The sequence below is a fragment of the Nannobrachium achirus genome (assembly GCF_963921795.1).
Source record: "Nannobrachium achirus genome assembly, chromosome: 11".
In the NCBI taxonomy this organism is placed as follows: Eukaryota; Metazoa; Chordata; class Actinopteri; order Myctophiformes; family Myctophidae; genus Nannobrachium; species Nannobrachium achirus.
This window is the reverse complement of record NC_137820.1, coordinates 54354741-54426829: the sequence shown is the minus strand read 5'-3', so window position 1 is coordinate 54426829 and position 72089 is coordinate 54354741. Positions and strand designations below refer to the sequence as shown.

General features: G+C 42.1%; 3 protein-coding genes across 3 annotated transcripts in view; all 3 read right to left on the bottom strand.

The window, feature by feature from the left end:
• Window positions 1-27372, bottom strand: part of ambra1b (autophagy/beclin-1 regulator 1b) — a 29500-nt gene extending 2128 nt beyond the window's left edge. The window contains exons 1-17 of the mRNA XM_080737517.1: window positions 27120-27372; window positions 20524-20720; window positions 16894-16952; window positions 15611-15794; window positions 14503-14675; window positions 14011-14077; window positions 12125-13797; window positions 11734-11820; window positions 9224-9409; window positions 6770-6844; window positions 6496-6596; window positions 5671-5781; window positions 4565-4753; window positions 2948-3102; window positions 2551-2690; window positions 541-645; window positions 259-431 (exon numbers count right to left, since the gene is read on the bottom strand). Coding sequence (XP_080593643.1) covers window positions 259-431; window positions 541-645; window positions 2551-2690; window positions 2948-3102; window positions 4565-4753; window positions 5671-5781; window positions 6496-6596; window positions 6770-6844; window positions 9224-9409; window positions 11734-11820; window positions 12125-13797; window positions 14011-14077; window positions 14503-14675; window positions 15611-15794; window positions 16894-16952; window positions 20524-20655 — 3610 coding nt within the window. The 5' untranslated portion in view covers window positions 20656-20720; window positions 27120-27372. The remainder of the gene's footprint in view (window positions 1-258; window positions 432-540; window positions 646-2550; window positions 2691-2947; window positions 3103-4564; window positions 4754-5670; window positions 5782-6495; window positions 6597-6769; window positions 6845-9223; window positions 9410-11733; window positions 11821-12124; window positions 13798-14010; window positions 14078-14502; window positions 14676-15610; window positions 15795-16893; window positions 16953-20523; window positions 20721-27119) is intronic.
• Window positions 27373-32387: 5015 nt separating this feature from the next.
• On the bottom strand, window positions 32388-47644 carry LOC308294718 (NADPH oxidase 5-like; the record flags this gene model as incomplete). The annotated part of the gene is made up of 16 exons (XM_080737515.1): window positions 32388-32519; window positions 33145-33311; window positions 33850-33949; window positions 34118-34202; window positions 34880-35004; window positions 35781-35825; window positions 36014-36208; window positions 36510-36649; window positions 38506-38638; window positions 42795-42977; window positions 44643-44815; window positions 45250-45403; window positions 45798-46035; window positions 46766-46976; window positions 47219-47369; window positions 47525-47644. 16 exons carry the CDS (start codon window positions 47642-47644, stop codon window positions 32388-32390), a joined length of 2352 nt encoding a protein of 783 aa, XP_080593641.1.
• A 6568-nt stretch (window positions 47645-54212) lies between these two features.
• Window positions 54213-69101, bottom strand: LOC308294458 (NADPH oxidase 5-like; the record flags this gene model as incomplete). The annotated part of the gene is made up of 15 exons (XM_080737191.1): window positions 54213-54344; window positions 54681-54847; window positions 55556-55655; window positions 55881-55959; window positions 56660-56784; window positions 58941-58985; window positions 60193-60332; window positions 60585-60717; window positions 61860-62042; window positions 62902-63074; window positions 64400-64553; window positions 66281-66518; window positions 67374-67584; window positions 68634-68784; window positions 68982-69101. The coding sequence occupies 15 exons, from the start codon at window positions 69099-69101 to the stop codon at window positions 54213-54215; spliced, it is 2151 nt and encodes a 716-aa protein (XP_080593317.1).
• Window positions 69102-72089: the final 2988 nt, after the last annotated feature.

Below are 72089 nucleotides of genomic sequence, written 5' to 3'. Positions count from 1 at the left end.
TATAAAAAAATAGCAGATATACAAGCTCACAGCTGCGAGCTTGTAGATCTGCTATTTTTGAAAAACAAAATAGCAGATCTACAAGCTCGCAAAGCGGCACTCGGTGCCGCGCTGTGAGCTTGTATATCTGCTATTTTTCACTGGTTAAAACATTCAACAATTCTAGGCCTAAATGGGTTAAGTATTGCTGAGTTGTTGCTCTGATTGTGTTTGAGGTTAAACACTAAGGGTCAGTCAGAGGTCAGAGTCTCGGGGTACCTGTAACATGCTGGGAGCTGCTGCTCTCCGTTTGTGTCTCTGCATTGTGCAGCTGGACGATTGGCGTCTGAGTTCCTTGCGATGTCACAGAAGGGGCAGGGTGTCGGGGCTGAAGACCAATGGCATTCATCAAACCCATATCTCTGTCCAACCTCCAGCCAGAGCGGCTCGGCCTGAGAAACAGCAGGGCATCAGTCAATTGAGTCCATCTCAATGTTTTTTCAACAGACAACAGTTTTAAGTTTTACGAGACAGCAAAGACAAGATGACCATAGCTCTCACCCGGGTCTTTCAGAGCCACGGGTCCGGTTAGTTCCGCTGTTGTTGACAGAGAACAGAGGCTCGCTGCTGGGTTCTGCTGGGCTCTCTCCGTCGCTACGATAGAACCTGGACAGAACATTCTTCATTAACTCACTTCACTACAGGAAGTCTTAATTATCATGACCTCCTCGTTATCCAACACTAATTGACCTGTTTCTAATTGGCTGTCTTCCTGATCGCAGTGACCATTAAAGATAATCACATCAGCACCTCCTAATTCTCGAGGAACACGCCCCTCCTGCTATAGGCAACAGACAGGCCTTGATAGAATCCATTCATCTCTATAGAGACAGTCTAGTCCATTATAAACCCTCACTGATTAACTCATTAAGAGCCCCTGAAATTAACGGATTAAAATGTCCACGATGCCTCCCTCAGGCTGCATTCACTCCCGTTGTCTTATTTTGAAGGCCAGAAGTCCACAGCGTAAACACTTCCGGTCTGACGTCATCGCGTCCTTCACCGGAATCGATCATTGTTTACGTGGTGTCATGGCGGATCGGATCGATGCTTTTCAACATGTGTTTTATAAGCGAGCATCTATTGCCATCTTCGCTTCTAAAGTGTTGTTTTGAAATAATGGACATTAAAGATGAGATCCCCCGTCTGCCTCAATGTTATGGGATTACTATTTTGTGCTCGTGGATCCGTGATGATGATAAATCAGCGACGGAGATCGGCTCGGAACCTTCCGCCATTGTACCCGGTAGGATAACCGCCGTTACAGTAATATATTACTTTTCGCGAGATATCTCGGGAATGGCACTCGAGATACTCGAGTACATTTCGCGAGATATCTCGGGAATGGCACTAAATCGGTTAACAAATCGGGTGTTTGGGGTTGGCGGTTAGTGGGAAGGCGTTCATGAATCAGTGTAAAATGGAATGAAAAAATTACAAATTTAACGGGACAAACTAGAGGATATTCATAACCACCATGTTTGATACAATGTAAAAAACTTTCTTCTGATTGCACAGCAGGACAAGCGTGATACACGAGTGACATTTGTATGAAGATGTACTTTCAAACTTTGATTTAAAAGCTCTGTTCGTCAGTTACACCCCATTTACTTTGTTAACTCATCGGATGCCCACGAGGTGTCAACGCGTCAATCTCTTTGATGTCTACGTGTGCTGTGCCCATCGACGCGTTCGGCGCGTCATACAGTAAACTATACTGTACTGTAGCACCTGTACTGTACTACCGCGGTGACGAAACTCCATTTCCCAAAATGCAGCGCGGGATCACGTGACTGGGAAGTGCTGTCTCGCTAATAGACATGCATGCAAAGTTGCTGCACAAACATGCATTTTTCTCCTAATCCAGGTTTTAACCCATTTAGGCCTAACCTATAGAATAGGGCTAAATCAGAAATTAGCCTACAAAACAAATATGTTGCTACATACTGTACATGTACTGTAAGCCCCTCCCAAACAGCAAAATGTGTTCCCGGCCTGAATGGGTTAAATCACTTTCATGTTCAAAACTCGGCCTTTTCTACCGGCCGTCACACAAACGCTGTGGCCCAGGATTTTAAAAACCGGTCTTGACTGAAAGAAAACATTTTCGCGAAATAAACAGGACATGCTTGGATTACATTTACTCTGATTACTTTTTCCGCCAGGACCTCGAAGGTAGGCAAAATGGCGGGTTGCCATGGGCACCAGCAAATTAACCCTTGCATTCATCGTGGGCATCCAATGTGTTAACTTGAGTACCTGAAGGGTCTGTACTTAGCCCACTCCTTTTTTCTCCCATTACACCAAATCTCTTGAAGCACACAACGCATTGCGTTGTGATCTTGTTGATCTCCCATTTCTTGCAGAATATTTGGCATGCCCAGAAAAGGGATGTTACGGTTAATGTGATTAAAGAAATGTTGGGGGACAGCTTGTGCCAATTTAGCCATTACGACGACCACAGTTGTGGGTACCACAGCTGTGGGAATAACATTAGAACTTAAAACTTACACCGGTCGGCAGATGACCAGGTCTCCTTTGTTGGTCCCATAGGCCAGGCCCATCCCAGGGTCAGGAAGCCAACGGGCAGAGTTGATGCTTACGTGACGTCGCTGATCAGGAGCCATTGGGTAGACCACATTAAACACCATCTAGACGATGAAGAAAAACAGACTCAACCTTCACACACCGGAAACACTGATACACGACTAGCCCACTCACTGGAAACACTGAGGTAATTAGAGGTATTCCTGGAAAGCAGGAATCCATTTGCCTTGATAGAGGGGCCATACATTCAGATCTATTCATCATTCTTGATTGGTCGTAGCACCAGTAGCAGTATCTCCACTGATGTCTCTCGATCATGCAGCTGACGTAGTATCAAATATATATATAGCAGTAGAATTACCCTTATAGATGTCTCTCCACCATGTGGCTGCTGCAAACGGAACACTTGCGCCACCATGTGGTCAGTGGAGGGATGCAGGAGGATCCTACGAGAAGCCAGGCCAACCATAACATAGCAACCCATGGGAGAAAGGCTGACCGAGATGGCATTAGGTCCTGTGAAACAGAAGAGATACACTTTATGGCCCTGATAAAACACAGTCTGATAAAGTTTCCAAACCATTCATTCTGTTTCATTAGTCTGTTTCGTGTGTGATTAGTCAAGACCATAGACTGTAGAAAAATATGGACGAAGCGAAGCCATTGGTTTCTATGCAGCGCAAATGGCCCTTTCTACCCCTTGGAATGGGTGTCGCCATCATAGAATTGTAAAAGCATCAGAGATGCTATTGGCTGCCAACAGTCACGTGCAACGCAGGGATACACGGGAGAATGTGGTCGGAGCCTCCCGAAATACAGCACACGAAGAAGAACACAGCCGGCTGATATTAGTTTAGTTGGCCACGCCCCCCCCGCAACTTTATCATTTATTTTAAAATACATTGGACCACATTTCAACAAAACGAATATGATGGTGATTGAAAGGCAATTTTTAACTAGCGATAGGAACCATACAGTATTCATGAAAATGTTAATTAAGGTTAGAAAACGAAAGGGGAAAATGAATGGGATCCAATGGTGGGAAATTCTTTTTGCGATCGTCCGGGGGGGAAAACAGCACAACTAGCGGCCAATCATAGGAAGTTTTAGTTCCGTATTGGAGTCATTTTAAATCGGCAGAACTATGCCCCTGGTCAAGACACACTCATAACTATTTTTTTTAACAATATCTGCAGGCAACCTATTGTAACGGACAGTTTTGAAGAAAGTGTCTCTGAGGAGGGTAGCATTACTGAATCCCTCTCTGAGGGACTACAAACACAACCAGATGGCAATCAATGGAGGGCGATCACACACACACACACACACACACACACACACACACACACACACACACACACACACACACACACACACACACACACACACACACACACACACACACACACACACACACACACACACACACACACACACACACACACACACACACACACACACACACACACACAGTGTCTGTTGCCAGAAATGGCAACAGACACGATGTGGTCAATTCACTGTTCCAACACTGTGTACAGTAGGTGGGGTCTCATTTTCAGAACTCAGAATGGAGCTACAGCCAGCGAGTACACAACAATTTCATCCTCAGAAGAATGTTTTGTTCGTTTAGGCAAGCCAAAAGAAAGTTGGATTTTGATTGAAGTTTGCTACCAGCTTTAGGCAATTAGAAGTATTAATAGTCGCTGAATGAGAGAGAAAACCATGAGCTAAATAATAGATGTTACAGTACTGCCGCACTGCAAACAAACCACTCACACTCACAGTGCATTTATTGACATGCTCTTTAAATCATCTGCTGTGTTGCATCCTTACACTTACGTTTCCTACTTAAACTTGATGAAATTATGAAGTGCTGAGTGCTCCATATTAAACTTCCTCCCAACTTGGATTTGTACATCCAAACTCATACAGTATATTATGCTGACATAAATTAATGAATAAATAAGTATTGTATTACCAAATCGCTTGGTGTACAGCATCTCTCCAAGATTGTGCGGAGCGAGGGAATAAACAGCCAGAATCCCCTCATCAGGAAAGCCTCTCTGACTGCTGGGTATGAACACAGCCAGGAGCTGGCCGTCTGCTGAGATGTCACAACTGGCATCGTTGTAGATCTTACAGTTTGGTACCAGGACGTTGACAGAGGCTGGACACACAGGCACACACCCACAGTCAGACACAAACACACACATCAAAAAAAGATTAACTACATCCCCACAAATTAGAGAAAATGTGTTTGTGTGTGTGTTTATGAGAGGGAGGTACCTAACCCTCACACAGACAATATAAGCATGACAATAAAAAGGACAGTATTGGCCTGCTTGTACTTTTACGGTCTGTGTTAAAGGCTGATTGTGTATAGGTGACAATTCTCCTGAGAATTCAGATTTGAATCAATATCTACTAAAATATTCAATATTAGATCATCACACAAGTGCAGACTTTATGGCATTAGTTGAGGGAACAACAAGGCCATGTTCATTTAATTATACAAGCAAAACAAAAAGTTTATATACTGTTTTGGGGGGGAAAAAGAAGAAAAGTTCTAACACGTAGCCTAGTTAATGCAGTAAATCCCTGTTATAATGAGTTTGGAAAAGAAGATAATTCATACGTTAAAGTGATTAATTAACACGTGTTATCTTTGTTTCTTTCATGATAACAATGTGAGCCGATTTCAACATTTTGATGTAACAGCTGTTGCCTCAAAACATCGAAATCCGTTTGTAAAGGAAAATCTGTCATCCATGCAGTCACATCATCTCTCTTTTCATCATGAAAACAGTCTTCTGAGTTACAATCTCTGGATAATGGTCATAAAACAAGTGCAAAAGGGGAGGGCGCAAACCCAGTAACTTTGTGAGATATTCTCTGAAGGTAGAATAATTCAAATGAACGTAGGCTTCAATTTGTATAATAATAAGCATTGATTGATGACATGGATGATAGTAAGATATTGAAATCGGTCCAAAAGAAATCGTATAGATGCATTCCTAGGTTGTCTGTATTGTTATTACTGATGCTGTGACTTGTGTGTATAATAGTGTTGTTTTATTGTGTTACCGTTGCTGATCTCGGGCAGGTCAAACTTGGTAAAGTCCCACCACTGTAGTCTGTAGGTTGTGTTAGCGATGTTACTGGCTACTGCTGACTGGCCGTCTCCGATGGATGCACCTGAAATTAAAGCAACCACTGTGATTAGTCCAGACTGGAGAGAAACATGCATTGTTAATATGCCCTGTAAAAACTATTCATATTGTGTTTAACCCTTGTTATTTTATGACCTTACGTGGTGTGAAAATGTTTCCCCCTCCATTTAGTAGGGCAGGAGAAGAGGCTCCTCCAGCACCTGAACGAAAATATTTCAAAACCTGTTTTTTTTAGGACACTTATGGTGTCTAGTTATGATTTCTACTCGTTGCCGTGGTCAACTAATGTCCCATGGGGTTAATTTTTAATGATTTCTTGCACCAACCCATTCACTTACTACACAGGAAAAAGTCTTCTTGAAGTAGCATAATGAGGGGTTATTAGTTGACCACGGCAACAAGAAATCGTAACTAGACACCAAAGGGGTCCAAAAAATAAAAACGGGTTTAGAAAAAATGTCGGGTGCTGGTGGAGCCTCTCTCATGCCCTACTACTCCCATCACATTCAAATAAATACAATTGTAGCATCTGGTATGTGAGTGCACGCACACACATATACCAGCTAGCACCCTGTTGAGAGGTATGTGTGTGTATACCAGCTAACAATCTGTTAACAGGTGTGTATGTGTGTGTCTGTGTTTGTGTGCACACGTGCATGTACATTTACCAGCTAACACTCCATTGACAGAGGTGTGTGTGTGTGTGTGTGTGTGTGTGTGTGTGTGCGTGTGCATATACCAGCTAACACTCTGTTGACAGAGGAGTGTGTAGCGAGGCCAGGCTGTCCTCTCTCATGGAAGATTCCAGCATACGGCAGGTACTCGGGCAGCAGGAAACGCCTGGCAGTAATCAACCAACACAATCAAATATTTTAGAAACTTTACTACTTTACCCAATCTGAGCCTGGGTTTTAATTAAATTCCTGATGTAATACTGTAGCTGTAATCCCCTATTATTAGTTGTATAATTACTATTGTTATTATTGAATGGGGTAAGGTAAATGTCAACTGACCGTGGAACAAAGCGCCCCAGTGAAGGGGCAGACATTCTTGCATTTCGTGGCGTCCTGTGTCTCACTCCATTATCACTGAAACACACACACATACATAGGTCAATAAACTATACAAACACAATAGAGCTACAATAAAAACAATATTACTACAATTAAAACTACACACAGTGTATTGGTATTTTCTTTTTGATCTCATTAGTGTCCCCTATTGTTGGTCTTTTGTTGTCTGGTTGTCAGATATTGTTGTCCGTCCGGTGTAGATAAATGTCGATACACAGAGTCACCGAAAGCTTCAAACACGGGCAACGGTGTCTGTTGGAACATGGGCAACTGTCTTTTGCAATACAACAGGTACAGTATATACAACAGGCGGGGCATGTTCCTGAGTAGGTCAGTACCAGCCCAACGGGTACAGGTCTGGTAATAATAATAATAAAATCACACCCGTGTGAACTGAGCGGTGGTCGTGGAGGCTGCGCAACAGCAAAACAAATATATATATATACCTGTGTATGTATATATTATAAAAAATATTAAAACAATATTAAACAAAATATTAATAATAAAATGCATGTCACTCAGGCCGCCACTGGTATCCATCCGTGTGTGTGTGTGTGTGTGTGTGTGTGTGTGTGTGTGTGTGTCTGGTCTGGCCTGAACAACAGCGCCCCTCCCTTAACATGTGTGGTCAAAAAAGGTACTGTAGGCTTACTAGGCTACATACAGACAGACACGGACGGACGGACGGACGGAGACAGACAGACCCACACACACGGCCACGTATAGGAGCGTTGTGACCACCGCTCAATAATACGACAATGTTATGCCCTGTTGTTGAGGTATTCGCTAGGCCTGTGCAAAAAAATCTGTTTACTATATTATCGTGATGTTAATGCCGGCGATTCAATTAACCGATTCTCAAAGTCCAGAATCGATTTTCCCGATTTTATTTATTTATAAAAAAAAAAAAAACCTGAAGGTAAAATAACCACTTTCAGTCAGAGTAAGTACAGGTCCTAAAGGAACAGTTTTAGGTCATGAGGATGTCATAAAGCTAGCACAGTGCTTCAGGCCTGCAGCACAGCGACTTTTTTGAATTTATTTTTATGACTGTTGTGTTCTGTGTTTTCTGGCATCTTGACCAGGAACATGTTGTTGTAATGTTGTACCACTGGCACTTTGGCTGAAATAAATGTCAGAAAGATTGACTGACTTTATTTGGCTGCATTGATTTGAAGTATATGATTCAACTTTTAATGTTTTATATTGTTTAGAATTGTTTTAACTCATTTGTAGCCGATCCCGCGAATACTCGTGAAATATTAAAAAAGGTATCTAGAGTGCCGATCCCGCGATGTCGCGGGCTATTTACTGTATATACAAAGCTGGCAATGGCTACGTACCGTCCGTTGAAAAGTGCTGGCACGGGTGGAATCGCCGATTCATCATCATCGCGCATCCATGTGCACACAATAGTGATCCCATAACATGGAAGCCAACGGTCTTTCTCATCTTTAATGTCCATTTTCTCCAAAAAACACTTTTGATGCCAAGGATGGCATTGGATTCTCGCTAAAATAGCAAAAGTATAAAGGGATCCATCTTCCACCCTGTTTACATTTCGACCACAAGTATTTCCGGGTGAATCCGTCAAGTAGGAATTCGTTTAGTTAGCTCGATCTACTTCCGGCCTTCAAAATAAGAGACTGGCCGCGAACGGAGCAGGCTGCAGGCACGCTGGACATTTAACCCTTTCATGTCTGAGCATTAAATGAGTTTTAAAATGTTTCAATATAAAAAAGCTGTACTTTTTGGGGAAAAATCGCAATAATCGTGATTCGAATCGCAAATCGCAGGAAAACGCAATAATCGTGATATAATCGAATCGTCACCCTATGAATCGAAATAGAATCGAATGGGGAGGTAAGTGAATCGTCACAGGCCTAGTATTCGCCACTGTGCGTTTAAGCGTAAGGTATGTAAAATTATTCTCTGCATTTACCCATCGTAACTATTTGGAGAAGTGGGCGCTATTAATACAGCACCCGGGGAGCAGTTAGGGGTCAAGTGTCTTGCTCAGGGACACATCAACAGACTGGGGGGGGGGGTCAACTGGTAACCTTCCGATTCCCAGGTGGCCTCTACTCACTCAGCCTCTGCCGAGTACACTTCAGAAGAAATACTACGACAGGCCAAACGAGAGACTGCCTATGAGGAAGAAATTTGATCTGTTCCAAGTCAGAGAATACTGTGAAGATGAACAAGCATAAGTGTTGTTTTTTATAAGCACTTCATGGAGAGAAGCTTGAAAAATAGCAGAGCATTACAGTATATTTTATACTACAGTATAAAATATAGTATTTTACAATTACTCTGAATAACCTAAATCAAAGAAACATCAATTGAAGCCATTTCATTTGATTTCATGGAACCAACTGTGATAATGATACTTACTCCAGCTCCTCAAAGTCCATGTCACTGTTGTCCATGGAGCTGGATGGGGTGCTAGCTGGGTTGTCAGATGAGGAAGACAGGGTCCGCAGGCGGTTCTGTTGGTACCGTAGGGAGCGCTGACGAATACTGTCCCGCCTGGACAGGTACTGGATCATCCTCTGGGCATAGTAGGCTGCTGGGGACAGCCTGGACAACAAAAATATAAGTTGTTAGAAGGTTGGGGTTGAGCTGAATATTCGTCTGTGTCATGGCATAATTGTCTTGCAGCCAAACTTTACATGCCACAGAGGCATCTTTGGGTGCAAATATGTACAATCAAAGGGAGCCTCTGCACACCTTTTTTATGTATATAGTAAGCCTTTTTATACACCTTTTTATAGACCTTCTTTAGGTGCAGATATGTAAAAAGATAGGTTGAGTTTAAACTGATGAGGTTTCACAGGCAAAAGAGAAGCAAAGGAGCACTAATATCCATTATCCTACTATACTGTAGAATGACGAAACCTGTCTGTCTGGAACTGTGTTTTCTCCTCAGTGGGATGACCAATCGATCTGAACTTGAACACGGGCATTGACCATTGGCATATGATATGAAGACAGTGAGCACATATTTTCCTTTTCCTTTATTTAAACTGTTTATTCGTGTTTTTGTGAACGTTCCACTTTGACTATGGGATCTGTAGTCATGGTTTCAGTCCAATAGCCTGGATGGACAGTGGGTGGGAATGACTGGGTGGGTATGGACTAGTAGTTATACAATAATTAACTAAATCTCTGTGTTACTCTGTATCAATGTTGACAAGATCAACCTCTTCCTACTACCGCTACTGTGCAACATAACTGTAATCCTCCAATCACTGCCCAGATTTGGGTCATGTGATCTTTTCTGTCCTGAGAATTCTTCTGAAACAATGGAAGCCGTCCCAAGCACACTGGAATGAGAAAGAAGGGGCTTGAACTGATAATTTTTCTCTTTTGCAAGTGAATGTTTGGAGAAAAACTGCTGGATGGAAATGATTGAATATAAACCATTAACACATTTTAGATGTTTATTTGCTGTCAAATGCGTCAGTGAGTAGATATATTATAGATCGCATGAGGTCACGGTCACACTATGCGTTGCTACGGTAATAAACTGGGATACAACTACATAGATGTGCTGAGATTACAAGTTTTACTGTCAAACCACCACTGCACCTGCTGCCATTGTATTTCTGAATGTTTCCTTGCCATGTTATCACAATGATATTGTCATAAACAATGTCAATATTGCTCAGGTCGATTCATACAAATACTTGGGCGTGCATATTGACAGCAAGTTATCATGGGATGTCCATGTTAATCATGTGTGTACTAAGATCCAGCAGCGACTTCACTTTCTCCGTAGGCTCAGGGTGTTTGGTGTCCAGCAGAGAGTGATGTTGCTTTTCTATCATGCTGTGATTGAGAGTATTTTCTGTTATACAATTTGTGTGTGGTTTGGTAATTTGACTGTGAGGTCAAAAGCACAGATTAATAGATTAGCTTGGATTGCACTGAAGGTGATGGGTGTGAGGGAGCACCCCACCCTTCAAGCAATATTTGAGGAAAGTGTAGTTAAGAAAGCTAAGAGAATAATTGCTGACCCCTCTCATGTCCTTCATTCTCTGGTAGAAGTTATAGAGTCCCAGTTAAAAACAAGAAAAGACATCTGAACAGATACAAATACTCATTCATTCCCATATCCGTTAATCTGCTAAACTCAGGCCGTTAGTAGGGTGTGATGACTCTAGTGTAATGTAATGTATGCACTTGACCTGTATTGTCAGCACTGTGTGTTGTGCACTATTCGTTGTAATTTACTTTCTTTCTGTCTGTCTTGTCCTGTTGCATGTTATGTAGCAGCCTGCATGTCCAAGACAAATTTCCCTCGGGACCAAATAAATGAATCTTGAAACAATGGTGTGGAAACCCATTGTCTAGTAGTTAAACTGGTAGACTTGATTAACAAATATATACTGCGCTAATGGCCTAGTGGTTATGGCACATACCCATAGGCACTAATGCCTGACAACCAATTGTGGGTTTGATTCCCAAGCCTGACTGCCTTTTTTGCGTGTTATTCCCTGTCTCTCTCTCCACTATACTATCCAAAATAAAGGAAAACGATTTAACTCCAGCACGGGTGGGCAGGTGTGGTGTGGTGTGTGCACTGTGCATGAGAGGAGCACGGGACCACTGTGTCCGCAAGTTAGTTTCACAGCTCTTTGTGTGGGAGTTCAATAAAGCCTTCTGTGTGAAAAGCTTTACCGTTTGTGTTTACGTTGGTTTCATGTGTACGTTTGCAAGTTAAGTTTCGAAATTTGCACGCGGGCGTAGGAGTCCCCCCCACCCCCCAGCCTCCCCCTAGGCTAAACGTTATCCTGGTTTGGGTTAAGGTAGGTGGGGTTGGGATAAGCACCAGGCAGGGTCGGGTAGATGGGTCAAGTAACATGTGACATGGTCAGGGTAGATGGGGTTGGGGTAAGTACCTGGCTGGGTCAGGGTAGATTGGGTGGTCTCTGGATCCAGCCATATCATATCTGGACAGAGACAACAGAGATGACTCCAACAGTCTCCTATAGGAAACAAAGCACACAAAGCCATGGCTACTAATGCACTGACTCATGCTAATAAAACTATTTAAAACACAAGGCAAAGAACTTCCCTCATAATATGGTGTTGTGGTATAAAAAAAAACGAGAACCCCTGATCTAAAGCAACGTGGCTTCTAATCAATCCATAATCGTGCTCTAACAAACAATTTATACTTTTTCAAAGCTTTTGACTTTGTGTGATTTTCACTATACATTTTAAATTTTCATTGCAGTAGTTTCCATTGAGCAAAATGTTGTTTGACGAGTTCATCTCCTAAGGTCTTACCTCCTAAGTGAGTCTTCATCAGGGGGGTCTACAGGCATCTCTTGGCTTAAGGCCTCTGAAGGCTCCACAGAGCGGCCGGAGGCCTGGCGGTAAACTCTCTCCCACTGAGCGGTCTCCTGGTTGTACATCAAACCCACAGCCTGCTCTGCTGGCTGCCCTGATGAGGGCGGAGCCAGTCCATAGGGCACTCCTCCTCCTCCTCCTCCTCCTCCTCCTCCTCCTCCTCCTCCTCCTCCTCCTGCTCCTCCAGAGGAAGGCGGTGTCAGACTGAAGGGCACTGCTCCTCCTTCTCCTCCTCCAGGGGAAGGTTGCTGCCCGTTGTGATCCCGGAGCTCCCGGAGCGGCCTCCTCTCCTGGGAGGCCTCTGCTGGCCTCCTGCCGCTGTCCACCCTCTCCCACAGATTGGGGGAGGCGGGGGCGGAGGCTCGGAGAGTGGAAGGGTCCACGTTGGAGGTGGACGTGGAGGAGGTTTGGCTGGTCCGTTCCCAGCGCTGGGAGTCATGATTGAAGGTAAGAAGGTTGTGACAGGCCCGACACCGGTTGAGGTGCCCACGGGAGGCTGGGGGTGGAGGTGGTGTGCTGTCCAGTGGGTGAGAGGGAGGAGGGGGAAGGGGTGGTTGGTAGTGAATAATGGTTGGGGAGGAAGAGGAGGAAGAGGAAGGCCCGGGTCTGTCTGGGTCCAAATTATTATTCAGCAGCTCTTGGCTCGGCTCCTGGGCACCCCCAAGCGGTTCCAGGTCCTGCATGCGGTCGAACTCTAGGAAGTAGCGGCTCAGGTTACACTGCAGCACATTGCGAAAGGAAACAGGGTTACCGCGGTTGCCGTCCCAGAAGGGGTGGTGCCCATTGCTCGTGCCAGCCCCTCCGCTCCCCCCTCCTCTGTGGAGCGAAGAGCCAGGATCGGCCCCTTGTGGTGGGAAGCCCCTACCCTCAGAGGCAGAGGTGTAAACGGGGGAGGAGGCATCTTGCTGACGGAGAACCGACAGGAGGCTGACAGAGGAGGAAGAGGATGTCCTTGGAGGCAGCATTCCTCCTCCTATACCTGCTCCTCCTCCACCTCCTACTCCACCTCCTGCCACCCCTCCGTCCCTCACATTGAGCAGGGTGCGTGTCCAGTATTGACCAGGTGCTCTGGGGGCGGTCTGCGAATCTTGGCCAGTTGGTGGTTGGGGGGGCACGTGGCCGACTGGAGGCTGGGGGGGCAGGTGGCTGGCTGGACCAGGGCGATGAAGAGATGAACCAGCGCTGTAGTAGACAGACGTAAAGGCAGAGGGTCGGTCAGAAGGCTGCCTAGGCTCCGTACGGGCAGAGGAGAAGGTGGAAGAGGACGGGGGAGGCTGGGGGGGTTCAGGGGCGGGGACAGCAGAACCCTCAACAGAAGTGACACGATTGGCTGAACAGCGGATACATGGACACGGGTGTCCTAGGTGCTGCGTGCAGCTGGGGTACTGCACCAGAGGCACGCTGGGAGGTTCTCCCCCGCTCCCAGCCTCTGCGATTTGCCGAGCTTGATCACCTCCCCCCTGCCCCCCTGAAGAGCGGGAGGATGACAGAATGTGGAGGAAGTTGTGGAGGATAGGGGTTCGTCGGACCGGCTGCGACGGCAAGAAGGAGCGCTGTCGGAAATGAGGCATTTCTACACTGTCCATGGGAACCTCAGAGTCATCCTCATTCTGAAACAAACAAACAAACAAACAAACAGTCCAACTGTCAAGTCTTTCCACTCTCCAGATGCAATTAAAGGGCCACTTGGACGATGTTTAACATGAATCTCCATAAACAACGTAGGCTGGCAAGAGTTCTTCCAGAGCCTCTGGTGGTTAGATTTTTAACAAAGAGGATCAAGGTTCAGAATAAAAGAAAATCAACAACAGGGCAGTTCTCACCTGCTGATTGGAGGGATTCACTATAGCCGTCAGCAGGTTGTGGCCAAGAGGATCAAACCTCACCAACCTGAGGAATAACAACTGTCAACATTCAGGACATCAAATATATATAAACTCCTTGATTAAAGGGCTTTGCACACAGACGCGTTTTTTTGCACGGAAAAAAACTGACTATTTCATTTTTTTAAAGAAAGCAATGATTCTCTATGACCTCATGCACACCGGCTCCGAATTTGCCATGCGGCAGGTGGCTGCGGCAGTGCTTTTTTCCCCCCGATTGAACCCAGTTCGATTCGTATGTCTTGTCGCATGTGGTAAGAACTCATCACTCCTTTTATGACTCCTTTTTGGATCTGCAGCGCGGATTGCGCACAGCATTGCACACCAAATCCAATGTGTTTTAATCATGCGGCAAACGGAAAAAAGCAATTGTTGAAAATCGCGCCTGTGTGCAAAGCCCGTAAAGCATGTACGTCTATTCATCCATCCTACCGGACTCTCTCAGTATCGCTGCCCGTCTTAACAACCGCAAAGGGCTCTGGGCGACTCCAGTCCCAGAAGTGCAGCTCGTTGTTGGTAGCAATAAGGAGGAGCTGAGCAGTTGGGTGGAAGGCCAACGAGGCGATGGCAACGTTACTCTCTGTGAACCAACTTTCACTGCCTCCCTGGCGACACACAGATAAAAAGCACAAATGTTATTACCAGCCTAACGAGCAATCCAACCCATTTACCCCAAACATATACCAGCTCTCACTCATCGTGAATCTTCTTCAGTGAAGTCAGAGGTAAAGATTGGATTGATGATCAAAAGAGTCCAAAGTCAGAAAACAACCACAATGATATATATTTAAAATAATTCTATACGACAATAATATCATCACTAGTCCATACCCATAACAGTGGTGTAGCCAGGATTTTCATTTTGTGTGGGAAATGTTTGGCTATTGCATAATAATGATGACTAATTCTCAAAGCACAGTAGGTTAGACAGCAGTAGGCAGATAAATGCAAAGTTGCGAACATGACGTCTTGCACAAATTATTGAGACTTTAAAATTGCGATTAGGAAAACAAAGTTAACAACTCAATGTGGCTTGCACTTGAAATGTCTAAAATTTAGTAGTTCAAAAATTAAAGGGATATATTTCACTTTCAAACATGTTTGGGGTCATTTTAACGTCTACTCAGGCTTTTGTGAGTACCCCAGACAGTTTTTTAAGTTGCTTGATAGCCTTGATTCAGTATTTAGATATTTGACATGACGCCTTCCTATACAAACCCATTGTAACTTCAAACTCCCATTTTAACTAATGATGCATTCATTGAAAACAACAGTCCTTGGTTCTGGTGAAGGGCCATGTTTTTTCAATAACTTTTTTTCATTAATTGAATATATTTTTATATTATTTCATGTTCCCCCAAAAGTATAAAAAAAATCTATGAAAAGGGTCATTGAAAGAACACTGCCCTTCACGCATTAGAAGGGACAATATCAGTCACAATGTCTATATATTTCAGAGATTACCTCAGACTAATATTGAGTGTATTTTAACAATGATAGTTTTACTTACAGTAAGTATTATTTTAGTTAAAGTACTTACATGCAGATCCCAGATTCTGACTTCTCCATCAAGGCACCCTGAAGCGACAAGGCCTGGGATGGTGGGGTGAAAGGTCACACACCACGGGGTCCTACGGTGTCCCACTAAGGAATGCAGGCACTTCCCTGTCTTCACCTCCGTTATGTAAATGTTATGATTGACATGTGTGGAAGCCATAAGGGTCCTATTGAGAGAGAAATAGCCTTTTAAGCGCTTTTATGTGCTAGATTTTATCTAGCACATAACCGTAGACATATACTAGACTAGCATTGAGGAATACACATAAAAGTATAGCATCTTGCCTCTGGGACTTGGTCAGACACAAAAGCAAAACAGCTCATCAGGACATCCCTTAAGAAATGTTGAATGTCATCCATACTGACTAAACCTGGGCCCTATTCTTAGATCAATATTATTGGAAATGGTCCCTTCAGTTGCCACATTTCTTGTTTGTACCCCCCCCCCCCCCCCGGAGAGCACTGGAAGCATATAAGCCTGTAATTAGCAAAGCATATAAAAATGTTTTTTAATTGTAATTTGAATAATGGCAACTTGCCCCACGATGCAAACACGAAACAATCCAGAGGTAATTCCAAAAAAATGTACAGAACACCCTCCCTTTGTTTGTGGTCAAACGTATCTGAATATACAGTAAGGCCCAGGTTAAAAAACAACTTCAAACTACTAAACCATGAAACATTTGAATTGAACACCTTACATTTCTGGTGCCCACGAGACTAGGACTTATTGAGCACGTCTTCTATCTTGTGGCCAATACATAACCAAATGGCTTAGCTTGTGGTGGTGCTTGTAATGTCCATTTCAGTGAACTAACGATGTGGTGTCTAGTGTAAAACACTATCGCAGGAGCAATATTATGTCACGTGTAAAGCCCTCCCTCCCGTCCTCTGTATGTGGGGAGAGGACGGGGGGCGTGAACGAAAGCGTGAACGTAATGGGTTTCAGGAAGCGACGATCTTGTTCCTGTTCACGGCAACAAACTAGTTATTTAATCGTTCATGAACGACCCATCACTATTAGCTTGAGAGATCTTGTAGTGACAAGACATAAGATGGGACCCTGACATCCTGATGCCGTGGGCATGGGATATATCTTGTGGCCATGAGACAACTACCTGAACCAGGTCAGGTAGGGTTACGGTAAGAGTTCAGGGTTTAAATTATGTGTAGGAGTTAATTTAAGGTGTTTAGGGTTAAGACAATTATTATAGTTTATGGTTACATTAAAGGGTAAAAGTTAAGAGTTAAGGGTTTATGACTCACCGGTCAGGGCTGAAAGCCAAGAGGAAGGTTGAGCGAGGACTATCTGGCAGCTCCACTTTCTGTTAGGAACACAAACAAACACAAGACCCAGTCAAGCGGATGAAACACAAGTAGCCGCAATCAATGCTCTATTATACAATTGTGGGATTACTAAGTGAACACCATAGCCGAGGCTGTGCAGGCATGGCAGTACAGGAGACAGGAGTGAATATCTGCTGTGCAAACTAAAGTACACAGAGTGTAGTATGAATAGTAATAAATGGCGTGAGGCCGTGAGCGCAGTATAAGCTACTGGAACTAGAGAAAATGAACAACTATTAGCATACAGTGTACATGAGTGACACCAAACACAATTTATATTAACTATTATTTGGCTTTAGAGGCCTTATTTTGACATAAATTGATTTAATACTTAATTGTTTATAGACGCAGTGAAATCAAAAATAGGTTTTTCACAATGATAATATGGCCATACCTAACAGTGGATGAGTGGAAAAAAGTGTAAAATGTTAGTGTTTGTGTATTATAATGAAACAATTAGAGCCCTAAGCCCAGCCCCTAAACAAAAACATAATGCATGATGACGAACATCAAGTCTATTTAATAATTCACGAGGTCAGAATGACTGACAGGTGCCTGTGTCTCCCCCGCCTCCCCGTTCGTCCTCTCCGCACAGCGGAGCCAATATGTTGCGCTGGCTTGCCTCTGGTTCAGCCAATCACAAGTCGCGGCTGACATCTGATGTCCTATGAACACAAATTTGTTTCCGTAGCCGCTGCCTTGTCAATTTATAGTGCGACGCTGTGATACTGAGCGCCGATCGTCAGCCCGCCCGTCTTTACATATCAATGTCTTCAATGCATTATGGCCTGCCTACTTTTTGACTGTCAAATCACATTCCTCCTTTCTGGACTGTTTCACGAGGAACCTTAAGGAAGTGGAGCGAGTGGAAAACTTCCCTTTCAGCTCGACTTTAAGACGTCAGCAGACACACTGTCTCCAGCCGTTCCTGGGCGAACATGTTCCCGTTTTCCTTGGGGGTCCATTTCATTGCTATATGTTTAAGTATCGACGTGGAGAAACATGTTACTCCCACATTGTTCCACGACATAATCTATGAAGATAGAGAATTATAGTGGCACATGAATGGATCCCTGACTAGTTAAGAAGAGGGCTTCATAAATGCCATTATCCCAGACCTGATCGAATGTGCCCTTTATATCTCGTGCAACAATGCACACAACAACTTTGTCAAGGATGTCGTTTCCAGGTCTGGGACAAAAAACTGAGCCGGTTGGCTGTGCTGTGATTTTTCTGGACCCATATTGTTTAGCGCAGAATCAGATAAGGCCATGGAGGAGGAGATAGCCCTGTGATGGTTTGATTACAGTGGATTCCATCACGTTGCTGTTGACAATAAGGGACACAATAAAATAATGAAAACAAACAATAATAGATCACTGGCAAGGTGCTGCTCGCTTCCTCTCAGCCCTGCTGGCTGCATTCCCAGAATGGCCTGCTACCCTGTCCAATGTGTCCAGGGGACCCTGATAGCCTCAGCAAACAGCTGCTAGGCATGATGCCACGGTGCCACGGTGGCTCTCCTCCGTTTGGGGGAAATTGAAATATCGGAATATAGACAGGTTTCTTGTTTACAAACATTGAGACTAAATGCACAGTTGACTGTATCATGTAATCAATTCCTACCAATCCCCAAACCTGTTGTTTTGGGGAGCGCTGGTTTCATTGGCTAATTTTGGTACCGACCCTGCGCACGCATCTAGATCTTATCCGTGTAACGTGGACCAGAAACCCGTCCAATTGAAACCATAATAAACATGTCAAAACAATTTCAAATGTTTAAACCATAGTGTTCAGTATGTCTGCTTCAAATAACTGAATTGACCGTGTCAACTAATTGTCCTCTGACACCTGGGTCAAATGCCTTCAATGGCAAAGTAGGGAGTACCACCTACAGTGGTACATATTTTGCATTAACATACCCTTCGTTCAGATGCAGGTCATTGGACAGTGACAAAAGCCATCATGAACAAAAATGAATTAACAAATATCCCACTCTGCTCTTGCTCAGCAGCATCAGTTTTAGAAAAGTAATTTATGTTAATGAATAGAAAATGTGAATTAATTCACCATTACCTTTTGACATCTTTATTGACAATGCGGTGTAATGTGGTAACAAATATAAGGTACAGTTGCACAGCACACCACTGTCATAGGAATAAAAATGCAACAAAGATGACTGCAGTCTTTTACAGTGAAATGTGTAGGGCTTGCGCTGTTCTGGACGTCTGGTGTAGCTGATACAACTGACATCATTTGGAGCCGTCCGGAACATAGACAGTGGTACATGCACAGTAAATTGCATATAATGGCTCAAAATGATTTGCATTTCATGCACCCTTTGTATTGCACTTTACTGTACAGGCTATTTGTTGAGTTGAATTGTTGAGGAAACATAAAATTAACAACTAAGGACTGGACTCATCCAATTGTCAATTGCCAATATATTCGTCCCATCTGTGACAAAAGCATACAAAAAAGGTTTTAGAGAAGTGGTCATAGATTAGTAGGTTTGGTATTCGTAGTACGGCCCCCATCTAGTTATTACACTGGCCCTGGGCACAGTCCGAAGAAAGAGAAAAGAGACAGCGAAAACATCACAACCAGATCTTATTTTATTGTTGTTTGGGACACGAACAACACAATCCTGAGTTATTTTTTTGTTCAATCTAAGTTTTTAGATATTTTAGTATTTCAGCATGCTACAACTGATCATATGATGCATTTTACATCATATGATGCATTAGATCAGAGGTCTTCAACAGGGGGTCCGGGACCCCTAGGGGGTCATCAGAGTTACTACAGGGGGTCCTCCAAATCTTTGTGTGATAGGAACTTTTTTTTCCTCCTTTTTTATGTTGACTACCTGAACCCTAGCGTCCATATTCTGAGGACTTTAGACAAAAATAGCCGATCTACAAGCTCACAACGCCTCGCAGCAGAGGTTTATTGTGTAGAGGGGAAAAAGAGCAGACTAAGTACAGAGTGAAAGGTCAAGTTTATTATGTATTGATGGTTCAGGTGGTTAAATATCTGAAAACACAAATTGACATGAATCCAAAATACTCTGATGATTGTGCTGTCAAACAATGAAACTATATGGAATCTATGAACAGGTTGTGGGGGTCCCTGCTTAATCTCTCTCTCAACTAAGGGGTCCTTGCCCTGAAAACGTTGAAGACCCCTGCATTAGATGAAGCAATATCATGCTACAAAGCATCATATGACCAGTTGTAGCATGCTGAAATCCTAAAATATTTAAAAACACAGATTGAACACAAAAAATAACTCAGGATTGTGTTGATCGTGTCCCAAACAACAATAAAATAAGATCTGGTTGTCCCAGAGGTGAGGTGGTCCTTTAAGTTCCACAATATAGGGAGGTGCAAGAATATTAAATGTCACTCAACGTTTCACTGGGAGCCAGTGGAGAGAGACTAGGACCGGTGGGACTCACATTTATATGGAATGGTTAGTTACTGTCACAAATATGGAAGTGAAAAATTGCAAATATAACCTTTTGCAATTGAAAACATTTCTTTGGTTTACCTGACTCTGCCATTTCATCCAGCGCACTTTTTCCTCAACTAGTTGTTGCAGGAGTCTCTGGGAGCCGAAAGACTGAGAGCCACGCTCCCGACTGGACAGAATCCGAACGGAGTTCCTCTGACGTGAAGCCATGCTGCCGTCTGTCTGGGAAACACTCACTCCTTCTGCTGCTAAAGTGTCGCCATGCAGAGAGTCACCTAAGAGGGAAACACCAACATCATGTTCTAAGACCAACCCAGTGCTTTCTCAATAATACACCAGCTGCAAATTATGCCAGGCACCGTCAAGTTAGAAAAGATAATTCAAAGAAATCTACAGTGACAAATGTACTATTTTTGAGCGGTGGTCACAACGCTCCTATACGTGGCCGTGTGTGTGGGTCTGTCTGTCTGTCTGTATGTCTCCGTAGCCTGGCCCTGCAGTAACCTTTTCTGACCACACGTTAAGGGAGGGGCGCTGTTGCGCGCACACGCGCGCGCACACACACACACACACACACACACACACACACACACACACACACACACACACACACACACACACACACACACACACACACACACACACACACACACACACACACACACACACACACACACACACACACACACACACACACACACACACACACACGAGTGTGATTTTTTATATTAAGAATGACAATAGGAAACTTGAGTGGGTACAGTTGGGTTGCATTTATCCCTTAGTAGTGTTTAAGATTTTTACTTTATGGTGTGTAATAAGTAATAACAGATTCTATTTTACTTCATTGTGTTTTACAGGGATTGACACTAAGGTCTCAGAGGAACTTGCCTGTCGGGCAAGTAGAGGTCATGTTCTACTTGCCCAATGGTCACGCCCACTTGCCTTAAAAGTAAATCGAATCGTCCATTATAAAATTATACGTTAAATATGAATTATCGTTCAATTTAACACACTTTGTTTTACTTTCTGGGGCTGTGCGATAGAAAATCTCATACATAATACAAGGGGTTGACACTAAGGTCTCAGAGGCACTTGCCCGTCGGGGCAAGTACAGGTCATGTTCTACTTGGCCAAAGGTCACGCCCATCTGCCCGAAAAGTAAATCGTCCAATATAAAATGATAGGTAAGAGTTTAATTATAACTAGAAATACTGTTCCTTCGAAACAGTGTGGGCTCGATTCCAACCCAACAAATAGGATACTTTAAGGTACTGTAAGGTACAGTACCCTACAGTATTGTACTGTACCTTACTATACTGTACTGCACCTTACTGTACTGTACTGTACTGTACTGTACTGTAACTTACTGTACTTTACTGTACTCTACTGTACTTTACCTTACTGTACTTTACTGTACTCTACTGTAACTTACTGTACTTTACTGTACTCTACTGTACCTTACTGTACTGTACTTTACTGTACTCTACTGTACCTTACTGTACTGTACTGTACCTTACTGTACTGTACCTTACTGTACTGTACTTAACTGTACTCTACTGTACCTTACTGTACTATACTGTACTGTACTCTACTATGCCGTACTGTAACTTACTGTACTGTACTCTACTGTACCTTACTATACTGTACTTTACTGTACTCTACTGTACCTTACTGTACTCTACTGTACTTTACTGTACTCTACTGTACCTTACTGTACTGTATTGTACTTTACTGTACTGTACTTTACTGTACACTACTGTATCTTGCTGTACCTTACTGTGCTGTACGTTACTGTACTTTACTGTACTTTACTGTACACTACTGTACCTTACTATACTGTACTTTACTGTACTCTACTGTACCTTACTGTACTCTACTGTACTTTACTGTACTCTACTGTACCTTACTGTACTGTATTGTACTTTACTGTACCTTACTGTACTGTACTCTACTGTACCTTTCTGTACTGTACCTTTCTGTACCTTACTGTACTTTACTGTACTCTACTGAACCTTACTGTACTTTTACTGTACTCTACTGAACCTTACTGTACTGTACATATTCTATGTGTTCTAGATCTACATTTTTGATTCTGTGTTTGGGAACCAGCAACTGTCAAATGGACTCCAACTGTAGTGGAGTATATTGAGTGCATATACATATTGGCTAACAATCCCAGATCACATCTGTCCTCCACTATGTCTATAACCAAGGCGTTCTTCTATGTGGCCACTCCAGACTGAGGAGTGGAGCATGGCTTTTATTGTGTTTGTGGATCTGACTTGGAAATGCATTGGTTTTGATATCTCCCTGACAACCAACAACAACCACTAATATGGCTGACTGTCCCTGCGGGCTCTAGGATATATGGCTATGGGATTTACATCCCATCGCCCGGACTTGATTCTTGATCACAGCTGTGTAATCAGTAGAGTGGAGAGGGACATTTATTTATAGTTTTAACTATAACTATAGTTTTATACATCACACAGCTTAGATATTTGGATCAAATCAGAGAGCAGACCTGTGTGAACGCATTGATATAAATAGCATATCTGAAGTGTGAATATTGCAGCCACAGCGCCTTAATATAAACATGGGTCCCTTTCCTCACTAAACCCATTGGAAATGCATTGGGTGCTTAAAGTTAAACATTTTTATTTTTTTATAATTATACTACAAAACATTTCAAAAAGAAAAATACACGCACACTTGTCCTCAGTAAGCTGAACACATAAAAATTTGAATGGTGTTGAAAGGTGTAAGCGTTTAAGAGATGAAGCGCGCCAAAGTTTTGAGGATACTGACTAGTATAGAAATAAATAATGAAGATAACATACGTGTGCTCGCCTTCCAGGCGAGCCCACAATTAACGCTGAATTTAACCCTTATTTCTTTTCTTTCTTGGGCTGTGTGATTAAAAAAATGTCATACCTCAATACTTCCAAATCGTGACATATCTATGATTGAATATGTTTCACACTTGTTACATTATAGGTAAACAGTGCTCTTATTTTACATTCGACAGATCAGAAGACTCTGGCCACGTTCAGGTGTTTAGACAGATATCTTGCGTTGCGTTTATAGATGGTTGCATCCCCTCTCAAACAAGCACTTGCCCTGAAAGCAAACTCCACCTGCCCGAAAGTTTTATTTACCTGCCGGGGGCAGGTGGGCAAGCCTTAGTGTCAATGCTTGCCTGTAAATTTATATCCAAATTCCCACATAGCTATGATTGAATATGACTGAGTTCACACCTATTTTATATATAGTCCACACCTATTTTATATTCTTTATATATAGTCCACACCTATTTTATATTTTTAAGTGTACCAACAGTGCAAACAGCACGTTAGATAAACAGTGCTCTTATTTCAAATTCCACATTTTTTTACATATACTTTGAGTGAAACCTATGCGCCACATTGCCTGCAGGATACGCTCTAGGCAGGGCAAGTAGACATTTTTTATGCAGCCTGAGAGTAGAATAGAGAGAAAGTACTTGCCTTGCAGGTCAAGTAGGAAAAAAGCTTAATATCGGACCCTGGAGTAGCTGCAGACAGACACAGAGATAAACGCATGATCTCCTGACAGAGATAATAATATAGTAGTCCTAGTGCTAAGAGGAAAACAAATTCCCAGAAAGCTTGCTGGGCCACCGTAGGTCTACACTGTGCGCTTTTTGTTACCTTATAGCCCAAGTCCAGCCTAAATCTCATTTGTGGCCTATAATATTCAGATTGGACAAATCAGATTTTGAATACATTCCATAGCCTTGTTCAGACTGCATAAAAGTAGCCTGGGATCGCTTCCAATTTCAGGCTTTTGATCCGGTCGGGAGCTGATGGCGTCCTATGTAATTTTGTAGCCAAAACGGACTACACTTTGGCCGGAAACACCAACCCGGAATCAGTTTTAACCCGGTTAGCGCATGCGTAGCCTGGTGACGTGAGGTTAGCGCATGCTCAAGTAGTTGTTGTTTTGGGTTAAAACTGTTTCCGGTTTGGTGTTTCCTGCCAAAGTGTAGTCCGTTTTGACTACAAACGACGTAGGATGCCATCTAGTCTAGACCGGATCAAACAACCTGTTTAGTGACGCGAGGTTAGCATAAAAGCAATCAGACTCCAATCTGGATAGGAAATCAGATTTGGGCTGCCGGACTGAATAGGGCCTAAGTGCCAATTATAAAATGATTGCATCATCATTATGAAAAGAATATGGAATTAACGAGGAACGCCAAGCAAAACTGTTGCTGCCCACAAGGAGAAAAAAAAAGAAAAAAGAAAATACAGCAAAGCAAAAATACTGTGAAAATACCAAGCACAGGCAGACTCCACCGATTGCACATAACATGTAATCAACTAACTTGCCAACTTGTTCATCACAGTGTTATTGTTTACTGCTTTTGGGGGTGTCAGTGCCTGGACTGGATGCAACCACTAAAGCCAGGGGGAAATACAATTCTGACAATCTCACTTCTACAAACTATGCTGCCAAATAGGGCAGGCCTATCCTACTTTAACCCATGCGGCCATGCCATCTATGATCAATGCCACATCACAAAATCATATTGTTCCCAAAACATTGTCTACTGTGCTGTTGCTGTGTATATATAGTTATTTGAGGAATAGTTAAAGAATGTGCATCTTTCACATCAATATTCAAATTCATTAAATTGTATAAAACACTGGATGGTAATTCAGTGTTCTGAAAGCACATAAATTAGAACAAGCACATTAAGCTTGCTCTATATGAGAAGTGCCTTTAGATAACTTAGGTTGTGATTTGGTTCTAAAATAAAATGTACTTGACCTTCTGTGTGTCCCTAAAACTGCCCGAGAGGCAATGGTAGGTAACACATTACAGTAGTTCTAGTTTTAGAATATTTATTTCACAAAATGGCAGTCCAGATGTTAGTCGTTGAAAGCAATACATTTGGGTCTATTACTTTATCTAGTGTTATTACATTATCCAGTGTGTCATGGTGTCAGCAGTACTCTTCCTGATTTGAGCTCCACATGTGTTCAGGAGATGCCTTCCATTACTAAAATCTCCTCAGGCCTTTCCCCTCACCACAGTCTCAGCCCAGAGCCACAAATCCAAACCAACAAACCCAACAGCTGCCTGACGGGGTGCATGCAGGGCTCTACCATTCAGTTATATTTAAAGGCTAATTTAGGCCAAATGCTACAGTGAGAAACTGTATGTGAAGCATCGCTTCAACTTCTCATTTTATGTCTAGGCCTAAATCAGGCCTTGGCAACCAAAAGGTAATTTAAATTGTAAACGACCGAGGCTAGATTTTGACAAACAGGCAGGGTTTAGCCTTGAACCAGAATACACACACAACCCTTGGCAGGCTTGGCCGGCCCTGCAAATTATTTTAAACTGTAATTCCAAGAAAGTTAAGAGACATCCACACACAGATCAACATTGTGCTCTGGTAATTAAGATCATCATAGACAAAAAAGAGAGCACCATTTAATTGTCATATCTTACTGCTTGATTTGTTTCTCCATTGGTTTTCTGTTTTTTATCCAAACAAAACAGAAAATAACTTAAACATTGACACAAATAATAATGTCTGAACAAGTTTCTAAAGAAACTAAAAGATTAAGTCTTTCCTGTTGGACTCTTGGCTTGCATTATGAAATTAAAAACTCTCATTTAGCCCAGTCAGAGGTGTCTGTCTAATGGTTCTCTGCGGTCTCAAAATGTCTAAAAAATAGAGCAGTTCTCTCTCTCTCACAGAAGAAAATGGAAGCCTGCCTGTCCATCCAGATGTGCAGCAGAGGCAGAGCAGACCAATCATTATCTCTCTGGAATAACCTACATTCATATAATGGAGTCTCTGGGGAGAGCACAGATTAATTTGATAAAATAATGGTAATTTCTGTTCTGAAAATGAAAGCCTTGATACGTTTCCTTCCTGAATCCATACCACTATTGGTGGTGGTAATATTAGTACACGTACAAGTACAGTACTAGCAGTTGTAGTTTTCAGACAAAACTATTTTGATGATGTATAAGACTTGGATAATGGCACTGTTTAATCTATTTACTTCAAATGTACTTTTTATTTCTTGAGTATTTTAATTTTGTTTCAGCCTGGAATTAAGTCTACCGTTTCCTTTTCATATACAGTATTCAGCAGTTGTCATTGCTGACAACTGGGCCAACATTAGATGTCATAATCTGACATCTACATGGTTGGCATCACCTACAAATACAACCTTAATTCGAAACATACTTACTACCAGGTTTAACACATAATCAAAAATGTACATATTAAGTCAGACACCATCGTTTGTTTGGTGGACACTGGCCAGCAAACAAGCATCCAAATGAAAAATATAAGTACGTTGTTCATGTGTTGACGTCATGTAGCTAATATAACAGATTAGGTTACATTAGTTATAGGTGTTAATTTGGCGTTAATTAAACGGTAGCTAGTGTTATATCCCGCTTTATGCTAGCTGATGAACCAGGGCTACATTTAGAGACAATTCCGGTTATAGCCAACTAGCTAGCAAGCTGGGGAAAAAAACGAAATATCAAACTGGCTTGACACCAAGACCAAGTTCGGTAATACATAATTAAACCCAACAATGTCAACGTTGTGCGAAAGCAAACAGATATGAAATAATAAGCCCCGAAGACACAAGGCCTACCTTCCTTTTTCACCGAGCTGTCTTCAAACTGACCATCGCAGGCGAAGCTAAAGACTAACAGACTAGGCTAGCTAGTTAGCTTGGATAAGAGAGAAAACGTAGCCGTTGTAAACGACAAGCTGTCCGCTGGAACATCGGAAAATGTAACAATAGAGCTGACCGCTAACGTCCACTGGAACCAAAATGGACAACGGTCATATTATCATCTGACAAAGGCAACGTAAAAGTGTTTCCTAAAAGACATTGGGGCTGCCGACCGCCTACTGCGTAACTAGCTAGCCTAGCCTAGCCGAGCTAGCTTCAGGGTAGACAGGGCTGTCAACAGAGCCCAGAGTCCATCGGTCGCAACTAATCGAACGGTTGAGTTGGTTGAGTTACCAGTCAGCAGTAGGCAAATAGCAATAGGCATTATGGAAGTTATATATTTATTTTATTTTATTTTATTTTATTTTATTTTATTTTATTTTATTTATTTATTTATTTATTTATTTATTTATTTATTTATTTATGAAATAGACAATCTACAAGCACAACTTGGCTGGTCAGGAGAATTCCATGTCTTTATGATGACACTGATAAAGATAATCAACACAAAGATAATCATGGCATGACATGACAGTTATGATAATCATGACATGACAGTTATGACATGACATGACACTCATGATAGGGGTGGCAGTGGCTCAAGCCGGCATCATAGTCGCCTGGGCGGTGGAAGGCTTTACACCGCGGTGTAGTCTTTTCGAGTCTTTTTGAGTCATGAAACTACAACGTTACATCATTCCTCGCGGTGGAGAGCTTTCCACCGCAAGTCCCAACACATCTCTCTGTTTTTGGAGCTGTGTGGAACACAAGCTCCCCTATACGTGGCCGTGTGTGTAGGTATGTGGGTATGTGGGTGGGTCTGTGGGTCTGTATGTAGCCTGTATGTAGTAACCCTGGGTGACCAGAGAGGTGCTGTTGAGTCTAGCCTGCCCTGAGCATCAACTGCAATACACACACACACACACACACACACACACACACACACACACACACACACACACAGCTCCACTTCGAACAGAGGTTCGATTTTACTATCAGACAGACAGGCTCTACACCCCGTTCACTGATTGGTCAATCTAGACTAGTCAGTCACGGTGAATAGGTCTCCACCGTGGCGTACTATGATGTCCTGCACTTATTTTCTGACTTGAGGTGGAAAGCTTTCCACCTCAAATTTGCGGTGGATAGCTCTCCACCGTACACTGATACGGGCTTCAGGGGTAGAGCGGCCGCTTGGAAACCATAAGATTCCCGTTTCGATCCTGGGCTCCCCCTAGTCTGGGATCACTTCACTTTTCGGGGTTTGATCCGGTCGGGAGCGGAAATCACTTTATGTAATGTTGTAGTCCTAGACGGACTACACTTTGCCGGAACTATCAAACCGGATTCAGTTTTAACTCCAAATATTCCCCTGCACCAAAGGACATACTTTTAGGGCCTACCCAATAAACTCCTTGATGCGGAGTAGTTTTGCTTTTGAAAAATGTGTTTGGTATAATTATGCATCTTTTAGTCCAACTCGTAGCGACTGGAAAGACTACACTAGGCGGTTACGCCCCGCCACTCCGACATGTCTCCTTTCTGACATGTCTCCATTCTGACACTAACCCTATCTCTAACCCTTACCCTAAACTTAACCTCTATGGAAGTGTCGCCACTCCGACAATAAGAAGTCAATTTCGGAGTGGCGACATGTCGGAATGGAGAGCGACACCCACACTGGGCTACTCGGGCATTTTAATAGGGATTGGGGAAAACGAACGGAGGGAATCAAATCAAAGCGACGCCGCTTCTTCTGGTGGTTTGGTTTCCGCGTTGGGCGGAAACCAAACGGCCTGTTGTGAACGAACACCAGGCTTTCCCCCAGAAAGCCTGGTAGGCGAGGTTAGGCTCCCCCAGAGTGTTGATTCTGTCCAAGTGTCATTGAGCAAAACACTGAACCCCTAATTGCTCCCGATGAACAGGTTGATGCATGGTTTCCTCTGCCATCGGTGTGTGAATGTAATGCACAATCATTGTAAAGCGCCTTGGTTAAAATATATATACCATCATTACCATGCACCATTTACCATAGGCCTATGACATGTATTCGGGGACATGCCATGGCCAAATAATCTTGGAGGTGCAAACAACACAATGCATTACCTGTTGTCAGAATACCATTGTACATTTGTACCCATCTCTGTCTGTGCGATTGATCGATTGAATACTTTATTAGCAGTTTGCCACAAAAAAGAAAGTGCATTTCAATACAGGTCTGCTCTGCATGATTGTGACCTGTCTGTCTGTGTCCATTTTATGCCCATGGCATGTAGTAACAAAAATGAACCAAATCAATGTGAGATGCGCCTTTGTTTTCCAACACACTTGTGATGTGGATTCAACATAATAATAATAATAATAAACAACACAGTACAGTCTTATCTGTTTTAATTGTAGCTGCAAATTATTACAGCATATTGTTTTTATTTCGTGTTTTTTATTTTCGAAGCTTTTACTCCACAGTGAGCCAAGAGTCAACTTTGAAAATATCAAGTAGAAGAAGTATTTTGCAGAACAAACTCTGACTGTAAATTAGACAAGATAAAGTACCATTTAAACATTCTTTTTATTTATTTAATAGATTTTCTACAATGTCAACATGCCACTCATCATGTAGATAGTTTCTTTGTTGCTGATGTACTTTGTTTTCCTAATTCACACTTAAAAAATTTGCTTGGTTGCCCTCAGGGTAACTTTTGGCAACTCCCACAATGGAAGGTTCAAGTGACGTTTATGGCTGTCTGCCATGAAAGGTCAACTTGGGGACAACGCCTCATCAAGTTTTACTGTACCTCTTGTCAACCACTTACGTAACCCTATACTGACCAGATTCCCAAGGGCTCTATGCTAGGCCCCCCCTATTTTCACTCTATAATATCATCCCAGGAAATAGCCCTTCTACAAGCTTGCAACACGTTGTTGGTGCAACTCATGCAGTATTTTGACTGAATGTTCCCAAGCATCAATCAAGAGCTTTTATCACAACTCATTGTGATAACCAGACAACCCCTCCCCAGGCCATGTATACTAGACTAGATCTAGAAAAGCCCTTTCTAGACTCTGTATGTAGATACCCCCTAATGACCCTACTGTATATGGTCATATAATACAGTAGGCCTAGTATATCATATCCTACCAGTAAGACTCCCTAATCGGGAGATAAGCGACCGTCAGGTCGCATGTATACACAAATTGGACTGTAAGTGGCATTGGTTCCTGGGTGTAAGGGGGTGTGTGTGGCATCTGTAGGAGCAGTGTCCATTAATGTTGTCTGCAAAAATCAACCTCATGGTGCCGCTAGAAGAGGGGCATGTGAGAAATCAGGGGCGGAGGTTGTGGTTTGCCAGCCAAGGAGTGTGTGTGCTAAGTTTGGCATGGATAGGGGCAACGGTGCCGGAGATAAGAGTAGGGCCAAAAGTGTGACGTGATGTGACGGACAGACGGAGGGACTGACTGATAGACAGCCGGTGGAGGTTTTCATTGTAACTGCGACCTGACGGTCACAGTTATGTAGTATCACTCTTGTGACATTTACACAGATGGACCTGGAGGTCATACCGGTATTATAAACAATATTTGTTGGTGGCCTGCCCCCTGGCAGGCCACCAATGCCCAACTTCAACTATACCAATACCTAGGCTACAGTATATACTTTCTTGGCTTTAAGTGTTCTTTTATATATGGGGTGTCTGGGTGGCACAGAGGTAAAGAACTTGCCTAAAGCCTATATGGCAGGTGCTCCAGCAAAGACAATTTTGGCAGTGTCTGCAGATGCAAAGCCGTCAGGGGATTCTATCCTTGTAGTTGTACTAGTGGCTGCTACTAGTTGATCTGTGCACCTGTTCAGCAAGCAGGGGAACTGGGGAAGATAATATCAACCTCCACATGCCATGGCTGGCAACTCCATGTGAATCAGAGGATGCACATGGTCGCCTACACACTCCCCAGGCCAACAGTGGAGATTGGCAGCAACAGGGACTGCCGGGCACATGGGTTATTTAGTGGCAAAAACTAAATTGGTTGAAATTGGGGAACACTTCTTTATCTAGTCTTGGGATGTCAGTTTTTAAAAAGTGTTATTCGATAGCAAATATAGAGAAGTATGAAGACAAATGTGTTAATATTATAGGCCTACTGTACACACATATGGTTGACATCTTAAACTAATAGTGTATCAATCGAATATACATTTTAATCCCACTAAACAGCTATAAAATAACTTTGTCTCTGCCAGGCCAAAGGTATGTTTTTGCACCAGTCCGTGTGTGTGTGTGTGTGTGTGTGTGTGTGTGTGTGTGTGTGTGTGTGTGTGTGTGTGTGTGTGTCTATCTAGCTAGCTGTGAACAGCTAATCTCTGCCACTTATGGATTGATCAGTGTGAAACTGTGCAAGCACACTCCCTAGAGGCCAGAGAAGAACCTCTGCCCCAAATGTTTCACATTGGCCTGCTATAGCGCCACCAGGAGGCAGATTCCAATTGGCTAGGAGTACCTTCCAAAGTTTGCAGGCCCTGGGTAGCCAACCTGGCCTTGCAGAGACCTGTGCGCAGAGGAGCACACTTTTCTAATTTTCATACTCAATCTGATCGTCCCCTTTTTCTACAGACTTGACCACTTGACCCTGAGGGTTGAGGCAGCTGTCACTGCTGGAGCGGTAGTGGGAGTGACAGTAAACACCAGTATACATGGTGTAGGGGAGAGGCTTCTCACTGCTAGTTGTATGCCTATTCTTCAGACATTCAGCTGCAGCTGATACCTTTGACATTTGTAGGTTAAGTGCAACTGGACCCTATGACCTCTAGGAACATGAAAAAAGGGGGGAAAAAGAAAAAGAAAACTGAACATAGTATGAGTATACGTTTCAAACCTCACCCTTCAGTGACAACATTATCTGGTGGCATGTTGACAATATCTATTCAGGCACATCGTAAATACTGTACTAGCAACAACACAAAACAGTAATGTCTATATTCCTATCCTCCATAACACTGCAACAAAACAAGAAAGAACACCCATGCCCACACACACACACACGCCCACGCGCACGTGCACGAGCACACGCACAAGCACGCCCGCCCGCCCGCCCGCCCGCCCACACACACACACACACACACACACACACACACACACACACACACACACACACACACACACACACACACAACTGGTATTAGAGCAGTGTTCAGAAGTTCTCCTTGTAGAAGTTGAAACCAAAGTGTTCACACTGGGCTTTGATGACCTTTGCAAGAGCAGGAGCACCACAGTAAAACACATGAACCTTTCCTTTGTTCTCCTCAGAAACTTTCTGGAACACCTGGCAAAACAACAAGACATTACACTCACACAAACTATGACGAAAAATGTTCTTCGACCACCTTTTTTCATTGACGAAAATAAAACTAAACAAAAACTAAGACTAAATATATATAAATATATATAATTTCGTCAACAACTAGTCTAAAATGTTAGAGGGGCTAGTGAGATCCAGTAGAACAAAGACAAGTTATCGTGGCTGCGCGCTGGTATCACAGACCGAAGATAACTGACCTACAAGTGTGAGCTTGTAGATCGGCTATTTTCGGCTTGTAGCTAAGTGAAAATCTGCCATCTGGCATCACGGCCCGCCAAAAATAAATCAACTGTAGATTTATTTGACTAAAACTAGAATAAAAGTAAAACATTTCAGGTGACTAAAATGTGACTAAAACTACACAGAATGTTATTCAAAAGACTATGACTAAAACTAAATCTAAATTTGCTGTCAAAATAAACATTACATTACACATACAGTACAACTGGACACAGGAAATATGGGGAGCCATTTAACCACACACACAATTTAAAATCACCAGGCACTTCAGCAAAGACAAAACTGAAAAATACATTTAGATTCAACTAAATAACGATCCTATCGCCTCCTGTATGTACTGTGGTCTCACCTTGCCCCACTCAGGTCTTCCTGGCTGTGTTCGGGTCCGCAGGCCAGTGATTGAGTCTCTCTTCTCCTTCTTGGCCAGCAGGTCTAGTGCCATCTGTAAGCCAATGGCCTTCATATCGTTCTTACAGAGAGCTGATGTCATGTACATATGCATCTCCAGGAAACGGCCTGAACACAGAGAAGAGTTATTTGTAGTAGCTGTAGCTGTAGGAACCATTTTTGAGCGGTGGTCACAACGCTCCTATACGTGGCCGTGTGTGTGGGTCTGTCTGTCTGTCTGTCTGTCTGTCTGTCTGTCTGTCTGTCTGTATGCGTGTCTGTCTGTATGTAGCCTGTATGTAGTACCTTTTGTGACCACACATGTTAAGGGAGGGGCGCTGTTGTTCAGGCCAGGCCAGACACCCACACACACACACACACACACACACACACACACACACACACAATATATATATATATTTGTTTTGCTGTTGCGCAGCCTCCACGACCACCGCTCAGTTCACACGGGTGTGATTTTTACTTAAATAGCTGTTTTTTTTTTAATATTTGTTTTGGGGCTTTTATGCCTTTATTGATAGGACAGTAGATTGACAGGAAATGGGGAGAGAGATAGGGAGTGATACGCAACAAAGGCCGCCGGGACTCGGACCGGCGACATGCTGTCATGCATCAGAGCCCATGTGGTATTCATGTTTATGTCTCCTACCCTCAGGCTCTTCATCAGCTTGGTCCATCTCCAGTTTAGTCAGCAGACTGACAAACCATTCAAAGGATTTTTGGTCTCTGTTAATCCAGATGAAGTCCACCTGCAAAACACATGCAATAAGATAATGTCACTTACATCAAGGGGAAAATACGCTTTTCACTAAGCCAGCTTGAAAATGAATAATACAATGATTAATAAATAGAAATACTTATATTAGTAATAATAGCTGTCAAACTTGAATGAATGAATTATGTTTGGGTGAACTTACTTTACGAAGTTTCATCTCACTGTTTTTAATATTTTCACACCAGGAGTAGTTACAGCTGGGGCAGTTCTGCTTTCTCTGCCGATATCTCAATAAAACATAACAAACAGAACACATAAAATACACAACAAGCTTTTCAAGATATCAGATACAGTAGTTTTACAGGGATCAATACAAACCTTTGTTTGTTAACTACATTTTGATAGTTTGTCCATGTAGCCTTGCCCTTAAAGTGAATGTGTTTGTTAGATAGCTTGAGAGTGAATGGGAAGATTTTCTGGAAACTTGGGAGGAATGATCAATCAGGTTCCCTGGACAGATGGTTAACGTTTGGGTCAAAACCTTCATAATTCAAGGTTACAACAATCAAGGTCGACGTCTGACTGTTAAAATAAATAAATAGAGAACAGATGGCTGGATTTTCATTAAACAGGAACTGGAAATGATTTGTAGGTTTCCCTGAAGGAATTGATAAAATCATACACCCTATTTTATACTTTTGACCATGTAGATCTGCCATTGTTGCTATTTTTATTTACACATTTCATAGAGTATTTTGAAGCTTTGTTTTGAAAAGTAACTAACTAGTAACTAAAAGCTGTCAAATAATCGCAGTGGAGTAAAAAGTGTGATATTCACCTCTGAGTTGTAGTGGGATAGAAGTATAAAGTATCAAAAATACTCAAGTAAAGAGAAATTATCCCAAAATACACACTTTGTACACACTCTCTCTCTGGTGTGTTTTGATGTGTGTCAGAGTATTACCTGTACATAATACTTTGTAGAATGGAGGCAAACGGAGTGATTCCAATTCCTGCTCCGATCAGAACAGCGTGTTCAGATGCAAAAATTTGCCTGGTGGGAGTCCCGTAAGGACCATCTACATGACACTGACAGACATACACACATGATTATAGTCTTTCCACGCAGTACACAAAGCATTTACATAATACATATTTAGAAGCTGAAATTTGTTTTCTCTGAAATACCTACAGTCATAATTCCAGGAACAACACACAATATTTTCTCCAATCTTCACACACAAATGTTATGAAACTCACAACCAACAGAACAAAATCTAACTCTGGCTCAATAGAGGGTATGCGCATGACATCATCATCATACCCAGAAGTTATGCGGGAACGCCTACTTTCTGGCCTTGACAGCCCATACATCCCAACAAGTGAACTAAGTCCTATCTGATTGCATTAAACAACGTTAAACTCACTTTGCCTCTGACTTTGACACTCAATTGTGGGTCCCTGACTAACAGATACATAACCACAGGCGTCCACCAGAGCGACTTATAAGCAAGGCGATCATATTCATATGCAGAGGATCCCAGGTTAACCAGGAACCAGAACCAATATACTCAAAATAATAACGAGCTTTACATTGAAACTAGGATGCCAGATATCCATCACATCAAAGAGACAATTCTCCATCTAAATCCATTGGTAGCTATTCAGTCACTCATTGTCATAACATGTCCTCACACCAACCACATTATAATGCGGTTGGTAATGTGAGGACATGTTATACTTATATACATATACTTATACATTTTTTATTCTTTTCTCAATCCCTTACACTCTATAGCTGGGTTTGTCTGTTACAGTAGGATAATGCATGTTGAAGAACGTGTGTGAATGTTGTATGAACTGACCTTTATGTTGCAGAACCGAGTGTTCTCACCCAGCTTGACAGAAACCTACAGAGAATCAGCTTGTTACCTTCAACAGGAATCTTGGACCAGTTGATGTTTTTTAAAGATACATGAATAAAAGCGAGTCCTTATAGCCTGCCCTACATGGAGCTGGGAACGTAGCTGTGTGTGAGGTGTTTGTATTTTAACTATTCCCCCTGACCCCAATCCTGCACTCTTAGTCCAGAGCTGACCTCTTTGATTGGGGGTCCCTCTCCTCTCTCTGCCTGGCCCAGGTGTTCTGACTGGGCTCCCTGTGGGCCCTGCTGAGGCGGTGCTGGATCCAGAGGGGTTCTGGAGCCATTCTGCCGGTACATTGTGAGTTCGATAGCCTTGTCCTCATTGTATGCTACAGTCCCACTACCGTTGGTCGACCCGAACAATTCCTCCTGTCAAGAGGCAACCAACAGATATGTCATCAGGATAAATGACTGGAAAAGATGATTATGTTATTGTGGGATGGACATTTGACTACAGGAAAGTATACAGACAGAGTGAGAATTAAGAAGATGAATGTGTGTGTGTGTGTGTGTGTGTGTGTGTGTGTGTGTGTGTGTGTGTGTGTGTGTGTGTGTGTGTGTGTGCGTGTGTGTGTGCGTGCGTGCGTGCGTGCGTGCGTGCGTGCGTGCGTGCGTGCGTGCGTGCGTGCGGGCGTGCGTGCGTGCGTGTGTGAGAGAGAGAGAGAGAGACCTGGGCTTTCAGCTGCCTTCTATTTCTCAGGCTGTTTGCTAGTCTCTTGCTGCTGACTGTCTGACTCTCTGGCTGTCTGAAGAATTCAAACAGACGGTTTGTCCACTGACCCATAGAACGGATGTGAAGCCAAAGAGTCTCTGTAAAGGACACAATAACTACATGTTAACTTAAATGATACATTAATTAGTATATCATAATATAAGCGTACACTATGGTCACCTTTTACACTATGTCAACTGTAAGATGCCCTAAGGGCGAGAAGCGACCTCGCCCGGTTGCGCACATGGGTGCGTGCACATGGGCGCGTGCGGTTTGGAATGTATACCCTAACCCTTCTGTTGAGCTGGTGATGAACAGGTCAGCTATATCCATATATGGAGTCTGTGAGGTCAGATGTAGAGGTATTGACCAGCTTCATATGGAGATCTAGGTGATGATCCAGTCCATGTATGAATATCCAGGGTTTGATGAGGTCAGTGTTGTGATCTTCATATATGGAGATCCAGGTGATGATGGACAGCAGTCTTGATTTGCAAATGAATTCTGTCTTGGCCATATGAAGCATCCATATATGGGCATTGCCAAATATGGGCATTCCCAGATATGCTCTTAATATTGATGACATCGGGACTGGGATCTCCATATATGGGCATGAAAGGGACAAGGACGAAATTAATTTGTAAGTGTGACTCATGTCATGGCAACCACACTTGTTAGATGGCACAATATGTCCATATATGGGCATTCCCAGATATGGGCTTAAAGGAGTCATCCAGACCAAAACACATATAGGGTTAAATCTGTCTTTTATCATACCCCTTTATACCTGCTTTAGTCGATTTTTTTCATAGCTGCCCCTTTTGCTAGATTTCGGCTGCCCCTGTTGCTAGATTTTGCGGGCCCTCTCATAACTAACAGAGTGTATAGCCTTTATACTAGTGCGGTTATTTCTTCAGCTTCAAAGTTAGTATTTTTTTATTGGATTGTGTTTACACAACATCCTGAGACCAACCAAACCGCTGTTTTGACCTCACAGGCACCCTTACTTGTCAAACGGCTTCTGCTCTGCACCAGAGCAGGGAGAGGAGAGGCTAGAAAGGGAGGGGAGGGAGGGGTCGGTTTGACAAGTAAGGGTGCCTGTGAGGTCAAAACAGCGGTTTGGTTGGTCTCAGGACGTTGTGTAAACACAATCCAATAAAAAAATACTAACTTTGAAGCTGAAGAAATAACCGCACTAGTATAAAGGCTATACACTCTGTTAGTTATGAGAGGGCCCACGAAATCTAGCAACAGGGGCAGCCGAAATCTAGCAACAGGGGCAGCTATGAAAAAAATCGACTAAAGCAGGTATGAAGGGGTATGATAAAAGACAGATTTAACCCTATATGTGTTTTGGTCTGGATGACTCCTTTAATATTGATGGACATAAAAGGGATTCTATTGTATGGGCATCCCAGATATGGACTTAATATTGATGGGCATAAAATGGATTCTATTAGTGTGGTTGCCCTAACAGGGCATCACCTGGGAATGTAGAGGTCAGCTCCATATGGAGATCTAGCTGATGATCAAATCGTCTCCATGTATGGATATCCAGGGTTTGATAGTCAGCAGTCTTAATTTGCAATGAATTCTCTCCTGGGCATATGGAGCGTCCATATATGGGCATTGCCAAATATGGGGTTAATATTGATGACATCAACAATCTCCATAAATGATTGCCAGAACAGGCTGTCTTGGTCACTGAGTCAACAATGTGATGTCACAACAGGTCAGCTATAGACATTGAGGCATTACTCATGGACGGACAGGATCTGCCAAGTTTCATAGTAAAACTGTGACCTACGGTCGCAATACAAAATATGGGAGGTCAACTTATCAAGAATAGACAATGACAGATGAGGGACACAAAAAGTAACCTCATACAAAGCCATAAGTTAGCCAAAATACTAAAGTGTGACTTATAATTAACTCTTGCATTACTGTATGTTACCTGACTGTTCTGGGGCACTGCTGATAGTGAATGGATGCCACTCGTACTTGGCAATGTCAGGGATGTTGATGTAGAGATAATCTCCAGGTTTAAAATGGAAGAACTGAGGCCGTTTAATCACCAGGTGAGTTACCTGCAAACATTTAAAGGGCTTAAGAGATTTATATTAGAACAGCATTACATATTTGTGAGATGCGATGAATTACTTCAACTTGAGTTTGAATCATTGCAAACACTATAAACTGTTATAGACCACTCTTTTAAAAGCACTAAAGTGAGCAAATTCATTTCAAACTAGAAGCAGTGCTCTTCCGAGCACAGGTCTCCACCAGGCCGTGCGTCCTGGTGGTGCTACTGTATAATAGGCCAGTGTAAAAAGGGTGGCATATGTTCTTCACCTTAGATCTTTCATGGCAATCGGACGCTGCATGCATGATTTCAAGCATTGTGTTCCAAAAATGTGTTTTGCTAAAGTCTACCTGCTGGTGGCGCTATAACAGGACAATGTTAAAAAGGTAGCATTTGTTCCTTGACCTAGTGGGAATATGTGTGGCAAATGTCACGGTAATCGCAAGCTGCGTTGATGATTTGAGGCATTTTGTTCAAAAACGGAGCAATCCTGCAAACTTTGGAAGCTAATATTAGCCAATCAGGATGGAATATGAAATATCAGACGGATCGGACTTGATCACATGACTATAGAGATACTGTGTACCGATTTGCATGATTTTTGGATAAAATCTCAAGGAGTAATATCCAAAAATGTGTTTTACATAAGTCTGCCCAAAGGTGGCGCTATAAAAGGCTGATGTGAAAAATGCAGGGCAAAGGTTTATCCTTAGCCTCTAGGGAGTGCGCTTACAAAGTTTGAAACTGATCGGTGGAGTTATAGGTAAAACCACAAATCGGGCTGTTATAGCGCCACCATGAGGCTGATAAAAAAAAATTAAGTGGCATTTCTTCCTCGGCCTAGTGGGAACGTGTGTGCGCGATTTCATGATAATTGCACTTTGCGTTTGTGATTTGAGGCATTTTGTTCAAAACGGCTCAATCCCACAAACTTTGGAAGCCAATCTTAGCCAATCAGGATGGAATATGCAAAATCAGACAGATCCGTGTTGATCACATGACTGTCGAGATATTGCCTACCGATTTGTAGGATTTTTGGACAAAATCTGTAAGAGTAGTGCACAGAAATGTCTTTAGCAAACATCGGCCACTAGTTGGCGCTAGAAAAGGCCCATTTGAAAAATTTAGGGCAGAGGTTCTAGATTGGCATCCAGGGAATGTGTGTGCTCACTTTGGCAGCGACCGGGCCAACGGCGACTGAGATTTGGCGCTCACAAACTGCGAGGACGCACGGACGCACGGACGGACGGACGCACGGACGGACGGACGCACGGACGGAGAGGAAAACATACTCTCCCCCATGCCTTCGGCTGGTGGAGACAATTAAGTTAAGCACACTTAGCAGTGCAAACCCTGCCTAAAAACCTGATTACATTTTCCAAGAGGAATCCCATGCAACATATCTTCTCTTTCTACATCTCTCCATTTCTTAGATACTAGCCCTTACCCGTTCAAAGATATGAGCTCCAAAATGATGTGCAGTGTGTGGGTTATGGGATGTGCACTGTGCATACAGTATATGAGGGATGGAAAGTAACTTTAACTGGTGCTTGCATGATAATATGTAGGAGCATCAATGTAAGAAATACCCGTTTCGTTTAATGGCTACCCCCCCCCCCCCCCCCCGCCCGCCCGCCCACCCGCCCACCCGCCTGCGCACACACCCGCCTGCCTGCACACACACACACACACACACACACACACACACACACACACACACACACACACACACACACACACACACACACACACACACACACACAGAGAGAGAGAGCTGGTTAAACATGTTGCCTCATGCTAGATGCAGAATAGATGTGCCTCATGCTAGATGCAGAATAGATAGTAGATACACCATAAAAATGCTAATATACAGTATATGATTTGTGAAAGTGACAAACGGGCTTCACAGTTATGTTAGGTGTGTTCATATGCTAATGGTGATGCGATTTCAGATCAATTGCTCCAGCCACTGAGGAGAAACGCTGTTTCAGACAGACAGACACTCACTCACTCACTCACTCACTCAGACATTCGCAAAATTATAGTATAGATGACCAATGAGGCAGCTTGCATAGCTAGTTCATGCAGACATCTCAGGGCAGAGTGCCACCCTGATCAGCTGATCAGTTACATGCACTCTCCATCTGATTGGGGCAGGCTATTTAAACCTCCCTGTAGTGTGGGGCCTTAAGGGGAGCAAATGCTAATTTCGTGCAAATTTGTCTTAAAGCGCCAAATTTTGCACAGATGTAGCCCAGGGCTTGCTCTAATGATTTAGCTAGGGCGCCCGAGTTTGCGACCTTCGGGGTCGCCACAGCGGTCAAATCAAGTTGGGCTCCCATCGACTTTCTATACAGGAGGGTTTCTGGGTATTTAAGTAGGATGTGAGGAGTCTAACTAGGGGGTTGTCATGATGCTGAATCCATTGCAAGCATTTGTTTTACACAAAAAAACATTCCTTGGGCTACAAATGGCCTCAGAAAACACTGGATTAGTGATGAAAAGTGAAAGTGATGACTCATCACTTTTCATCACTAATCACAGTTTTGTGGGCGTTTTCTGCTGCTGCTCTGCCATCTTGCTGCTCTGCTGCTGCTGCTTTGTACTCTGCGGCTGCGCTAAAGTTATTTGCTCCCACCACCACCCCAGCGTCCACCTGTGGGCTCTGTTTCTATGATTCCCTATGGGGGTCTATTTCATTTAATGTAAAAATATAGTTGATTATAATTCTGCTCACAGGGAATGAATTAAATGGGACAGAGCCGTAACGCCAAACTATGCTTCATATATCTATGCTCAGTTATGCTAAATAAAAATATATTCTAAATTCAATCCAAGAGTTGTCTGACTTGTCTGAATTATGCAATTTTGACCTCATTGATAATGACCTTGAACTTTGACCTTTTCAGTTGATCATACTGTATCTTTGGGACAGCCTACGAATAACTCCAATCACGTACTATAACTTCACAGGCAGATATACAGACAGGAATTAAGTTAAAACACAGAAATCTGAACTAGGATTGCAACAGAGAAGAATGGATTATTGTACAGTACAGTACAGTTTTTTTCTTTTATTTTTTTGGCAGGGTATTGTATGTTATTAAGATGAAATCGTATGTTGTTTGCTTTTTAATTTCAAGGAGGCTACGTTTTTCTTATAGGCCACAGACAGGGTTAATTTGAAATCTAATCCAAGAGTGTACAAATATACACTCCATTTGTACACTCCCTGGGGGAGGAACCCAGACCCACTTTGAGATGCTGTGTTTGATCTACTGTATATGCTATCCAAGTTACTTAGCACTTCATTATTTTCTTGGTACTCCATTTACTTTCACCGCTTACTCAGTTGTTGGTTGATGACTGTCACTTACTCTGATCTTACACTTTGTAAAACATTCCGGATAAATACCTAATTTTGTGTACCGATTTCAAAATATATGTTTTGTATGTATGCGATATAGCATGTCTTTATGTGTGAGAGTGCATGTGTGTGAGTGATGGTAATGATTACCCATCACCTATTTTTATAATATTGTTATGTGAATGGTCCTTCATAGCAGAGTCATTATGTTGCATAAACAGTAGCTACTGATTTTGCCCTTAATCCTTTTTTGTTGTATGGTTTGAGCTATTTGTAAAGCATACTGTCTGTGAAACGTTAATGAAATACAAATCATAAATACGACTTAATGCCAACTGAAATAATCCATGAAGGCAGATTATACAAGATATTTGGCTCTAGAGGAAGTAGACTCAAGTCAACTGGGGACAGCTGTACCTTAGAAGGCAGTAGATTTGGCTCTAGAGGAAGTAGACTCAAGTCAACTGGGGACAGCTGTACCTTAGAAGGCAGTAGATTTGGCTAGAGGAAGTAGACTCAAGTCAACTGGAGACAGCTGTACCTTAGAAGGCAGTAGATTTGGCTAGAGGAAGTAGACTCAAGTCAACTGGGGACAGCTGTACCTTAGAAGGCAGTAGATTTGGCTAGAGGAAGTAGACTCAAGTCAACTGGAGACAGCTGTACCTTAGAAGGCAGTAGATTTGGCTCTAGAGGAAGTAGACTCAAGTCAACTGGGGACAGCTGTACCTTAGAAGGCAGTAGATTTGGCTCTAGAGGAAGTAGACTCAAGTCAACTGGGGACAGCTGTAGATACCTTAGAAGGCAGTAGATTGACCTCCACTATGTAGAGACCTCCCATGTGCGACACAGTGATTCCTACAATCTTCTCCGTCAGGAAGGCCAGGCCTGGAACAACAAACCACTTCCAGAAGTTGGCACAGTGGACCACCAGCAGAGACCAGACCAACACATAGGACAGGTGTGACCAGTAGAATACCTGTGTGGAGACAGCAGTGGTGGAAAAAGTACTAACATGTTTTACTCAAGTAAAAGTATAAATACTGCAGTGTAGAAATACTTTGTTTCAAGTAAAAGTCCAGAATTCAAAATGTACTTGAGTGAAAGTATGAAAGTATTGACATCAAAAGATACTTAAACTTACCAAAAGTAAAAGTACAAAATGTTTGAAAATAGCAGAGCTCACAACGTGTCGACGTGTCGCATCGCAATGCGTTGTGAGCTTGTAGTTCGTCTATTTTCAAATATAAAATAGTGGTTTAAGTGGTTAATGTATGTTTTATAATATTGTAATTTATATTGGCAAAGTAACTAGAAGCTAAAGTTTTCAAATAAATGTAGTGGAGTAAAAGTACAATATTTGGATCAGAGAAGTAGTGGAGTAGAACAGGGGTTCCCAAACCTTTTTGTCTCAGGGCACCCCATGAATATTTTTTTTCAACCGAGGCACCCCTACATTATATCGTCGTTGTCGGGTGGAAACCTTGTATGTCCAAACCCTTCTCTTTTTGTGTTAGTGAAAATAGCCGATCTACAAGCACACAACGCCTCGCATCGCTTGTAGATCTGCTATTTTCACTACTTGCGTGGCACTTTTGTATGATGAAGTAGGGCTTTTATTTTACCAAAAAACATACACATTTGTTTGAGTTGGAAGGTTTTTGCCTGACAGTGACGATATTGATCATTTTCACTTCCAGGCCAGCACCTTATATTTATGGCATATTTTAGTGATTATGTTGAGAGGAAAACGTTGAGATAACAGCCATTTTGGTTGGAACTCACTGAAAATAACTTTGTACTTCAAGTTTAAAATGATACTAAAAAAAAATGTAAGTGTCCGAATAAATTACAAATATTATCAAATTATCTCGCGGCACCCCTGGACTGCCGTCACGGCACCCCAGGGTGCCCCGTCACCCACTTTGAATACCACTGGAGTAGAGGTAAAAGTGTTGGAAATTGGAAATACTCAAGTAAAGTACAAATGCCTCCAAATTGTACTTAAGTACAGTACTTAAGTAAATGCACAGTCCCCTCAGTTACTTTCCACCACTGAGAGACAGTAGGCTGTTGCAGTAAATAGGCCAACATTGGTAATAAAGTTTGCTTCCTCTATTCATAGTATTGTCAGAGAGATGTAAGATTTTGGATAACCACGCCCCCGGAGAGCTGCTGTAATGCAAACAATAAATCTTGTCTCCTGTTGCTGTCAAACACAGCTAGTGTGTTACCGGTATGTAGGCTACGTATGTTATACTTGCTGGCTATAATACTTGACTTTATCGAAAGAGTTTATGAATACTTGGAGACGGCCTGGGCCGACAGTCTTGCGCATCTGTTGGTCAAAATGAAAATACACTTGTCGGCAGACTGACTTCTATTACTATATATGACCTGAATGGCAGAGATGAGCCATCAGAGTGATTAGCCTCTTTGGATAAAGCCAAGTATTATAGCCAGCAAGTATTATAACATGCGTAGCCTATACAGTATAACGCACTAGGTGTGTTTGACAGCAACAGGAAACAGCCAGCCAATCGAGACAGCCAGGGGCACAGTTTGGATTACAGTGGCTCTCCGGGGGCGTGGTTATCCAAAATCTTAGGTGCATTGAAGAATCACGCGTTTCTGAGACCACTACCTCAAAATGTCCGCTGCGTCGCACAAAGGTGCTGGAGCAAAGCACCATCAGACAAATCATGACCTGTAGTATGACACCTGTTACAGACGCTGTGCCCACGACCCATCCAATACCAGGCCGCGTTGTTAACACATATTCCCAAAGACTATTGTCAGTCGTCTCTGAAAGATGGACTGTACAAGAAACATAGACACAAAGAAAGTGAGAGAGAAAGAGAGAGACAAAGAGGAGTGGGGAGAAAAAGACTGGTTTAACAACCAAAGTAAAATATTAAGGCATGCAATACCCAAGCCAACTGTTAAGGCATTGGCTAAATTCTGTTCAGTGTCTCTTTGCCACACATGGATGAAAGAGACAATGCTTCCTGTATCTGTTATCTGTATCCTGAAACACATATTTTTGAGTTTCACACTAATCTTTGTGTTCAAGAATTTCTTGTTAAATGGGAATGCAAATAAAGATGTTAAATCTGTGTGTGTGTGTGTGTGTGTGTGTGTGTGTGTGTGTGTGTGTGTGTGTGTGTGTGTGTGTGTGTGTGTGTGTGTGTGTGTGTGTGTGTGTGTCTGTCTGTCTGTTTACTATATGTGTACAGTATGTGTGCATGTACCAAAGTTGACGATGTGTGCGATGGTGTGTATTAATGTGAAGCAGAGAATAGCGTAGCCCACAATCTGATGCAGTAAGATATTCTGGTCCAGTGGGAATATCCTTGCTACCCAGGTCGTCCTCAACCAAGTTAGACAGCGACGCAGCATCAACACCTATGGGTGCACACGCACGCACGCACCAGCCACACACACATGCACGCACGCACGCATGCACGCACACACAAACATGGATTATAACCTAGTAAAAAACTATTGGAATGGTATGAGAAATATCTATATCATGATCTTGAGAGATAGTTTGTACCAATTTGTGTGAGCTTTGGAGAAAAGGAGAAATTGCTGCAAAAACTATATTTTGAAGAGAATCTTGTCAGGTAGCTGAATGGGCAGTGCGTTATTATTCAAGGAATCCAGGAAGAAAATATTTTGAATTGCTTAACCTACGGTTCAAGACTTAAAGGCAAAAACGGGAAGGGCCCTGTTATCGCCACACCATTAGGTTGGGGGCCATTAGGTTGGTTTGAGGGGCAGAGGTTCAAAGACTCACCACGACAAAGGTACAGTTGAAGTTGAGACACTGTCCACAGCCCTTAGCCATCATATACCATATCCCGCCATGTTGATGCTGCCACATGGCAACAGAGAAGAGCAACAGGTTGAGGCAGGCGTATGCACACAAGAACAACAGCTTTCGAGTGTTGTTGTGCCAGTAGGCCGGAGTCAGGTAGCGAGGAGTCTGCCTTTTCTTCTGCTCCATCTGTGGGGGCTTCAACCAGTTGGCAGCACTGGAGTGAGAGGGGTGGAAGGGGAGAGAGAAGTTGAGAAAGAGTGAGAGAGTTAGAGAAGATGAGAAGAAATACACATACAACAGGTTGTGTAAAAAAAGTACCGGTAAGACGGCCCTAAAGGGCGAGGTCACGCCATGTCTTGGCCATCTGGCCAAAAGGGATTTGGTTCCCCTGGCATCACAGGGATCTCCATATATGGCAATAAAAAGGATTTGGTTCCCCTGACATCACAGTGATTATATTGGCATTCACAGATATGGGCTTAATATTGATCTGATATTGACCTCAGGGCTCTCCATATTTGGGCATAAAAAAGATTTGGTCCCCCTGGCATCACAGGGATCTCCATATCTCCATATATGGGCATAAAAGGGATTTGGTTCCCCTGGCATCACAGGGATCTCCATATATGGCAATAAAAGGGATTTGGTTCCTATGACATCACAGTGATGTCAGAGGATTCTGTTAGTGTGACATAACAGTGAAGCCAGAGTGTGATGTCAGAGCGGCAAACCCATTCTGTTAAGAGTGGTTCCCCTGACATCACAGTGATGTCAGAGCATGATGTCACACTGAGTGATGTCACACTGAGTCAGGCGTGACCTACAGACAGACAGAGATACGCGGACAAGATGTGCCGGTTTTCATAGTTAACTGCGACCTATGGTCGCAATGATTATGAGGTTCTCCGTGACTGCAAAGTTACAGTAAGGCTTAGGGGGCAGACCTTATGGTGAGGTTCTCCATGACTTCAGGGAAGGTCTCCAGTTCAGCTTTCAGTTCCTCGAAAGTAATGGAGCCACTGTTGTCCTTATCGGCTGACTCAAACAGGGCGAGGGTCAGGTCATCCAGTTTCTCCTCTGGCAGAGAGATGGCACTCTCACGCAGACACGACTTCAGCACTGTCCTCAGCTCATCTGGATCAATAGAACCACTTCCTGCACGTTAAGAAAAAACAAACCGGAATCAGTCTAAATCCATATAAACTAGAGTCTGACAATGATATTAAGTTCAAAGTCAGCAGTCACAGGATTTGACCCTACTTCTACTTCAGACCCTAACCCTGACCCTGACCCTGACCCTGACCCGTGTTGTGTCGTGTCGTGTCGTGTCGTGTCGTGTCGTGTCGTGTCGTGTCATGTCATGTCATGTCATGTCATGTCATGTCATGTCAACTTACCGTCCACATCATACACTTGGAATAGAAAGCGTAGTTTGTCAGTCTCACTGCCGTGGATGAGCAGGTCCAGAGCTTTAAGAAGTTCATCCAGACTGATCGAGCTGCTGCCGTCCGAGTCAAACAATGCAAAGAAACGCTCTGCAAAGAAAGACTGCACAGCACTTTGCATTAGAAATAGTTTTAAGGCATAAATGTGCACATGACTGCACTCAGTATCCCAGTATCTACCACACACACGCGCGCGCGCGCGCACGCACGCACGAACGCGCGCGCACGCACGCACGTATCATAGCTTGTGTAATCTACCTCTTTGACATTGAGTGCTGTTTTAAACTCATCCAGGTCGATCTCTTTATCATCTCCTGCGATGCTTTCAAACTGCTTGGTGACCCACTCCAACCAGCGAGCATCCTCCTCAAGAGTCATGGTAACCTGTTAATAAAACAAATCACTTACTTAATAATACAGCATTTACTCCTAATGCAGTAGAGTGGGCAATAAATCTGGGCATTTTGTCATATCTTTTCACCCCTGGGCCCTGCCTCATGGTCATGGTGTACTCTGGTCCATAGCGTTAGAGAGAGTTCTCCTTGACTCCTTCAAACGCTATCGACCAGAGCTAGTCATGGTGGTGCTATAACAGGGTGTTTTACGTCTTGGCCTATAGGCCATAACCCTTGAATTGTTGGTCATACAATCAAAACATTTCCCCCCTGGATTTATTGGATAACGATGCAACTCTCCATAGGCCTAATAGGCCAGTAAGGCCACACCCATTTCTGTCTAGATTTACAGCCATTTTGCATTTTCTTAAAAACAATGCTTTTCCTAGATTGTGTACATTACTCACACACATCGCTACACGTGATCTTTGAAGTCATCTGAAAAACATGTATCATCATTTTTTTTAGGGTGCTTCTGGACAAACATCTGGCTTTGTCCGGGCTCTGAAGCGTGGCATCTGCCCTACAACTGGCCTACATCTTGCCACAAAGTGCTCAAAGTTTGTTGTCTGGGCTCTGAAGTATGGTCTACATCTGACCTACATCTGGCCTACATCTTGGCACAAAGTTTGTTGTAAGCCCAGTGTCACATTGTCCAAGCTTCATGTGACGCTTAATGAAATTAACTAGCACTGCTCACTTCACACTAGGTGTGATTTTTTTATGTACACTGTATCTTCCAAATATACAAAAAATCACACCCAGTGTCAAGAGAGCTGTGCCTTTTATGTGTTCATTTCATTACTTCACATCCCGTGAAGCTTAGCCAATGAGCCAAGAAAGAAAATCATCTTGAGGGTGAACTATACCCTTTAAAACTACTCTTAATGACTAGACAACTTATTCAAACAGTAACTTAATTAATGTAGCCTAATTACCAACGGAATGGTTTTGTTTCAATAATGAGTTTCTTCATGAATTCCTATAAACGGGTGGTGGCATATAGACTCATATCATTCCATAAATAGTAGATTTATTAATTGTTATGATCGGAGGTTACAGCAGTCTTTTGTCATTGTATGACTGTGTCGCTTGCCGAAAATAACAGATTTTCGCATTCGGGTTTTATGGGAATGTCTTCTGTTGCTGGTGGAAACATTTTCCTGGTTTTCTAATTATATTTATATTTATGGAAATATGACACACTTTCACATGTGTGTTTCCCATGAATCCCATCTGCATTTAACTGTTTTTAAAATACTTATACTTCTTTTTTTTTTTGCTCCATTTCCAGCATAGTTGGACTGTTTTTATTTATTAAAACTTTTCATCCAACATTTCTATACTGTCATTATTACTGTATTATTACTTGTCAATATTCATACATAATCCAATACAATCCAAAACATCTTACCTCTATTAATTAGTTGTATCTCCTGAAGTGCAAAGACAGTCAGCTGCTTGTAGAAGAAAGAGTTATAAAAGTCTTGTCTTACTAACAAGCATGTCTCTCTGTTGTCTAACCCAATGTCCCTCTGTCTCAGGCTGGAGACATGCTCTAGTCATAACAGGGTATCTATTAGGCTCAGACCGAGCTCCTAGCAGGATGTCTCTCTGTCTAACAGGCTGTTTGTCTGTCTCAGGTGGTCGGCAGGCCAGCAGCTGTCAAATCCAGCTGACATCAGACTGGAGAGTCTCTGAACAGCTCCATATATCATCGTCACGCATAGGCCACAAGGGCTACTATCAGGGACGTGCTGGCCATTGGGAAAAGCGGGACAACTCCCGAACGGCCGGTTCATTCCCGGCCGGTCCAGGCCGGCCATTAGGAAAACATTAAACTGTTTGCACTAAAGTAAAAATTAAACTGTTTGCACAAAAGTAGTGAAAACAGCCGATCTACAAGCACACAACGCCTCGCACCGCGAGGCGTTGTGTGCTTGTAGATCTGCTGTTTTCACTAGTCTAAATCATTTTTTAAATGATAAATAGGCTACAAAACAAACGGTTTTGGACATACAAGGTCTCCACCCGACAACGACGAAATATAACTAATGTAATTGGCCCACTGGCTTGTCACTTGTCATGATCTGAAATGGCAAATCTTTGAGTAGCAGCAGCTACTATATCTCTCTCTATAGCGCGCAATGAGGGCCTCTCCAATTCTTTTTCCCGGGCTGAATCAGGGGCCCAGCACGTCCCTGGCTACTATTAGACTAACCTGAAATGACCTAGAAAATGAATTCGCACTTCACAGACTGCGTGGCTGTAAGCTTCTTTTTTGACCCCTTTAAAATTGTAATCAGCACATCACAAAGCTGCATGGCCCAGCTAAAGAAGTTAAAACCTGCACTCCCTGTTTGGTACAGAGACATTTTACACTTCTCACACAGGTTAGAGGCTATGGTAAAATCTAGAATTGTCCAAAATGTGCTACACTATTTGAGTGTGTCTGAAATTATTTTATTGGGAATTAACCCCTTGAGATGGACCATCTCCTTTTCAAGGGTGGTGGTGGAGGTGTGTGTGTGTGTGTGTGTGTGTGTGTGTGTGTGTGTGTGTGTGTGTGTGTGTGTGTGTGTGTGTGTGTGTGTGTGTGTGTGTGTGTGTGTGTGTGTGTGTGTTTTTAAGAAGAATATATATACTGTATTATTATTATTCGAGTAGAATACTGTATAGTCATTAAAATTAATTTGTTTAAAACCTAAATTTACTGATTTGCAGTCTTGTCAGGCACACACATATTTTACAGGACAGTACAGTAGGTGGCAGCATAACACTCTATTGTCTACAGTACACACTGTGATGAAACAGAGATATGACCCACAGATGCAGGGCCTTCCCCAGATCCTTAAAGGAGTAGTTCACCCCCAAAATTACTTTTTGAGCGGTGGTCACACCGTCTCCATAGCGTGGCCGTGTGTGTAGGTATGTTTGTTTGTTAGTTAGTTTGTTTGTATGTGGGTGGGTGGGTCTGTATGTAGCCTCAAGCCTGTGTAGTACCTTTTCTGACCACACATGTTAAGGGAGGGGCGCTGTTGTCCAGGCCACACACACACACACACACACGGTGGGGGGGGGAGAACCACCGCTCAGTTCACACGGGTGTGATTTTTTTCCTATTGATTAGTCATGCCATGGAGACTTTTTTGGTAGTTGTCGCATTGCTAACACAAAAAAATTGATTATAAATATACCCCCATTGATTCTGGATGGGGACCCAAATGCATGGCCCGGGATGGGAACCCAAATGCATGGCACAGGATTTCAAATTACTGTCTTAGAAATACGACAAACACCAAGAAATATTATTGAACTCAAGTCTCCATGGCGTGACTAATCAATAGAATTGATTTCATTTTTGGGGTGAACTACTCCTTTAAACACACCAAACCCATGCATAAACGTATCCACACTACCACTTAATGCAGTGGTTCTCAAAGTAAGTGGGGTTCTTGAGGTTCTGCAATCAATATATATTAGGGCTGGGACTTTAACTGATTAATTGCGATTAATTAATTACAGAAAATTAACGCAATTAAAAAAATTAACGCATTTTAATCACACTTAGTTTTTGCACCACAGAACCTTCAGTTTCGGGCATACCGATCATAGCGATGCACCAACCAAGAAGAGACAACAAATGCAAAGGGAGAAGTAGCCGATCAGAGCGCTTTGCTTGGCCCAGTGGATGCGAAATTTAGATTTAAAAAACTCACTCGTTGATTCCCTCGTACTACAAAATGTGTTTTACTTGAAAATAAATGCTTCTCAGGTCAAATATCGATGTGCGATTAAAATGCGATTAATTGCGATTAACTTTTTCAGTGCCAGATGTTGTTATTTATTATTGGGTTTTGTGCCAGCAAAAGCACCTTACCTTTGCGATGTTATAGACAAAGATGTATTATTATTTTTTTGAGCGGTGGTCACACCGTCTCCATAGCGTGGCCGTGTGTGTATGTATGTGTGTCTGTCTGTATGTAGCCTCTGGTGTAGCCTGAGTACCCTGGGTGACCAGAGAGGTGCTGTTGAGTCTAGTCCCCCCCCCCCCCCATTATTATTATTATTTTTAATATTTTATGAAAAATATATTTTTTAATATTTTGTATTATTATTAATAATATTTTTAAATTGCGCAGCCTCCACGACCACCGCTCAGTTCACACGGGTGTGATTTTTCATTATTATTTTTTATTTTCTCCTTAAAGAGGTGTACCGTGGCTTTACCCGCAGTAGAGGGCAGCCTCATGCAAGAATTAATGTGAAAATGGTCCCAGCAGGCTCCCGTTCGTCAAGGCAGCTCAGTCGCTACAGAGCAATAGATCCAGAGAAAATCACATGGAAGTGTTTTGTTACTCCATTGATGCTAACGTCCAGTGGGTTTTTGAGAGTACTTTTACGGGAGCTGTCTCAACGGTACACACCCGCACGACCCCTCATCAGTTTACAGACATCAAACCAAGGTACAAAAGAACGAGCCAAAGAACGTACAATTGGCATTGCGCCGCCGTCAAAAATGGGGGGGGGAGAACCACCGCTCAGTTCACACGGGTGTGATTTTTTTCCTATTGATTAGTCATGCCATGGAGACTTTTTTGGTAGTTGTCGCATTGCTAACACAAAAAAATTGATTATAAATATACCCCCATTGATTCTGGATGGGGACCCAAATGCATGGCCCGGGATGGGAACCCAAATGCATGGCACAGGATTTCAAATTACTGTCTTAGAAATACGACAAACACCAAGAAATATTATTGAACTCAAGTCTCCATGGCGTGACTAATCAATAGAATTGATTTCATTTTTGGGGTGAACTACTCCTTTAAACACACCAAACCCATGCATAAACGTATCCACACTACCACTTAATGCAGTGGTTCTCAAAGTAAGTGGGGTTCTTGAGGTTCTGCAATCAATATATATTAGGGCTGGGACTTTAACTGATTAATTGCGATTAATTAATTACAGAAAATTAACGCAATTAAAAAAATTAACGCATTTTAATCACACTTAGTTTTTGCACCACAGAACCTTCAGTTTCGGGCATACCGATCATAGCGATGCACCAACCAAGAAGAGACAACAAATGCAAAGGGAGAAGTAGCCGATCAGAGCGCTTTGCTTGGCCCAGTGGATGCGAAATTTAGATTTAAAAAACTCACTCGTTGATTCCCTCGTACAACAAAATGTGTTTTACTTGAAAATAAATGCTTCTCAGGTCAAATATCGATGTGCGATTAAAATGCGATTAATTGCGATTAACTTTTTCAGTGCCAGATGTTGTTATTTATTATTGGGTTTTGTGCCAGCAAAAGCACCTTACCTTTGCGATGTTATAGACAAAGATGTATTATTATTTTTTTGAGCGGTGGTCACACCGTCTCCATAGCGTGGCCGTGTGTGTATGTATGTGTGTCTGTCTGTATGTAGCCTCTGGTGTAGCCTGAGTACCCTGGGTGACCAGAGAGGTGCTGTTGAGTCTAGTCCCCCCCCCCCCCCCATTATTATTATTATTTTTAATATTTTATGAAAAATATATTTTTTAATATTTTGTATTATTATTAATAATATTTTTAAATTGCGCAGCCTCCACGACCACCGCTCAGTTCACACGGGTGTGATTTTTCATTATTATTTTTTTATTTTCTCCTTAAAGAGGTGTACCGTGGCTTTACCCGCAGTAGAGGGCAGCCTCATGCAAGAATTAATGTGAAAATGGTCCCAGCAGGCTCCCGTTCGTCAAGGCAGCTCAGTCGCTACAGAGCAATAGATCCAGAGAAAATCACATGGAAGTGTTTTGTTACTCCATTGATGCTAACGTCCAGTGGGTTTTTGAGAGTACTTTTACGGGAGCTGTCTCAACGGTACACACCCGCACGACCCCTCATCAGTTTACAGACATCAAACCAAGGTACAAAAGAACGAGCCAAAGAACGTACAATTGGCATTGCGCCGCCGTCAAAAATGGGGCGAACGGGAACGTTCAAAGCGTTGATAGAGTTAATTAATCACAGAGCCTGTAATTAGATAAAAATGTGTAATCGCATCCCAGCCCTAATATATATATATATATATATATATATATATATATATATATATATATATATATATACACACACACACATATACACACTAATGCATGGGCGATATTAGGAAAACCTTTGATATTCGGATATTCTATAACGTTGTTGAATACCGTACCTTGATATCGATATTACTCACGATATTAGTAAAAATAATTGCATTGCACAGTACACATAGAATAACGAAATTAAATGCCTTATTTCCATTTTCCAACAATGGTTTTATTGAAATAACCACACGTGGTTACAGATGGACTGCTTTTTTGCATGTGCATACATACGTGCATGCATAGTGTGTACACACACACACACACACACACACACACACACACACACACACACACACACACACACACACACACACACACACACACACACACAACACACACACACACACACACACACACACACACACACACACACACACACACACACACACACACACATATATATGAGCAGTGTTCAGAACTGCTCCTTGTAGAAGTTGAAACCAAAGTGGTCACACTGGGCTTTGATGGCCTTTGCGAGAGCAGGAGCACCACAGAAAAACACATCAACCTTTCCTTTGTTCTCCTCAGAAAGCTTCTGGAACACCTGGCAAAACAAGACATTACACTCGTGTGGATTTCTTCAACCAAACTAAGACGAAAACTAAATAATAACGAAACAAAAACTAAGCTATGATCGACGTGACTAAAACTAAACAGAATTTCATTCAAAAGACTATGACTAAAACTAAATATAAATTTCCTGTCAAAATCAACACTGCATTACTCTTAGAGTAGAGTACAACTGGACACAGGAAATATGGGGAGCCATTTAACCACACACACAATTTAAAATCCCAAGGCACTTCAGCAAAGACAAAAAATACATTTAGATTCAACTAAATAACGATCCTATCGCATCCGCTTTGTACTGTGGTCTCACCTTGGCCCACTCAGGTCTTCCTGGCTGTGTTCGGGTCCGCAGGCCACTGACTAAGTCTCTCTTCTCCTTCTTGGCCAGCAGGTCTAGTGCCATCTGTAAGCCAATGGCCTTCATATCGTTCTTATTGAGAGCTGATGTCATGTACATATGTATATCCAGGAAACGGCCTGAACACAGAGAAGAGTTATTACTTCCAAACAACTGAGAAGCAACCCCTATGGCTCCATACTCACTGCACATTGGCACATTAATCATAATTAGTATGAAAGAAGTGAATAAATAGAGTCGTGTAATTTTTTTTAGGCTAGTCTTTGCTAAATTGGAGTTTGATTAAAGTATCAGTTTGTTTACTATCACAAACCATCACAGCGGGTAATGCCTGACACTGTTGTTCATCACAGTTGTGTGGCTGGTTCAGACAGGGATATCCATGTATGGGCATAAAAGGGATTGTATGATGTGATGCCATGGGAACCACTCTATGCCCATATATGGAGATCCCTGATGTCATCAATATTAAGCCCATATCTAACAGGACTTCATATGGGAATGCCCATATGAAGGATGGAGGAATGGAGGAAGACAGTACATAATCTGTGTGGCTGGTTCAGACAGGGATCTCCATGTATAGTATGGGCATAAAAGGGATTGTATGTATGATGTCAGATGAGCAAGCATGTTTGGGGTCTCACAGCATGTCTCCATATACAGTACATGGATCTCCATATATGGGTAACTGGTCAGACGGCCAAGACATGGCGTGACCTCACTTGTTGCCCTGAGGCGTCTTAATAGTTATAGTATTAAATCCCAGGTACAAGTATCAGTTGCCCCGCGTCTCTCTCTCTCTCTCTCTCTCTCTCTCTCTCTCCTACCATCAGGCTCCTCCTCAGATTGGTCCATCTCTATTTTAGTCAGCAGACTGACAAACCATTCAAAGGAACTTTGGTCCCTGTTAATCCAGATGAAGTCCACCTGCAAAACACATGATAAGAAACAATAATAAGATAATGTCACCTACATCATGAAAAGACACTTTTCACTAAGCCAGCTTGAAATGTAATAATACAATTGTTAATAAATATAAATACTTATATTACATATAATAAAGCTGTGCAATGTCAGAGCACAGCTCACTTTATTATGAAGAGATAAGTTCTGTCAAACTTGAATTCATTCATTATGTTTGGGTGAACTTACTTTACGAAGTTTCATCACACTGTCTTTTTCACGCCAGGAGTAGTTACAGTTGGGACAGTGCTGCTTACTCTGCCGATATCTCAACATAACATAACAAGCAGAACACATAAAACACACACCAAGCTTTACAAGATAGTTTAATATCAGATAGTTTTACACTACAGGGATCAATACAAATCTTAGTTTGTTAACTAAATTTAGATAGTCCATGTGCTGTAGCCTAGTCCTTAACGAGGTGGTGCCATAGTTTTGAACTTTTTCTGGTTTTCATGTGTCTAGGAGGTTGACAATACTTCATTAGACCCACTGGTGTGGTTGTTATGAGCAACTACTGTATGTATTCCCTTTGTATTTTTCTTTTTCCCTGGAGGCTGCCACCTTGTGGGTCAAAAGTGCCGGTCCAAAAACACAGATACAATTACATCATATAATCAACCCCTCCCCTTTTACCATTCACCCAACACTGTGGGTGTGGCTAACTTCAGCTGGGTCACCACCCACCATGACAACCAGGCATACTTAATGAACTTGTGGGTGTGGCCACATAAAAACCTAATTTTAACTCTTTCTGTACACTTTTTTGGAAAATATCTTCCTCCTAGTATAATCATAATAGCTGATAATCATGTTTTAGAGGGGGAAAAAATCATGGCACCCCATCTTTAAAGTGAGTGTGTTTGTCATATAATGTAGCTTGAGAGTAAATGGGAAGACTTTCAGGACCTTGGAAGGAATGAATCTCTCTCTCGCTCTCTCCGGTGTGTTTTGATGTATCTTACCGGAACATGATACTTTGTAAAATGGAGGCAAACGGAGTGATTCCAATTCCAGCTCCAATCAGAACAACGTGTTCAGATGCAAAAATCTGCCTGGTGGAAGTCCCATAAGGACCATCTACATGACACTGACATACAACACAGTTGTTGTTACTTACACACAGGAGAGATTAATAAAAAAAAAAGCACTGTGCACATGGGGTGATCACTGCCTGCCTCCTGTGAATTGTTTTATTTTTATTTTTGTTTATTTTCTTTTTATTTCGTTCATATTTGGTGATTAAAACGTTATTATTTTGAAAATAATCTCTCTGTACTGTACACGCCAGCTAACTCAACCCTCCTGTTCAGTGTCCCAAAAAAAAGAAAAAAGAAAAAAAAAAGATAATAAGATAATCCAAATGGTTGGAATATGTTTTTATCACTAAAAAGAATAATAATAATGTGAGGACATGTTATACTTATATATATCATACATTTCGGCTAAACACATAGTCTTGCGTAGCTAGCCAGACAACTATTCCACAATCTCTGAATACTATATAGTCTGGAACTACAGCTCCCGAATGACGAGTAAGGTAAGTAGTCAATGCTGCACGCAACTAGTCCCATTGGAAACATAACGGAAGCACACTAGCACAGACAGAGTAATTTTGTCCTATGTATAGTTTAAGAAAACATTTGAAAACATCATGGAAGTAACACCAACAATCACCAGAGAAAGACAAATTAATGCCCCCAAAAATATTGAAAGAAGACCTAACGCTTCCAGTAGGACTTGTTATCGCTACTGCACCAATAAGGGTGTGGGTGCGTCACATCCGCTTTATCTCGCACTCATGAATTATGATGTGTTACGTGTGTCAATATTGGAAGAGTGTCGGAGTGTGTGTGCCAGTGAGTGTGGTGATTTCCAGGTGCTGTTTATCTGCTGATTGCTGGGTGCCAATCCTCAGCCCTTCCTGTGATTGGTTGGGCTTGCCTACTTAATGACACCCGACACCTGCAGACTTTGACAGTACTTGTAGTAGTACTGTCTACAGCATGCCTGCCATGCTCTTAGTCTGTTTAATAGAATTTGACATTTTCATATCAGTAGTAGTCCGCTAAACCTCATTAAGCTTGCAGGGTGCAAGTCTTTCTGAAGTTACTGAGATGCTGGTTTAGGTCTACCTTTTAGTGTCACTACTGTAAGTGTCCTGACTATTTGGGTTAATAATGCTTACGCAGTTTTGACACACCTCAAGCACTGTGTTTAGAGATGGTAATATTGTGGTGCCAGCTTATTGTAAAAGCCAACTTTTCATTCAGGTTAAAATAGAGTAGGCTAGTCAGGTTAGCTTAGATTCTCATGTTGTTTTTATTTTATATTAGAATATGTAGTGTTTAAATGTAAAGTTGGGTTTAGGTTGGTTTATTTATATTATTTATTGCTTTGCGCCAGTTACTTTTATTTTCTAATGTTTAAAATCAGATTGAAACCTCTGTAAAATCATGTCTTAAATTATTAATTGTAAAGATCCTCAAAACAACTACAACAACAACATTTGTATAATAAAAACACTTCTTTCACCTGCCAACTGCCTTTTTCATGTTGCATATCCTTACCCCCTAGACTGGGGCATGTAACACATGATAAGACTTCCGTTGCTTCAGACTGTAAGATGGTAGTCTTGTGTAGCCAGACAACTATTCCACAATCTCTGAATGCTATAAAGAGTCTGGAACTGCAACTCCTGAACGACGAGTAATGGAAGCTGGCATTTCCGTTCATGAAAATATATTTTAAAATGTCATTTCTGCTAAGCAGCAAGCTAAATATGCTTAGATGATTTTTATTTATATTAGGATAAATGTGCCAGACCACAGATATAAAAAGCTAGATACCTCTTCCGCTGCTGCAGTTCATTGGAGCGACGCGTCAAACTGGATAGGCAGAAATATGGAAGTTCCAAAAGCACGCTGCCACTCAAAGTGACTACTGGCCAATCACAGCGCATGTTTTCCGGGACTTCAATGGTGACTCCGCGCCTGCAGCCATACAGTCTTGTACAAATTGCCTATCCTCCAAGACGCACGCCCCAGAGCCGAAGAAGGAGGCGTCTACCTTTTTTATGTCTATGCCCCAGACTAGTATGACGGGAGAATATGCAACATTTTGTTGTTGTTGTTGTTGTTGTTGTTGTATTTTTTCCCCTGATCACTTAGACTCTATAGCTGGGTTTGTCTGTTACAATAGGATAATAAATGTTGAAGAACAAGTGTGATGAATGTATGAACTCACCTTTATGTTGCAGAGCCGAATGTTCTCACCCCGCTTGACGAAAACCTACAGAGAATCAGCTTGTTACTTTCAACAGGAATCTTGGACCAGGGGATGTTTGTTGAAGATGCATGAATAAAAGCAAGTCCATATATGGACTTGCTTTTATTCATGCATCTTTAACAAACAGGCTATGGACTCCATGGAGCATTATTGTGGGCAAGCTGCAGCAGCAGCGAGCTCTCTATAGATGTTCTCATTATTGTGGGCTCGCTCGCTGCAGCAGCCGTTTTGGTTCTCCATCCGGAATCAATGGGGGTACATTTATTGGCTTAGGAATGCAACAAAAACTAAATAGGCTACGTAACTCAAGTCTCCATGGGTTGAGTGATAGAAAAAAAAGTAATTTCTACACTACAGATATTCTTTTTACATCACCAGGTTCGCACAGGTCTGCTCTCTGATCTCTATATACATTTTGAAACTGACAGAAAAGTGCATTCGATCGACTGATTCTGTAGTGTGAGGCAGAATCAGGCACCCCCTGGAAATGGTGATGTACCACAGGGATGTACCTGTACCTGTACAATGCCTCCTGCTTGGCACTTAGCATCCAGGGTTCGATACTTAGTATGTATATTTTGATGCTATAGCATTCCCCCATACTCCACCGCCACCCCACGTCCCAGACGTCATACTTCGACTATTCGAAAAGCCAAAAAATACAAAGTGATGGGTTGGAAGCTTGTAGATCTGCCATTTTGGAAAAAAGCTTGACAATCTTGTGGAAAATGTGAGTTCTCTTAATTTAATTACTTAATTGAATTACTTAAAAGTATATTTTGATGGCAATAACTTTGTACATTTCAAGCTCCACTGTAATACTAACGTTGTGTATTGGTCAACATAACACAGACAGAGATACCAAGTCAAACTGCATTTGTACTTTTTATCCTACTATTTTTTGGCTTGAAGTGAGCCCATAGGAACAATATTGTCTAGTTGTATGCTACTGTCCCATTACCGTTGACTCAAACAATTCCTCCTGTCAAGAGGCAACCAACAAATATGTCATCGGGATAAATGACTGGAAAAGATGATTATGTTATTGTGGGATGGAAATTTGACTACAGTAAAGTATGAGTGAGAATTAAGATGGTGTGTGTGTGTGTGTGTGTGTGTGTGTGTGTGTGTGTGTGTGTGTGTGTGTGTGTGTGTGTGTGTGTGTGTGTGTGCGTGCGTGCGTGCGTGCGTGTGTGTGTGTGTGTGTGACCTGGGCTTTCAGCTCTCTTCTATAGCTCATGCTCTTTGCAAGTCTCTTGCTGTTGACTGTATGCCTTTCTGGTGGTTTGAAGAAATCAAACAGACGGTTTGTCCACTGACCCGCAGAACGGATGTGAAGACTCAGAGTCTCTGTAAAGGACACAATATCTACATGTTAACTTAAATTACATGAATTATTATAACATATTATAAGCATACACTACGGTCACTTTATACACTATGTCAACTTTTAAAGTTAACATAGTGTTTATTACCAATAAAGAATATGCAAGGTCAACTTATCAAGAATAGACAATGACAGATGTCTAATCACACAAAGCCTCCTACATAGCCATGCCGGAAAAAAAGGCTAAATTGTAATTTATAAATAACTTATGTTACCTAGGTCTTCTGGGGCACTGGTGATACTGAATGGATGCCACTCGTACTTGGCAATGTCAGGGATGTTGATGAAGAGATAATCTCCAGGTTTAAAATGGAAGAACTGAGGCCGTTCAATCACCAGGTTAGTTACCTGCAAACATTTACAGGATTTAATAGATTTATATTAAAATGGCATTAAAGATTTGTGAGAGATTCGTGAATTACTTGAGTTTGAATTATTGACCACACTACAGACTGTTAAAGACTACTCTTTTTGTTGTTTTTACGTCTGGTGACACCTATCCAGGACAGGCCTGAGACACGCCTCCTCATGAGACTTGGTTCAGAGATCCGAATCCGTGTTGATTTGGCACATGGGAACCCGTTGCGACCGCATGCCCTTGATGACATCGACCCCAGGCAGGGTTTGAACCCTAAAAATATTGTCTAGAGAATAATGTTATAATTTGGTTTATTATACAATTTTCCCAGTAAGTTGTTCGAATATTGCAATTTATCCAATGAAATATGCCAAACAGAAATCGATGCTACTTGGAAAATTACCCTGGGATCAATTTATTGCTTTTAAGACGTCATTGTCATGGTGCTAAAACATTGGCAGGGCTGGTGTGGCAATATGGATCATATCCTGCCACATTTTGTGTTGTTTAAAGACCGTATTTGGGATGCTAGGCAAGGTGTTTAACTGTACTTGTACTGTACTACATTTTTTTATTGTATTGACTATACTGGTACGGTTCTCCTTTTTTGTCTAATAAAATACTCAATCAATCAATCAATCAATCAATTGTTTACCCATCCACATTATGAATTAATTATTTTTTTTATTTAACATATATCCTTTTTCTGCATCCATTTACTTGACCACTTACCCAGTTGTTGGTTGATGACTGTCACTTACTCTGATCTTACACTTTGTAAAACATTCCTGATAAATACATCATTTGTTTACCGATTTCAAGTGAGTGTGAGTGATGTTAATGATGATTACCCATCACCTATTTTTATAACATGTGAATGGTCCTTCATAGCAGAGTCATTATGTTGCATAAACAGTAGCTACTGATTTTGCCCTTATTCCTTTTTGTTGTATGGTTTTTGTTTTTTGTAAATGTATACTCTCTGTGAAAAATGAATTAAACACAAATCATAAATATGACTTAATTCCAGCAGAAATATCCAAATAATAATCCATGAAGGCAGAATATACAGTACAAGATCTTTGGCTCTAGAGGAAGTAGACTCAAGTCAACTCGGTACAGCTGTAGATACCTTAGAAGGCAGTAGATTGACACCCACTACGTAGAGTTCTCCCATGCGAGACACAGTGATTCCTACAATCTTCTCCGTCAGGAAGGCCAGGCCTGGAACAATAAACCACTTCCAGAAGTTGGCACAGTGGATCACCAGCAGAGCCCAGACCCACACATATAACAGGTGTGTAAAGTAGAATACCTGTACAGAGAGAGTAGTAGACTGTTGCAGTAAATAGACCAACATTGGTAGACTAATACTATTTTGCTTCCTCTATTCAAAGTAGTCTCATTACATACAGTGGTCTAAGTTCAGCAAAAGCTAGGGTATGGCAAAGATGGGAGTCCTCATGGAAAAGAGGCATTACATTTTGTATAACATGGTTCTATTGTGAAAATAGACGATCTACATGCTCACAACGCCTCGCGCTGCGAGGCGTTGTGAGCATGTACTGTAGATCGGCTATTTTCACAACGTCTGAAAAAAATGAGTTTTGTCCGTTTTTTTTCACAGGTTTCTATGGTTTCTTGGGCTGGATATGGCAGCCTGATGGTTGTTCAAGTGCAGCTAAACTTGGCATGCTAGTAAACGTGCCACAATTAACAATAATGCATTGCACCTGTGCAGCTGACCTACGGAACCTGGGAATATACCATTTTGTCAAGATGGGGAGAATAAAAGTGTGGAGAATATAATTATAATACCTTGTTAAATTTTGTATTTGTAGTTATTTTACTGTAATTTAACAACATAATAACCAGCACAGATAGACAAAGAGACATTCATGGATTTATATTTAAAAGTAACTTTTATTTTCCCCCTGGACCCAGGGTATGGCAGCTGCATACCCCTGCCATACCCAATTGACGCCACTGATTACATATTAACACCTTTAAAATCTGCAACCTGCTAATACTATAAGACCAGATCCCTGTTATCTCAATCTTTAAGGAATGTTAGGGTATTTTATTATGGGTTCAGTACAATTCCACCTGAATGACCTGAATGACAATTGAATGTCAATCAGGATGGGATGGGTCAACCTTTCTGAGACCACTACCTGAAAATGTCCGCTGCGTCGCACACAGGGGCTGGAGCAAACCACCATCAGGCAAATCATGACCTGTAGCACGACACCCGTTACAGACGCTGTGCCAAAGACCCATCCAATACCAGGCCGCGTTGTAAACAAATATTCCCAAAAACGATAGTCAGTTTTCTCTGAAAGATTGACTGTACAAGAAACATAGAGACAAAGAAAGTCAGAGAGAAAGAGGAGAGGGGAGAAAAAATACTGGTGTCAGAAAATGTGACAACCAACTTAAAATATATATATATATATTGTCATACATACCCCAGGCATGGTATCCCAAGCCAAGAGCTAAGGCATTGGTTAAATTCTGTTCAGTGTCTGTGATAAGTGGCAGTCACCACATAAGGAGACGATGCTTCCAGTATCTGTTATGTGTATCCCCGAAACACGTATTGTTGAGTTTCACCCTTATATATCTACTATTCTTTGTGTTCAAGAATTTCTTGTTAAAGGGATATTTCACTTTAAAAAAAACTTTGGGTCATTTTATCATCTAATCAGGCTTTTATGAACATCCTGGACAGTTTTTAATTTTCAATATTTAGATATTTGATATAAATGTTATCAGTCCTCCTCCTCCAGGGCTTCTCCCCATACACACCCATTGTAACTTCAAACTCCATTTTAACCACGATAGATCCATTAGAAACACCCATTATGTTTTCTGGTGACTCATACTACCCTACAGTGTTTTTTCGATAACTTTTTCATTTCTTTTTAATAATATTTTATTGTAGGCCTATTTAATTTTGTAGGCCTACCGGTATTTTCTTTCTTAATTTTCCCAAAGAATTATTAAAAATAAATTAAAAAGGTTATTGAAAAAACACGGCCTGCTAGGAAGATAATGGGTGTTTTTAATGAATATATCATGGTTAAAATGGAGTTCAAAGTTACAATGGGTGTGTATGGGGCGAGGCCCTGGTGCCTGGAGGGCCTGATAACATTTATATCAAATACATGGACGGATTAACCCCCGCGAGGGCCCCTGGCCTATAATTTTTTTAGGGCCCCCCACACCCTCCACCATAACCCCCCTCCCTCCAAACGCGTACTATCCAACTAGGATTTTAAGCCATGAGGATCATCTGTGGGCCAAGAAAGTACCTGTAGACAACAGAGGAGGGGCCCACAGATTTGATTTTTGATTAACATAATATATACAATATTTTAGTAAATTGTCAAATTGTAAATATTGAATCAAACAAATTAAAAACTGTAGGTGTTCATAAAAGCCTGATTAGACGATAAAATTACCCAATTTTTTTTTTGAAAGTGGAATATCCCTTTAAATGTGAGCGCAAATAAAGATATTAAATCTGTGTGTGTGTGTGTGTGTGTGTGTGTGTGTGTGTGTGTGTGTGTGTGTGTGTGTGTGTGTGTGTGTGTGTGCGTGCGTGCGTGTGCGTGCGTGCACACGTGTGTGTGTCTGTTTTCAGTATGTGTACAGTATGTGTGCATGTACCAAAGTTGACGATGTGTGCGATGGTGTGTATCAATGAGAAGCAGAGAATAGCGTAGCCCACAATCTGATGCAGTAAGATATTATCGTCCAGTGGGAATATCCTCGCTACCCAGGTTGTCCTCAAAAAGGTTAGACAGCGACGCAGCATCAACACCTATGGGTGCACACAAATGCATGCATGCACACCCACACCCACACACACACACACACACACACACACACACACACACACACACACACACACACACACACACACACACACACAAACATGGATTATGACCTAGTCAAAAACTATTGGAATGGTATATGAGAAATCTGAGTTATATATCATGATCACATGACTTGAGAGATGATGTGTACCAATTTGTGTGAGCTTTGGAGAAAAGTAGAATTTGTAGCAAAAACTGTTTTTTTTAAGAGAATCTTCTTATGGGCAGTTGCTCAGCCTTATGGGCAGTTGCTCGGCCTTCTTGCTCAGCTCTCATCGAAGGCAGTCGCACCTCTCTAGCTCTCTCTTATCTCTCCCTCCCTCGTGTGTCTACCCGCTGCTTACGGAGAGTTTCTCCTTCTCATTGTCTTCGAAACTTGGAGCGTATCTGAACACTGTCTCTACTCTCGTAGCTATTTGGACCTATTTGGAAGCAAACATGGATCTGGTGAGCTATGCACTGAATGCCATGGATACTATCTTTTCATCACGAAAATCTGGTTCGGAGGAATCCAGTTGTCCCGACGGAACCTACCCATCGGGGTACGTGATGGACTACCGGCAACGGTGGAATATGATGTGCCTTACGGTTTTTTCCGTTGAGGACGTGGAAGATATTTATCTTTTCGCTTTTATGGTAACAGGGTTTCTGCTGATTGGCATGGGCATTGCCTTGGTTTATCGAAAAATCTGCAAGATGGGTGGACCCCCAGGAGCCCCAAAACTGCCCGTCATGATATTGGAACTGCACAAGGTTGCTTGTGCCCAGACTGTTGCGTTTAATGAACTCAAACGCGATGTTAACATCTTGCTGGAGCAAAACACCGCTATGCAAAGAGGGCCAAAACATGGACTTTAGAGGGAAATACTCTAACTCTCTGTATCCCCTCGCTCGAATTATTACGACCGGACTGGCACGACCTTGGAATACCGCACTCCTCCTGTGAGAGAGGAACTGTGTTGTTGTGCGCTCGCCCCCCCCCCCCAACCTCAAGAAGGAAGACACTGTGAAGGAAGCCTTTCCCACCCTCACCCAACTCATGTCTACTCCCACCACGGACACCTGGTGTTTTGACTTTCAGGCTGGGGCTGGGCCAAGGACGTCTACATAGCTCTGCTGTGATATCGCATTGACACCAGCGAAAAGACATTTTGACCTAGCTACTATCTGGAAGCTTACAACCGGACTAACGCTAACACAAACACAATCGCAGACTTACACGCATGCACACAAAACCATTCACCTGCCTTCACCCCCCCCAATGTCTTGTCAGGGCTTCTTTTTTCTTTCTCCCAGGCAGTTCCTCAAATTAGTGGAACTGTATGGAAGCAATGTTTTTTTAATAGCCCAAGCCTGCAACCCCCCATCACCCAAACGCAAAGCTTGTACTCCCCACTCCCAAATCTTTTTCTTTTTTCAGCAAGAAAGGGCTATATTGGCATATTCGTTGACAAATGAAACTGTGCCTGCTGTACCTGTACTGTATTGTTACAATGACAAATAAACTCTAATCTAATCTAAAGTTGTGTTATTATTCAAGGAATCCAGGAAAACATATTTTGAATTGTGCAACCTATGGTTCAAGAGTTAAAGGGCAAAACGGGAAGGGCCCTGTTATCGCGCCACCATTAGGTCGGTTTGAAAACCAGACTGGAGCAGACTGCAGACTCACCATGACAAAGGTACAGTTGAAGTTGAGACACTGTCCACAGCCCTTGGCCAACATATACCATATTCCGCCCTGTTGATTCTGCCACATGGCAACAGAGAAGAGCAACAGGTTGAGGCAGGCGTATGCACACAAGAACATCAGCTTTTGAATGTTGTTGAGCCAGTAGGCTGCAGTCAGGTAGCGAGGAGTCTTCCTTATCGTCGGCTCCACTTGTGGGTACTTCAACCAGTTGGCAGCGCTGGAGTGAGAGGGGAGGGGGTGAAAGGGGAGAGAGAGAAGTTGAGAAAGAGTGAGAGAGAAGGTGAGAAGAAAGAAAGAAGAAAGAAGAAATACACACACAACACAACAGGTTGTGTAAAAGTATAAAGGAACAATTCAACAGTATGAAAGTAAATTCAAATCTAAGAAATAGATTGTATTATTATTATTGGTGTTGTTGTTGTTAATATAGGATTCGATATTGATAAGATAAGAATTATGATACATAATTCTATGTTTGTGTATGAAGCTCATATGACCATAAGGTTATATATTATGAACTGAGCGTACAGTATAGAGACCACATTTTGGTCGGATACTGTAGGGCTCAGGCTATTAGATTACAGGTCATAATAACTTTGGCTGCCCTGAATGTAATCATGTTTTGATATACTGTGATACTATGATATAAGTCACTAGTGGTGGAATATTACCAACACTACGTGGCACTTTCTTCCTGTTATTTCCTTGTTATGATATGGGAACGAATCAATGAGTTCCTACTACTTCCTTGTTATGATATGGGAACGAATCAATGAGTTCCACGCTTCTTACTGTCATAAACTGTATGTCTTTATATACATGTTTTCCTCCATCTTGGAGGAGAGAGAGATTTAGAAAGCTACCCCTATGGTAGCTCACTGTCTGTCTTCCTTGTCTGCTCTCTTAAAATACAGCAATCTAAGATTCAGTCCTTTGGTCTCTTTGTTTTATTTTAACTATGGATTTATAGATCCATATTTATCTTTAATAATGTATCTAATAGATATCATTATTATTATGATTGTGAGGTTCTCCATGACTGCAAAGTTACAGTAAGGCTTAGGGGGCAGACCTTATGGTGAGGTTATCCATGACTTCAGGGAAGGTCTCCAGTTCAGCTTTCAGTTCCTCGAAGGTAATGTCGCCGCTGTTGTCCTTATCGGCTGACTCAAACAAGGCCATGGTCAGGTCATCCAGTTTCTCCTCTGGCAGAGAGATGGCACTCTCACACAGACACGACTTCAGCACTGTCCTCAGCTCATCTGGATCAATAGAACCACTTCCTGCACGTTAAGAAAAAAACAAACCGGAATCAGTCTAAATCCATCTACTGTCTGACAATGAATGAAGTTCAGCTGTCACATGATTTGACCCTACATCTACTTCTAACCATACCCGTAATCTAGACCCTAACCCTGATCCAGAGTCCTCTTGATTGGAAAAGCGGGACAACTCCCGAACGGCCGGTTCATTCCTGGCCGGTCCAGGCAGACCATTAGGACAAAAATAAAAATAAAATGTCGGCCTTCGTTCCATTTTGGGAGCTGGGCGGCCAACAAAGTAAATGGTCACTGTCGGGCAGAAACCTCGTATCTCTAAGTTTCAAATGTGTACATTTTTGGAGCTGTGTGGAACACAAGCTACCCTATACGTGGCCGTGTGTGTAGGTATGTGGGTATGTGGGTATGTGGGTGGGTGGGTCTGTGGGTCTGTATGTAGCCTGTATGTAGTAACCCTGGGTGACCAGAGAGGTGCTGTTGAGTCTAGCCTGCCCTGAGCATCAACTGCAATACACACACACACACACACACACACACACACACACACACACACACACACACACACACACACACACACACACACACACACACACACACAGCTCCACTTCGAACAGAGGTTCGATTTTTTCGCAAAGCAAAGCCCTGCTTCACCATACAAGGCTGTCGCACAAAAGTAGTGAAAACAGCAGATCTACAAGCACACAACAGGCGTTGTGTGCTTGTAGATCGGCTGTTTTCACTAGTTTAAATCATTTTTTAAATGGTTTTGGACATACAAGGTTTCCACCCGACAATGACGAAATATAACTCATGTACCGTAATTGGCCTATTGGCTTGTCACTTGTCATGATCTGAAATGGCAAATCTTTGAGTAGAAGCAGTGCTATAGAGAGAGATCTCTCTCTATAGCGCGCAATGAGGGCCTCTCCAACTCTTTTTCCCAGGCTGAATCAGAGGCCCAGCACGTCCCTGCCTTTAATAATCTATAATAGTGTCATGTCATGTCATGTCATGTCATGTCATGTCATGTCATGTCATGTCTTTCAACTTACCATCCACATCATACACTTGGAATAGAAAGCGTAGTTTGTCCATCTGACTGCCGTGGATGAGCATGTGCAGACCTTTAAGAAATTCTTCCTGACCAATTGAGCCTCCGCCGTCCACGTCAAACAATGCAAAGAAACGCTCTGCAAAGAAAGACTGCAAAGCACTTTACATTAGAAATAGTTTTAAGACATAAATGTGCACATGACTGCACTCAGTATCTGCACACACACACACACACACACACGCGCGCACACGCACGCACGCACGCACACACACACACACACACACACACACACACACACACACACACACACACACACACACACATATACACATTTTGTAATATCTACCTCTTTGACATTGAATGCTCTTTTAAACTCATTCAGGTCGATTTCTTTATCGCGTCCTGCGATCGTTTTAAACTGCTTGGTGACCCACTCCAACCAGCGAGCATCCTCATCAAGAGCCATGGTAACCTGTTAATACAAATAACTTACTTAATACTTAATACTGGTCTCCCAGTGCAGTAGAGTTGTATTTTTTCACCTAGTCTAGTAATTCTAGGAAAAAAATCCACTCAGGTTGGAAAAAATTGTGTTATTTATTTTCTCAACTGATTCTGACAGGAAATTAGGTCTACTAGCCAGGATAAAAAATCTACCATAATCTGCTCACTGCAAATACCCACAGTGGCCAAATCAAGTTGGGCTCCCATCGACTTTCTATACAGGAGGAAAATACCCAGAAAAAAATCTGCTTTAATTAAGTAGGATGTGAGGGGTCTAACTAGGGGTTTGTCATGATGCTGAATCCATTGCAAGCATTTGTTTTGCACAAAAAACATTCCCTGGGCTAAAAATGGCCCCAGAAAATGATGGTTTAGTGATGAAAAGTGATGAGTCATCACTTTTCATCAGTTTTGTGGGCGTTTTCTGGGGCCAATGAATGTTTTTTGTGCAAAACAAATGCTTGCAATGGATTCAGCATCATGACAAACCCCTAGTTAGACCCCTCACATCCTACTTAAAGCAGATTTTTTTTCTGGGTATTTTCCTCCTGTATAGAAAGTCGATGGGAGCCCAACTTGATTTGGCCACTGTGGGTATTTGCAGTGAGCAGATTATGGTAGATTTTTTATCCTGGCTAGTAGACCTAATTTCCTGTCAGAATCAGTTGAAAAACTAAATAACACATTTTTTTCCAACCTCAGCTTTATTTTTACTGGACTTGTCCATTTGTGAGTTATCTCACACTCACAGTAAGGTTTTACAAATTGGCCTCGTGGTGTAGCTCTGGTCCACAGCATTAGAGTTCTCCTACACCTTCTAAGCTAGTCAGGGTGTTTTACCTTAAGGTTATTTAGTACATTGCATTATACATTCACCATCTCTTCACCAAATGTATCAGAAGTTATCTTGGTCAGTGCTTTCTTGTGGGTTAAAAAAAAAAAAAAAAAACTTCCTTTACAGTTTTCCCCCAACTCCCATACCCCCACCTCCCACCCATCTACCCAAAAAGGAAAACAAAAAAAAAGGAGAAAAGAAAGGTCAGAGTCAAAAGGGAATACAGAAGAAGGAGAAAGAAAGGAGAAAAAAAAACATTTAGCAGATATAGGGATTTTTGAGTTTATAACATTTTAATTCCAATAAAATAGATAATAACTCTATTTTCCTGCAATATGGCTGCCATTATGAAAAAGACAGTGGTCATATTCAGTTGTGGGGTAGAAGGAAACATCTGTCCAATTCCAAAGTTCCAATTTTGAATTCTGCATCATAAACAATTATCCAAATTATCCAAAATACATTTAACAAGAAGGCCTACTTTGTATAGTATATAAGTCTGAAATATCATATTATATACATCACTCATACATCACTCATAAGAAAACAGTTGTTGCTAGCGCCATGTTGAAAATTCATGATGCCTTCATATCCAATTATTTTTGGAATGCCTTTGGTTTAAGTGTACCAAATGTCACGCTTTTATCACAAACTGAACGATTGTTTTGGTTTTATCTGCTACACTATAGTTTAATATATACAGTAGCATCCGGAGGAAAAATAAAACCACATTTAAGGAATTTGCACCTTATCTCTCAATAGCACAAAAAGGGGGGGGGGGGGGAGAGAGAGAGAGAGAGAGAGAGAGAGAGAGAGAGAGAGAGAGAGAGAGAGAGAGAGAGAGAGAGAGAGAGGAAAAGAGAGCCCCTGATATCAGCCTGCAGAAAAGTCTTTAAAAGGCACTGGTTGCTCCCTGAGGCCCCACCATAAAAGAATGGATAGATTAGGTAAATTATATCTATGTTATGGAACAGATCACTTTCTCTCTCCGCTTACAGAAGGAGAAATGTTTCAGGTTTTGGTCTAATTTGGTTAGATTAGGTATTAGTAATACCTCTGCGGATTGAGTGATTACTGTAAAACCACTGTCTGTCTTACTCATGTAACTTCAACTATATGTGCTCTCACATGTTTTCATGTCTATTAGGCTACTTTGTACTTTGTCTTTAATATACACTTTTTTTTATCTCTCCCAAATGTTTATTTTTATTTATTTATTTTTTGTTCCTTTGTTATGCTTAAAAAGTTAAAATATATGTACAATAGAACAATTGTGAAATGAAAGTGATGTAAAGTTTTAATGGCTGTCCTTAAATAAAGAATATAAAAGAAAAAAGAAAAAAGATCCCATAAGCCTATGAAATAGAAATGATACCAGCCAATGCCATAAACCAGCAAATAGAAATATAACAGGCATCTGAGGCATGCCCTGCACTACCTAGCAGTCCTGTTCGCCAAACTTACATTTTTAAGGATTTTTCATTCAGCTGTGCTATGCCCATTACACACATACCGGTACACGCACGCACGCACACATGCACGCACGCACGCACGCACGCACGCACGCACGCACGCACGCACGCACAGACGCACGCACGCACAATCTATCTTCCAAATGTACAAAAAAATCACACAAAGCTTGGCCAATGAGCCGAGTGTGGGACATAGGCCTACATACATATACTGTACATACATACAGACAAAGCCAGATGTAGGAGTGGTTAGCACCGCTATGCCAAAAATCGTGAACACTTCAAATTAACTGACAAATTGTTTTTGAGCGGTGCTAAACCGCTCCTAAGAGTGGCTGTGCGTGTGTCTGTAGCCTTTTTCCTCAGCGTTTTGCCATAGTAAAATGTGTGTACGTAGCATCATGTTTGTCTAGTGATGTCATATGTCGTATGTCTGTAGCCTTTTTCCTCAGCGTTTTGCCATAGCAAAACTTGTGTGTGTAGCATGCCCTGTACATCCTAGACTCAAATCCTAGTCTGAAGACGTTATGCAAGCACGACCACCGCTCACTTCACATTGGGTGTGATTTTTTTAAATATACATTGATTTATTTACATATGACTTTTTTCTATCAATTAACCCCATTCATGGAAATTAGTTTTT